General features: G+C 34.7%; 1 long non-coding RNA gene and 1 pseudogene across 1 annotated transcript; one reads left to right on the forward strand and one right to left on the reverse strand.

Annotated features, from left to right (window-relative positions):
- Nucleotides 1-27,637: 27,637 nt before the first annotated feature.
- LOC149149978 (uncharacterized) lies at nucleotides 27,638-28,313 on the forward strand. The gene is made up of 2 exons (XR_016263812.1): nucleotides 27,638-27,792; nucleotides 27,860-28,313. It is a non-coding gene; the product is annotated as an uncharacterized LOC149149978 (long non-coding RNA).
- Nucleotides 28,314-31,429: 3,116 nt separating this feature from the next.
- On the reverse strand, nucleotides 31,430-51,627 carry LOC149149979 (eukaryotic translation initiation factor 5-like; annotated as a pseudogene).
- Nucleotides 51,628-72,089: the final 20,462 nt, after the last annotated feature.

The following is a 72,089-nucleotide window of genomic DNA, read 5'->3' on the forward strand; positions in this document are numbered from 1 at the left end:
TACCAATCAACATAATTTAATATATTTAATATTAGTATTAGTATTAGTATTATTTATATTAAAAACATTAATTTAATTAATAATATTAATATTTTTTCATATTAGCATTAATATTAACTTGACCGATTTTGAAAAATCTCTCTCGCGCTTTCGCTGAGCTTTTCTCCCTTAGTTTGCCCTCCCTAATGGTCCCTCCGGAATCTGCTCGAGAGGGGGTTCGCCTCCCTATTTCGAATCCTCTTGATGTTGATCCATTTGCATCATCTTTCTCCTCCATCATTACTTCACTGGGGCCTCCTCGTTTCCACCCCTTTATTTCAATGTTTGTGAAAAAACTTGATGAAATTCGTGAAATAGAGTTTCCTCCAACCCTTACTCGCAAAATTTTCTCTCCTTCGCTAAGTGTGGACTGGTTGGTAAGTTCACTGGCCTTTGGCCTTCCCCAAATATATTGCAAAAATGGATTGAAAGAAACTAGGTGGGTAAGACCCAAGGGAAAATCTCCATTCGATTTTTTGGTAGGGGATTCTTCACATTTTACTTTGAATCTAAAGAAGAGCGAGACCTGATCTTCAGAAATGGCCCATACTTCATGGATACAAGGGGTCTATACCTAAATAGATGGACCCTTAATTTTGATCATGATCTTGATGAACCTAATGCAGTTCCATTTTGGGTTTTCCTTCCCCATCTTCCTCTTCATTGTTGGGGAGACAAATCAATTAAAGCTATAGGCAATGCCTTCAGGAAATACATAGACAGAAGTGAGCTAAGGGAAAGCTTTCACGCCTACGCTATAATCTGTGTCAAAGTCGACTTGGGCAAGGAATTACTAGAAGCAGTGAAGATAAAAGTCGACAACTGGACTCACATACAAGAGCTAGACTACGAAAAACTATCCTTCAAATGAAAGGTATGTCATGAATACGGTCACTTTTCAAATAGATGCCCCAAAAAAGTGGTTGAAGAATCTACAGAAGCTAAGGAACCACAATGGGAAACATCCAAATGAAAAAAAATAGAAAATAAATCATCAAATCATGTATCATCCTCCATCCCTTGCCCCTCACCTCCCGAAGCTCCTTCTTCTCCCTCCCCCCCTCTCTCTCTTTCCTCTAATTCTCCTTACCCCCCTCCTCCAACCCTTTCTCCACTTTAGGCCCTCTCGAGGATGGGGAGTTACCCTCCCCTTCCTTCCTTCCTCTCCCTCCCCTTCCCTCCTTCCTCCCCCCGAACCCCCTCCCTTTACTACCCCTCTCCCCTACCCTTGGTCCCCTTGACCCCCTCTGAGTCCCTAAGCTCCATCCATTGGCAGAAACCTCACCCTAAACAAAGCTAAAGAAACTCTTGCACTCCTTGAGAACCCCAAAAAAATAGGAAGAAAATAAAACAAGGAAATTCAAGATGAATCTTCTCAAAAGGACATGGCATTGGGAATGAAACAACTTATCAAAACATATATAGAAAGAGGAACATGAATGAAATAAAATCAAGAACAAGAAACAAAAGGTAAGGGACCATCCCACCCATCGCAGAATAAATAATTAAGTTGGTCTCTTGGAATAGTAGAGGGCTTGGTCACTTTTCCAAAATCAATGCATTAAAGGATATAATGAAGATTGAATGCCCTAACTTTTCACTACTTCAGGAGACCAAACTACTTGAAGAAGAAATGAATTTAGGCATTCACAACATAAAAAAAACTTTGAAGGAATAGCAATAAGCTATAGAGGTTCGTTAGGCGAAATAAGTACCATGTGGAATCAAAACCATTGGGAAATTTGCAATTCAAATAAGGAGCATCACTGGATCATAATAGAAATGAGAAACAAAAACTCAGGGAAAAGCATAGTAATCTTCAACATTTATGCTCCCACTCACTATAGAGATAAGGAAGCATGTTGGCAATCTCTAGAAGAACATCTTGATGTAGAAGAGAATTGAAACATAATAGTTGCAAGGGACCTCAATTTGATTCTAAATGCAAAGGAAAAATTAGTTGGCCGACCCAAGCAAAGAAATATTGGAAAATATAATTGAGAACCAAAACTTAATGGATGTAGTACCTAAAAATAGAATATTTACATGGAATAATCGCATAATAGGGTCGGGAAATATCAAGCAACAATTAGACAAATTTCTAGTCAATCTCAGCGTCATTTCAGAATCTACCCCTGTCTCCTCAAAAATTCTATCCTCCTTTGCATCAAATCACAATCCCATCTCCCTCACTTTTGGCTCACCCTCGATCCTAGGGCCTCTCCCTTTCTGATATAATCCCCTTTGGTATGATTTTGAATATGCCAAGAAATTGGTGGAAACATCTTGGAGAACATGCATTAGTGGATTGCCCTTGTATGTTTGGGAATCTGAATTGAAAATAATGAGATATGATCCAAAAAATTGGGCCAGAATCCACTATAGAGAGCCCATGCAAATGAAAAGAGAAATGCAATCTGATATGGAGAAAATTCAAAAAAACATGGATAATGGAGAAGAAACAAGAGAAATGAAAACTAAGGGAAAGGATCTCTATTGGGAAATATACCAATCCAATCGGAGAGAAGATGAAATTTAGAGGATAAAGTCAAGAAGCTTATAGGTTCAGGTAGGTGACAAGAACATGTCCTTCTTCCATAACCAAACAAAAGCAAGAAGAACAAGGAATAATATTCATACAGTAAAAGTGGATGGAAACACAGAAGTCAAAGATCAAGAAGAAATTGAGGAAGAGGATTTTCCATACTTCAATAGACTCCTCTTAGCAGAGGAAGAACCCAATAGCTATGAGAAATTTGTAAGGCCTATTCCAAAACTAGTGATTGAAAGTGCAAATGCAACCATTACAAAATCAATAGAGGAAGAGGAATTAATTCGAGAAATTTGGAGCCTCCACCCAGATAAAGCTCATGGGCTAGATGGCTTCTCCATCTCTTTCTTTCGGTATTTCTAAGATCTCATAAAGAAAGACCTTCTAAAAATGATCCATTGGGTTCAAAGGAAAAAAAAAAAAGTGGGAAGAAATACCGACTCAACTTTTCTTTCCCTTATTCTCAAATACTCAAGACCTACTTCCTTTGACCTTTTCAGGCCCATATCACTGTGAGACTCCTCTTAGAAATAATCACCAAAGTAATGGTCAATCTTCTCAACAGGGAAAATTTCAAGGATGGATACCTATTTGAAATTTTAGAAATGTTGGTAAATCTTAGTAATCTATAATAGAAAAATTGTAAAATGTTGGATGATATTTTTGTAAAAATATATAAAATTCTAATTATATTAGTCTATATAATATATTAGATATTTTTAAGGCAAAATAATTACATACTATAAAATTTGGGCGAATTATTTTTAGAAAAAATGGAGATTGGCGAATATTTTTTTTTGAAAAAGTATATAAAATTAGCCCCACCTGTGAATATTAGCCCTTAAAAATTTCCCTGCACCTCAAACTGCTTCTTCCTTAGCTGATTTCCAAAAATCACGGTGGCTTTGTCCCCAATTGGCAAATTGTTAGACTTGGCTAACACCTTTGACAGGGTTAGACACTCCTTTCTTCTAATGGTCCTTCGCAAATTCACATTTGCAAATGAATTCATCAACCTCATAAAAGTTTACATCCATAGGCCTTGGATCGGTCGTCTAATCAGTGGGAGACCTGGTAATTTTTTCCAAAGCACCAGAGGGCTCAAGCAAGGTTGCCCAGTTTCTCCTTTTCTTTTCATTTTGATGGTAGAGTCTTTGGAAAGTTGCAGACAAAAGGGACTTATAATAGGGATTCAGTTCAGCAGAGGAACAAAAAATATGAACCATTCATAATTTTTTGATGATGCACTTCTCATGGGAGGAGCATCTTGCATTGTAGCTAGAAGATTTAAAATAAATTTGGATCAATTTATGGAATTGACAGGAGGCTCCATCAACAAGCTCAAGAGTTGTATCTAAGGTTGGAATGCCCCCATCAGGGTCCTTCATAGTATCTCACATATTTCTAGCATTCCTCTCAAACTAAATTGGAAATACTTTAAATATTTAGGAATGTCAATCTCAGATGGCTCATTGCAAGCTGAGATTTGGGAAGACGCATTAGAAAAATTGAAGAGAAAAATAAAGCAATGGGGTACACAATGACTTAACCTAGCCAAAAGAACCATTTTTATCAAGTTTGTACTTTCTTCTCTCCCCTTATATCATTTTTCCATTCCCCAAGCTCCAGTCAGGGTTCAAAAACAAATTGAGATAATCACTACAAATTTCCTTTGGCGGGGAGGAAAAAATGAGACAAAAAAGTTTAGTCTGATAAATTGGAAACAATTCACATCAACCTAAGAGAAAGGAGGAATAACAATAAGGCATCCCCGCCTAATAAATATTTCTTGAGGAGCCAAAATCATTTGGAGACTCCTCTTTGGTGAGCCCTCTTGGTGGAAGCAACTTCTAGAATACAAATACATTAATGCTCCTTGTCACCATCTTGTTTCTATTCAAATCCCCAATATACCTTGCTCTGATATCTACAAACTTTGCAAAAAATATATTTCCTTAAATAGAGATAATACTTCTAGAGTCCCTGGAGGAGTCAAGGACATTAATATCTGGAATTAGAGTATTATGGGAAATCCCTCACTTTCCTCCTTTTTAGGAATTAAAAAAATTCTTTAGTGGCTTCAAAACTTTGGTATCACAACTCTAGATCAAATCTCCTCCTGGAATCAATAAGACAACTCTTGGGGTGGTTGGAATATCCCTTTTGTCCCCCTCTATCTTCTTCATCAAAAAAATCTTATGCTAAGTTTACTTAAGGGATCAACTCCTATCATTTTCTAGCAAAAAGATGGCTTCAAATGGAATCCATTAGGAAGAGAATATACAGTTAAAACTAGATATGCCATGATGCAAGAAGATAATCAGCAATCTCCCACCTGAACACTTTGGAGAAAGACCTGGAAAGTTTAATCTCTTCCTAAAATAAAAATATTCATGTGGACAATGTTGAAAGGTAAGATCCTCACTATAGACAACCTCAGAAGAAGAGGCATTCAAGGACCATCTATTTTCCCTTTTTGTTCTTTGGCTAAAGAAACAATCCAACATCTCTTCTTATCCTGCTATTTTTCAAGAAATTGTTGGTGTGAGATAATTAGTCATCTTCTCACTCACATTAATCCCAGCCTCAAAATTTCAGATTTTATCGCCAACTGGAAATCCTCTTACCCTAATACTTTCAAAAACAAAAGCTTGCTAAAGCACTTTTGGATAAACCTTCAAACATTTTTATGTTGGTACATATGGCTGGTAAGGAACAAATTCATCTTTCAAAATAAAAATCCTAATAGAAGGAAGACCATCGCTAAAACTTGGAGTTTGATGATAGAATCTATTCTTTCAAAGGGTCAAAACAAAATGGATCTTAACGCTCTGCAAATTGAAGAGAAACAATGGTTGGGATTCACAATAAACTAAATCCCTCTACATCCTACTATACAAAAAAAAATTATCAACCCTGTTAAATGGAAGATTCACCTAAAAAATTGGGACTTCAAAGACTGGACTGACTCCCAAACGAGACCATGATTGTCATTTTATGGGACCTCAAAATCTAATCTTAGTCATTCTGGAGCTAGGGGTATCATCACTAACTGTAGCGGAATTGAAATCTCTTCCTTCGAGTGGGGTTTGGGTCAAGCCTAAAACAATAGAGATAGGCTTATGGCCTTCTGTTGGGAGTTCAAATTCTAAGGGAGCTTAAAATCACAAATCCAATAATAATTGGTGATTCTGCAATCCTTATTCAGCAAATGATTAAAAAGACAATCCCCTCCAATTCGAGCCTCAGCCATATAATTTCCATAACTCAAAATCACATAAGGAATCTAGGTGAGATCTCTTATTATCATGCATTAAGGGAGAACAATGGACGAGATAATGAGATGGAAAATAATGCATGTCTCAGACATCAAGGAGAATCAAGAGTGAATAGAAAATTCTCAGTCAGACGCATTCCATGAATCTCTTCTATACCCCCCTCCCAATATGCTCAATGCTTTTGTCTAATCCTCTTCTTCTAAGCTTTTATGATTTTCTCCTCGAACCCCTTTTCTCTTCTTTCTATTCTCTTCATGATCATTAGCTTATGGTTTCACTAGATACCCATGTTTCTCCTCCTACCTTTCTTCTTTTTATGTGCTTTCCTCTCTAACTTTTTGTGCTCCTCTTCTCGATCCCCTTACCTGCCTCTCCTTCCTTTCTCCCCTATGCATTCCTCATCACTCTTACTTGATCCCCCTTTGTCTCTTTCGCTACTCTCATTCTTTGCTTCCTCACTCCTTAGAACTTCCTTTATTGTACCCATCACTTGGCTATCAAAGAAGCGTTGGCTCAGGAAAAGTAATTTTTCATGCCCCGGAAGGACCATTTCTCATTTGTCCATGGCTTCATTTTCTATTTAACAGATCAATCTAAAGATCAGCATGATATGTCAGACGGAGAGAATTCAAATGAACAAAACAGTATTTCTCAGCAGAGGGAGAATTGGTTGATCTATCAAGAATAATGAATGATGATTTGGTTGAGTATCTCCTGCAAGCATCAAAATTCAATCTCAAGACATTTCCCTCCAGCAAATTATACTTTCAATTTTTGACCTTTAGTCATCAGCTATGAATTGCATATTTTTGTTTCTCCTGAAGTAGTTTGTTAGGGACTATAAGATCAATGTGGTAAGAAAGTCAAGTAATCTTCAATTGTATGTAAAACAAGGAAAACAATACTCTTGGAGATTAGTTCAGGTATCTGGTAAAATTACTATATATCAAGGCTTATGCCTTCCCTTTTTGGAATTAATATAACAAAACTAACCTTGTTAAAAAAACATTAATATTAAACTTAATTTTTATTATAACTACTAATAATAATAGGTGTAGTCTAACTTATAGACGAAATAACCTTTTTCACCAAAATCCGACAATACAATTTCAAATATTTTTGTCGTTTAAAATTCATTTTTGATTGTATAAATGGATTCAACACCGTGGAAAACATCTAAGGCACTCAAATTATACAAATTAAACAATTTAAACTCAAAATTTTAAAAATCTCTATCAGATTTTGATTAAAATTAACCAAAAAAAATGTCGTGAAAAATGCCATTTCATCTATAAGATAGACTACGCCATAATAATATTGTTATTACTTTAATATTTTAATGAAATTATTGTTTCTACATATTGAATATATTGGTTTTGATTTCAAGAACCCGATTAGGTTGACATGAATCTTTGTATACAAACAAAGATACATTCAAAAGTCTTCAGTACATGATTAATGGTGTCAATGATCCTCAAATATTCATATTTCATGAGTGCAGAGAATGTAGTTTTTGAGTTTTAACTCAGCTTGAACAAACACTGTGACTAATAATAAAATGTCAATGGGAATATCAAGGAACAATAAATTGTGCCAGATACGGTTAAATCTTAGAATGAATATATATATCTATATATATATATATATATATATCTGTGTGTGTGTGTGTGTGTGTGTGTGTGTGTGTGTATATATATATATGTATATGTATATATATGTATATATATATATATATATATATGTATATATATGTGTATGTATATATATATATGTATGTATATATATGTATATGTATATATATGTATATGTATATACATATATATATATATATATATATATATATATATATATATATATATATATTCTAGTGGAAACTCGGAGTCCAACGATCGATTAACATAATATTGCTTACCTCATGCATGTTGCAATGACAATCTTCCTCTTGTAATGCCAACAACACATATTGGCTACAACTTTCTTCCATGCTTGCCTATTGTTGAATATTATTCTTTTTGTTACGAACACCATACCATTCCTCTTTCTTGTCTTAAACGACATTAAAATCAATTTGGCTATCTCCCATTACTTCCAGGCCTTTTTTATTCTCAAAATTCTTTAATATACTACTTTACCTGGATCTAATCAATCACGGTGTTAATGGAGGAAAATAGGTCTCACATAAATAGTATATGCCATTTATCATAACAAATTCCTTTTCAAAAGAAGCATCACAAGAAGAAGAATTCCTAGACTCAAATTCCAACATAGCGTGTTATTGAAACACTCTTATTCTTTGTTCGTTGATTTGGCTTCGAAGAAGGTGAATCATAATTCATATTCAAATGGGTTATGAATTCTCAATCTTAAATTACTAAAGAGATCAACAAGAAAAGTTGGGACTTAATGAAATGGAATTCATGAAATTCGAAATGCTGCAATGGATGGTTGAAGTGTCAAGCAACGGAAAGACATGAATCGATGTGACAATATGCCAAAGGAACATACATGCCAAGGATAATCATGTTTCACAAATGATTTTTTAATAAATTAAAGAGAGGAGTAGACTTAAGAAACCAAAAAATGATAGGAAAACGTTTCATATTATTCATTGGATCATGTACTAGAAGAAGAATATTCCCTTGGCTTGCAATCTCAACCATTCATTTTCATCAATAAAATGAAAATGCTTTCGTTTTATTGATGAAAGTATTTACCTATGTTTGTCTCCTCAATTTTCACATAATATTTATTTCAATGTGTGATTGAATTATAAATTATTGCTACAACAACACTTGTTGGCCCGTGCATTCATCAACCATCCAATAACTTATCAAATCATGAAAAACAACCATAGCTAGAGCACATCATAAAACCATGCATATATCCAACATATAACCATAATAGAAATGATGACAAATCAGTCATTAGATCCCCATGAGAACTAGTACATGTGTTCATAGATCACAACAAGAAAATAGCTCATATTAATGTATGAAAATGCCAAGCAAGTCGGGGACTTCCATGTACCACCTAACCATAGATTTACCTAAACCAAATCTCTCTTTCATCTAATCACCCCCGCGCCATATTCTAAACATGAATGTGGGACCATAAGGATTAACCAAAATAGAATAACCCAGGGCTTCTAGAGGTAGAACCTGCTCAACCCTCAAGCACATTGATCTCACCTGTGCAGTATAGAAAGCACTAACATCAACCATATTTGCCTTTGTACAAGCTATTCAAAGCTAGAGGAACTAGTATCTCAACCGACAACCTATAGAGAACCCAAGTTATTTCAGGGCTCCGAAGAATTTGTCCCAACCCACAAGCTCTAGGGACTACTAACTCAACCCATAGCCTCCATGGAACCCAAGTTGTTTCAAGGCTCCAGAGAATTTTTTCCAACCCATAGTCATAGGGAACCTTAGAACCATTTGGAAAATCAAATGGGAAAACCCATTACATCATGTCTATCCAATAAATGGCAAGGCGAGGTTGAAACCATTGTCGATCGAGGAAAATCTTTATACCACTAACATCACATAACCAAGAAATCACATGCATATAACATGCATCCAAAAAATAGCAAGGCGATCACACATGAAACTTGTTACCTACAAATTAATCCTGATGTAGTTGTGGATCCAACTATCTCCTTGTGCTTCTTGCTTTCCTTTTCTTTCTTTCTCCAATCCAAGTGAATGCTAAAATGCTCCAAGAATACTTTAAGTGTGCAAAAGTATGAGAGAATGAACAAGAGCTCAACTCAAAACTGTCAAAAGGCTAGCAATTAATTCTCTTATCCCTTTTTATCATTATGTCTTCTTTTTCTTCTTTTTCCTTCATTTTTCCTCTAATTTCCCTTGCATGTAAATTTGTGTCTTTTCACCTTCCTTTTCTCCTATTTTCTTTTATTTTCATAATTAAATGCCATATATTGCCTCTTTGTTTTTACCAATGTCTTTGTTAATTTCCATAGCCATTAATAAACCATAAGTGATGACCATTATAATGTTTATCCACCATTCAGCTTGGAATACATGTCCCATGACCATGTTCTTAGTTTATTTACATGGAAAACCAACGAATGGTTGTTTTATATATATGTATGAGAAAATTTATGTAGAATATGGTAATACTAAACATAATGATATATATTGTGATTTTATTAGACATGTAGAAGATGACAACATTATAACAGCCCTGGTGAAAAGTTCATGTGATAAAAGTTAATAAAGGCAAAATAAGAGCACGAGTAAGGGACACTTATGCCAAGTTGAATGTTGAGCAGAACATCCTAGTGTGGCTTTTCATTTCAGTTTATTATGGCTAAGGAAATTGGAAAAGGCAGAGGCAAAGGCATTAAATTGGCAAAAAGGGCATTTTTTGGCACATTTATGAAAATAAAGGAAAATAGGAGAAAAGGAAGGCAAAAGGTCATAGGTTGCATGTGAGGAGGAAATTGAAGGAAAATAATGGAAAATGAAGAAAATAGAGGCATCATTAATAAAAATGCTTTTGAGGATCAGTTGGCAAGCACGTTGTTCAAGCTCTTAGTAAGTGGTAGGCTCTTGGTTAGTTCAAGTTTCGAGCTCTCTCATTATTCTCTCTATCTCTCTCACTCTTGGTCACTTATATTTTTCTTGGAGCACTCTATTTTTGGATCAAGGAAGGAAAAGCAAGCAAGGGGAAAAGAAGGAAAACAAGGATCAAGGAAGGAAGAGCAGGATTAGGCAGCTTCAGCAGGAATACTTGCATGTAACTTTTGCTTGTGTGATTTCCTAGTTGGTTTGGACAAGCATGGCTTTGCATGTTGGTGTTGGTTCTCTTGTTTTCGATGGCATGGTTTTGTCGGGTTACGACAATAGTTTTCAGCCTAGCCTTTCCTTTTTTCGAATGCCATGGTTTTGGGATGTTTATTTCATTTTTTGAGATATGGTTTGTCGAATGGATTTCAAAATCCAAGGTGGAGGTGGTCTCAAGTTTCATTCACAAAGGCCTAGGAATCCCTTGACCAGTTTTTGCGGGATACACGGTAAAGTGTGAGGGAGAAGTCTCAGTTTGGGCCTGAGAATTTGGATTGCGGTAAAGCCTGAGAGAATGGTCTTTTTTTAGGGCCTGGTGATCTGGGATTGGATTGTGGTAAAGACTAAGAGACAAGGAGATAGAAAATACCTCAAGGATAGTGATGGATTCCAGATGGCATTCCAAGTTTAGTTCGGTTGTGGTCAAAGCACCAATTTTGGTGTGATCACGATTTGATGAGGGTGGAGGTGGTTTAACCTATGGATTCCCTCAGTTGTTCTTGGATTGGTTGTTCTATGAGATCCCACATTCATGCTTAGAATATGGCAGGGGGTGACTAGTTGAAAGAAATATCTGGTTCAGGAATGTCTATGGTCGGGTGGTACGTGGAAGTCCCAAACCTGGTCGGATTTTCCTATGATTAATGAAATATAAGTTCTCTTAATTTTGCAGTTGTTTATATGTGTATTTGATGGTTGCCATATCTCTGATATTTACATGGTTTAATGTCAGTTATAAGCATGGTTATGTGACTATTTTATGTCATGGTTATCTCATGTTTTTACTTGTAAATGAATGGACAATGTATCTATGGACTAATGGATGGAATGGTAGTTAAAGTGATAAGGAAACAATGCTTCATGGAAAATCTCAGATAAGTATGAGACCCCTATGCTTAAATCTATCATTTACACCTGTAGGTTGCATATTTACTAAGTGTTTGACAAAATGTTTGTCATGGTTAGGCTTGGTTAGGTCAATCCCTTGATCAATTTTTGTGTTAGAAGCTTTTCCTTGGTGTCATCTATTGTCTTTGAAAGTCTCATCAAGTTCTAGGCATTGGTTTGGAGGCTAGCCCTAAAAAAGTGGCTTAAATCTCACAGTCTCTGGCATAAAACTCGCTAAAAAAGATTGTAGTCTCTCCTTTGCAAGCATTGTGAGAGAAACTTTAGGGTTCCAGTCACATGCATGCCTTGTCATGGGAGTGAATCTGGATTTAATTCATTGAAATTGTAGGTTAACTCATGGGGTTGGGCACCTGGAGTGGTGGATTAGCTCCTAGGCGTCCTGAAGTACCCGAGGGAGGTCTGTAAGGTCTTGTTTTTTCAACTCCATTTCCTTAAGGTTACCTCAGAGGTTGAGTCTTATCATAGTGGCTTCTTGACACATGTTAAGCATGGTTGGTCAGCTGCTTGGGTAGATGTGGGAGGAGGGTGTTACATAGTGGTATAAGAGTGTGGTTGCGCTCTCATTGGGTGAATGTGTTGGTCATGCATGCATGTCATTTGCATGTGCCTATCTTACACTTGTATTATATGTGCTTGTTGCATTACATAACGATTGATCATGATTGTAGTAAGGTTGTCATGAGTAAATTGATGTTGATTTTTTCGACTGCATCGTCAGGAGTATATGACTGGTTACATGATTATATGCAGCTTGACTAAATCCTTGTATGTTAGGTTGCATTCTTGGTTGTTTGATTACATGTATTAATATTGTAGGTTGTATACAAGAATTGATCACTTATGATCGACTACATGTGTTCATGACTATGTGTAGTTGATTAGGCATTTCTTATGCATGTTGATAGTTGCATGTGGAAATGTGTACAATGGAGTAATGGTTGTTGTCATGCATGAGGTCATGGTTTTTGAAGTTGATATGGTCATGAATTGAGGGTTGGACTCTAGCTAGAATGATGTGAATATGGTTTGGTACTCATATGTTATATTTCTATATGTAGTCATTATGCATGTATGGTCTTGGTTATAGTTATGCATGAATAGTAAGTCAAGCATGCCTTGTGAAGTTATGGTATGCAATTTAGATCATCAGAGTGATATTGGTATGTGATGATGCTAATGTGTTGGCTGAGATAGAGCAAGACATGCAGATCATCGTAATGAGGTTGCAACATTAGGCTTTGGCGTAAGAGCAGATCATCATACAGGTATTGTATGTTGACATGTAGGTATGTAAGTTAAGAACTTTTATATGTATTAGGGTTATATACATTAGGTTTATGTACATGTATTTTGATGTTATGGTTACCTTCATGATATATGTTAGTTGATTAGTTTAGCTATATACACATGTGTCAGATAGTCAAGAATGATAGTAACATGTAGCTGTATTCATTGTTATTGTTGTTTTATATTAGATAACTTGATGATTATGTTATATGTTGTTGATGGGCATGATAGGTTAACTTGTTGTTATATGTTAGTAACTTGATGATTAGGGTTATTTCATTAAGATCTTAACGTTATATGTATCATGATAAATTGGATTGGCCTATACAGATGGTTAGGGTTACAACATTCTAGTATGAGTCAACTTATTGTGTCGCATTGTGTGGTACTAATCTAGACCAGTCATACATATGTGATTACTATGCATAAATGATAATTTTTATAAGTTAAGAAGTGAACATGTTAGTTAGTGATTGTTATGGATATCATGATCTTATTTATGTTTAAGTTGATGTGTTGTGAATTTATATCGTGCTAACCAGCTTGATTGTGTAGACAAGATCATCTCCCCTGAGATATAGTAAGATGAGAGTTTGTTATGTCGTATATTTGGTGCTTGATTGTTTGATTATGTCATCTAGTTAATTTATTTAACATGGTATGTTTGCAAGTTGGTTGAATGTTTGATGAATTTCTTAATATGAGTATGAATTCCAATGATCTTGTTTTAAGATGATTGTATCAACACATATATGTTGATACAGTTGATATATACTTGAGTATAGTAGGTGATAGTTGTAACATTATGTCTAAGGAATATGAGTTGACTATGGACTATGACATGATTGTTAGTCTTGGTAAAGGATGATTTAAAATTTTTAGATATGATTGTTTTGATATTTAGAATGTGAGACTGACATGTTCGAGCAAGTTGCAGGGAAACATGCTTGTTATTAGCATGACAAGGTAACAATTGATGTGCTTATATAACTAACAGTTGGGTGATGTGACAGTACTAGTAATCCTAAATTGCAACCAAGTAAAAAGGTAAAAGGAAGGAATTGGACAAGAATTCATTTGGCTATGTTTGGAAACCCTAATTCCAAACGAATGAGTGTTTTGCATACAAGAAGTCTTCTTAACCTTGATTTTGTCCGACATTATGTGGATATATGCTAGACTCATAAACATGTACTTGACATGTACATTAGCTAGAAGTTGATCTATCAAGGGGATTGGATTCCCTTGAGAGATGGTGTGGATGTGTTCAATTGCAAGCAATGTGTGTGGAACAACAAGATAAGCTAACTGGTGTATTGCTATGTTTATTTATTCACTGATAGTTATGTGTCTATGACAGTGTGATGTAGGGAGTTGCATGGAAAGAGATATTTCCATGAAATATTAAAGGAGGCTCAGGTTGAACTTTCCTTGGGAAGCATGGGGATTGAGTCATGGTGTCTGTGGTTAGTCTTGTGCTTTTGGTATTTTCCTATTGTTGCGCTTGATTTGTGATTGTGCGTATGTCTGGTGCATAGCTATGCCACTTTATTGCAGTGTCATGTTGTTAATGATTTTCATGGTTTTGCTTCTTGTTTGTTTCTTGGTATTTCCTTTTATGTTTTGATTCTTGGGAGTTGGTTTGGAAAGGAGGAAGTTAATGGAGCTATGGGAGAGTTGTGTGGTACCCAATAGATGATGTAAGATTTAGATGAAGCTCTGAGCATGAGTAAGCACAATGAAAGGTAAGACTATGATAGTCGGCTGGACTGGTTGGTCCATAGTGGTAAATGGATGGTGTCAGTATATACATGTGAAAGCTAACTAGAAAAGGCAAAGTAAAAGGATCTAAGGCGTCATATGCCTTGGCTATGTTGGGAATGACTATTCTTAATGTTGCATTGTGTTGCATGAATAAAGGAAGTTCTCTTAAACCTTGACCTTGATATCTAGTAATTGTGCTATGTTCATGATGATTGTTTTATGTTAATGATTATGTATTTATGTATCTGTGTCACTATTTGATAGGGTCATCAGGAATCGTCCTTATGGAGGAATGATTTCATACACAGGCGAACGACATGAAGAGGTTCCTAGTATTACAAAGAATCATTTGAGAAGAATAGTCATGAAAAATAGACAAGGTTAGTATCATATGGTTTTGAGTTTATATTATGTGATTATATTATGTCTATGTTATGTACAGGTTATACTGAGGGATACAGCAGTGAAATGAAAGCAGTGTGGTCTGCAACATGATGGGACAAGCATGGATAAGACACTGGAAGCAAGGTTGCTTGGTAAAATACAATATGGTTTTGGATGTGTGGTACTATTGTTGTGCACATGTTGCATATGTGATATTATGTGCATGTATTGTTGTGTGGATATTGCATATGCAGTGCTAGATATAGATGGTTCCATGTAGATGTTGGATATGTATTGTTATGTATAGATGATGTTATGTACATGTTGGCTATGCAGTGCTATTTATAGGTGGTGATGTGTGCATGTTGTACATGTGGCTCTGTGTACATATGGTCTTGTGTGCATGATTGTACAAGTGGTGTTGTCCGCATGGGGTGTTGTGTACATGTTGTACAAGTGGCAAGGTGTGTACGAGGTGTTCTGTACATGTCGTGCATGTGGTGTTTTGTACATATGGTGTTGCGTACATGTCATGTGTGTGGTAATATGTACATGTTGTACAATGGTGTAGTGTACATGTAGCTTTGTGTACACGTTATGCAGGTGGTGCCATGTACATGAGACATTGTGAACACATTGTGTAGGTGGTTGCAGTGTATAGGTGGTACTGTGTACATGTGGTTCACATGGTACTGGTGTAGATGCATGTATTGCATGGTGTTGTATGACATGTGAATTTGTATGTGTGTGATGCACACTATGTGTATGTGCACATGGTTGAGGAGAAGGCACTAGATGTTTTTCGAGTGTGGAAACCAACCCAAAGTCTGTACTAAATAAAGACAATGGTAGAAGCTAAGGATTGATGAAAGGATAAGCATCAACATTTTATTTCAGTTTTTATTATGCATGTGATTTATGACTATGGTATATGATGCTTATATGTGATCTATGATTCTGGTTTATGATGGTTAAATGTGATTTATGATGTTGATCTATGATGGTTTTATTTTGAGCTAATCAAATGCAATATGTTTATACATGATGTTTTGATCAAACAATTAGTTTGACTTGTTGTGACAGGAAGTGAACACAATTGCAAGTGTACCTTATTGATGAACTACCACTGAGCTATGATTTTAGTATATTTCAATTTATTTGAATCTAATGGAAATTATGTGCTTGGAACAGGAATGTATCAACATGCCTGGTTCAGTGGTTGAAATTGACTGCAAGAATTGGCAACAACAGTAAAAGAAATTGGAACATGCAACAGTATGTTGGTAAAGTAGTTCAGGAGCAGGGCCATTGTGGGACACTAGTACCCAATATTGTCCATTGATTGCCATGAGCATGCTATGATCGGTATGATGGTTTTGAGGTAGGTATATGCCTTATTTTTGTATCTTCCAATGCGAGGGAACCTTACCAAGGGATAGATTGCCTGTGTTAGGGGATTCCAGAGAACTTGGAAGGTGAGTGACTGCACGGAAGGGGGTGACCAGATTTCCTGAGGGACTGTGTAGCAGAAAAGAGAAGGTCGCAGATATATTTGTTTTGGTCATGAGAATTGTCAGATGGAATCAGATGCACATTGGGAGTGTGACCTGGAAAATGAGTCGGTAATTGTTCACTGAGTGGAAAAGTGGCACAAGATTATAACGCTAGACATTGGATGTAGTTTGATTGTGGCAGCGGATTCTGGACTTCCTGGGAAGGAGGTGAATTCTGGTACTCCTTTGAGGGTGGAGGTGTGATCTTCTAGATTCCCTTGTTGATTGATACAAGCATCGTATCCTTTTATTTTTTGGTTTAGCAAATGTGCATATGTGTATATGTGGTTATTGTAGATACCATAATGAGTTGTGTTATAAAGCTCTAGTATGTGGTATGTTGTCATGATGTTTTTCTTTTGAGCAGGTTATTCATTGTAAATATTGCAATGAGCTAAGTTATAAAGCTCCATGGGCACTATTCTTGTTTTTCAGTGGTTTTGTTGAGGTCATGATATGGTTTAACACTGAGGACAATGTTCCCCAAGGGGGAAGGTTCTGTAACAGCCCTGGTCAAAAGTTCATGTAATAAAAGTTGATAAAGGAAAAATAAAACCACAGGTAAGGAACACTTATTCCAAGCTTAATGTTGGTAGGACATCCTGGTGTGGGTGCTCATTTCAGTTTATTATGGCTAAGGAAATTGGCAAATGCAAAGGCAAGAAGGAATTTTTGGCACATTTGTTTATGAAAATAGGAGAAAAGGAAGGTAAAAGGTCATAGGTTGCATGTGAGGAGGAAATTGAAGGAAAATAATAGAAAATGAAGAAAATAGAGGCATCATTAATAAAAATGCTTTTTAGGATCAGTTGGCAAGTGCTTTGCTCAAGATCTTAGTCAGTGGTAGGCTCTTGGTCAATTTAAGTTTGGAGCTCTCTCATTATTCTCTCTCTCTCTCACTCTTGGTCACTTAGAGTTTTCTTAGAGCACTCTAGTTTTGGATTAAGGAAGGAGAAGCAAGCAAAGGGAAAGGAACGAAATCTAGGATCAAGGAAGGAAGAGCAGGATCACGTAGCTTCAGCAGGAATATTTGCAGGTAACCTTTTTCATGTGTGATTTCCTAGCTGGTTTGGACATGCATGGCTTTGTATGTTGTTCCATGGTTCTCTTGTTGTCAGTGGCATGGTTTTGTCAGGTTATGACAATGGTTTTCAACATAGCCTTGCCTTTTTCTAGCTGCCATGGTGTTGGAATGTTTATTTTGATTTTTGAGCTCTGGTTTGTCGGATGTATTTCAGAATCTAGGGCATAGGTGGTCTCCAATCTCATTACAAAAGGCCTAGGAATCCCTTAACCGGTTTGGTGGGATACATGGTAAAGCCTAAGGGATAAGTCTTGGTTTAGGGCCTAGTGATTCGGGTTTGGATTATAGTAAATCTTGAGATACTGGGCTCGGTTTAGGGCCTAGTGATCCAGGGTAGATGAAAAATTTGTCAAGGATAGTGATGGATTCTGGATGGCATTCCAAGTTCGGTTTGGTTGTGATCAGAGCACCGGTTTTGGTGTGATCACGACTTGATGAGGGTGGAAGTGTTTTAACCTCTGGATTCCCCTAGTTATTCTTGGATTGGTTGTTCTATGAAATCCCACATTCATGCCTGGAATATGGCACGGGGGTGACTAGCTAAAAGAAGATTTGGTTCAACCATGTCTACGGTCATGTGGTACGTGGAAGTCCCTAACCTGGTCGAATTTTCCTATGATTAATGAAAGATAATTTTTCTTACTTTTGCACTTGTTTATATGTGGATTTGATGGCTAGCATATCTCTGATACTTACATGGTTTAATGATGGTTATAAGCATGGTTATGTGATTGGTTCATGTCACGATTATCTCATGTTTTTACTTGTAAATGAATGGACAATGTATCTATGACCTAATGGATGGAACGGTAGTTAAAGTGATAAGGAAACAATTCTTCATGGTGAATCTCAGATAAGTATGAGACCCCTATGCTTAAATCTGTCATTTACACCTATAGGTTGCATATTTACTAAGTGTTTCAAAATACCTAACACAATTAGGATTGGTTAGGTCAAGCCCTTGATCAAGTTTTGTGTTAGAGGCTTTGCCTTGGTGTCATCTACTGTCTTGGAAAGTCTCAGCAAGTTCTAGGAATTGGTTTGGAGACTAGCCCTAAAAAGGTGGCTTAAATCTCGCAGTCTCTAGCACAGAACTGGCTGAAAAAGATTGCAGTCTCTCCTTTACAGGCATTGTGGGAGCAAATATGGGTTTAATTCATTTAAATTCTAGGTTAAATCATGGGGTTGGCCACCTGGAGTGATGGATTAGCTCATCGGGGAGCTGAAGTACCTGAGGGAGGTCTATAATATCTTGTTTTGTCAACTCTATTTCCTTAAGGTTACCTCGGATGTTGAGTCTTATCATAGTGGCCTCTCATCACAGGTTTACCCCGGCTAGCTGATTGCTTGGGTAGATGTGGGAGGAGAGCATTACAATCACTAAACACACTAATGTAAAATGTTCCTTTATATATATGTATAATATGAGAATAGATATGTATAAGTTGAAAATACTAAACATATTGATAGACATTGTAATTTTATTAGACATATAGAAGATGAAACAAAACACACTGATGTAAAATGTGAATTTTTTTATGTAAGTTAAAAATTTTCATTCATTTGTAAAAAAATACATAAAATATTACCAATAGATACATAAAATATAATTTTATGAATATGTTAAAAAATATTAAATTGAATTTTGATATTATATAAGCCAAATAATTATAAATATTTTCACCAAATCACTTTAGCATGACACGTTTTTTTAATCTAAGTATCTTGTATTTTTCAAAATGACCATCAAAAATTTGATGTTAGAGTAATTAAAATTTATATTTATTTTCTAGTAATTGAATTTACTTTACATAAAAAATTATAAATTATGGAAAAAAAAATTATATAACATCTTTTCTCTTGAATAAATTTAAACATACATGTTTTCATTAGAAATACAAATTTGACATTTCTCTCTTCTTCTTTTGTCTCTTCCTTTTCTATTCATTTCTTTTTTATATAGTTAATATACATATTACCCTAGAAATTCTATGAAGTTGTGATTTTTTGGGTTTTAGTAACTTCAATGAAATTTGGAAGTTTTAATGGGTAGTTTAATTAGTAGATTCTAAAGTTCAAGGATGGTTTAAATTAAATTTCATTAATTTTGTTGGGTTACTTATGAAATGTGAAAATGTAGATCACGTATAATAGTATTTATAGGCATTTGAAAAGTCTCTGGCATGAACTATCCAAGGACTCATGTATGTCTAGAATAACATTTGGACTTATTCATGTTTTCCTCATTGAAGGTAGATAAGCTACAAAATCATTATAACATGTAGGTATATTATATGATTGCCAAGGGCTAAAAATGTGTATATACTAATTAAAAGGGAGGTAAGTGCAAGAAGTAGGGATTTATTACGGTATTAAAGGATGAAAAGACATGGATCTTGCTTCAAGACTTAAATCACCAATGGAAATGAAGCTGAAGAGTTTTTTGTTAAACAAAATTTCAATGTTTTCAAAAGTAGAGAAGTGGATAAAAAGGTAACATTGATAAGTGGCTAAATTGTGGTTATCCAAGAAATTCTCTGTTGAACTCCCTCTACAAGTCATAATTTCCAATTATCTATCTTATTGGGGCTAAATTTTGACCAAATTGACTTCTCCTATGCCGACTCTACAACCCTAAAGTTGGAACAACCTAATAGACAAATTTGGGGATGCAAATGAAAGAAGGTTGTTTAAGAATAGATGGGTTTCCTTCCCAATATTAGTTTCCTAATTTCACTTATCTCCTCTGGGGGAAAAGAGAACAAAGCTTAGTAAATGGATTCTAACTCTCCTCCTTTCCTAATTACACTTTAAAGAATCATATATTAGGGATAATCACCCTTGAATATAGAACCAAATATTTTCTCACTTTATATATGTATTATTAGGAATATCATTATGGGTAATATCCTAATAGAATGTAGTTAAAAGTACTAGGCAATTCTACTTCAACTAGATGATCTTAACCTGCAAATCCAAGAAGTTGATCATAAATTCATTTCCCACCAATAAATGTAATTCTAGTCACTGACTTGGAGGACATTATTACCATAGTTTAAATACTGTCATGAACTTGTTACATGGTTTTTTTTCTAGTTTTCTTATACTAGAAAGCATTTCTTACCTCTTAGTTAGTACAAGCATATAGAACTTCTAAGTTCATAAAATGATACTTCTATTTTTATGTTCCCATGTTATATATTTTAGAGTGCTAACATTTCTCACACATGTTAGACAAAATCATTATTTTCCTGATATTGGTCTGGTTTCATTAGTGGTAGGCCATCAACAATATGTATATACTTTCTAGGTTTTCTCTATTAGTATAGATACTCCAGATAGATTTCTTAATTAAAATATTTGAATATCCATGTTAACTAATATATTTCAATATCAATTCCATATATGCATAGAGAAAAAGTAAGTAGAAAAAATATTAACGTATCAATTATAAATAATAAAAAAATTAATGTCCATATTGAGTGTCAACTACGTTTTAAAACAATTCAAAATAAAAAAAAAAATTATTATTGTAAACATTTTATTAAATAAAAAAAATAAAAATATAAAATATAAAACAATTCATCCTAATAGGGATGGGCGATCAAAGTATAAGCCAAAGGGCCCAGAGTGGATGTGATCCATGTGGAGGACACGTGTAGCATATGTGATGGGAAACTAGTGTCAGAGGTAACGAAGACTCGAGAAGGTGAGAGCAGATTATAAACGTTAGTTGGGGGGGTATTCTTCTATTTTTTTGTTTCTTTGGTATGGGCAAGAGTAGGGTGGCATAATTGATGATTTGTATGCACATGTCGCCAACCCGTGCATGCTTGTTCTGCTAGTAAACAATACCTTCATCGTTGTGGGTGTGTGGGAAATGTTACTGCGAGTACTGCTTGGAAACCCTGTCACTCACTATGGGATCCTCCCGAAAGGGATGGAGGAAGTTTGGGGCATATATGTTTCCGCTGACAAGGAGGAGGGTGGTGTTGGTCAGGCCTATGGAGCATGATCGTCTTCCAATTTCTAGAAAACTTGGAAACACTCCAGTAACTTGTTCATTGTGGTATTTGGTTTGGTAGATTTTTTTCCTAGTTTCAATATTTGTAGAGGGTTCCTTGTGTGGTTGTAGTTTCTGATATTGGTGTGGCACCCCTTTGTGGAGAGAATTTAAGCCCGGGCACTTTCGATCTCAACACCCTGGGTGTTGGGAGGTGGGTAGTTAGTCTTTGGTGTGTTGTAGTGGTTTTATCAAGGAATTCCATTACGTGGTTTCTCGTTTCAAATTCACAATTGGATGGGGCTTGAATTGGGTTTTAGAGTGTGGAGTCATTTGGTTCAAGCTGGTAGGTTTGACAATTCTGCTGTATGGAAACTGTAATTTTGGGGTTTTGTTGAGTGGGCATTTTGGTCGTGCTATAGTCGAGCCTTGTGTTTGGTGCTTTGTTGCTAATTCGAAGATGTTGAGGCATCAAGGTTGGGCGCGAAGGGGTGTGGGGCCTCACGGGAAACTAGTTAAACAAAATTTCATATTTTGAATTCAGTTTAAAACAATTCACTCTAATGGGGATGTGAAATCAAAGTATAAGCCAAAGGGCCTGGGGTGGATGTGACCTATGTGGAGGACACGTGTAGCATGTGTGATGGGAAACCAAGAGAACTGGTGTCAGAGCTAGCGAAGACTCAAGAAGGCATGAGCAAATTATAAACCTTTGTTGGGGGACATTATTCTCTATTGTTGTTTCTTTGGTATGGGCATGAGTAGGGGTGGCATAACTGATGATGTGTATGCACATGCCACCAACCCATGCATGCTTGTTCTTCTAATAAATGAAAAATTCTTCATTGTGGATGCATGGGAAGTGTTACTACGAGTGTTAGCTTGGAAACCCTATTGCTCACTGTGGGATCCTGGCAAAAGGGTTGGAGAAAATATGAGGTGTATATGTTAAGTGCTGATAGGGAGAAGGGTGGTTCTGGTTGATCTTATGGAGCGTGGTCATAGGCATGTTTCCAGGAAGCTTGACAGCATACAAGTAAGTTAGTCATTGTGGTATTTGGTTTGGACAAATCTTTTCCTAGTTTTAGTGTTTGTAGAGAGTTTCTTGTGTGGTTTCAGTTTCTGATATCAGTGTGGCACCCCTTTATGGAGAGAATTTAAGCCCAAACACCTTTGATCTCAGTGCCCTAGGTGTTGGGAGGTGGGAAGTTATTCTTTGGTTTGTTGTAGTGGTTTTGTTAGGGAATTCCATCATGTGGTTGCTTGTTTCAGATTCACAGTTGGGTGGGGCTTGAATTGGATTTTAAATTGTGAAGTCATTTGGTTCAATATGGTAGGTTGGACAATTCTGTCGCATGCAAGTCGTAATTTCGGGGTCTGGTGGAGTGGGAATTTTGGTTGTGCTATAGTCGAGCCTTATGTTTTGTGTGTTGCTAATTCGAAGATGTTGAGGAAGTGATGTTGGAGTTGAAGGGGTGTGGGGCCTTGTGGCCAACGAATAGGAAGGGAAGGTCGGGAGGCAACAGTTGAGGAGGAAGGGGTTGCAAGTGTCAAGTTGTGGAGGGAACTAGCCCAAGGCTAGGTTTGGTCATTAGATTGAGTGAAATAACCACCCTCCACGGAGTCCCTTGATATGAAAATGGGAAGGGTAATGGAAAATTTGGAGGAAATGAGGCAGCAAAGACACAACGATATAAATGAAGTAATTGCAATTATGTATGACTTGCAGCAAAACCAGTGGAACATCCTGGATTTCTTAACTTCTCTGCGACAAGGTCAGAGGTGTACCAATGATAGAATTGATGATATGGAGGCTCGCCTTACTCATGTGGAATTTCATGCCCATCATTAGCCAGTTCCTCCTGCTCCTCCTACTTATGGTGTTGGTCAACCACCTGATTTTCTACATTAATATGTGATGAACGTTGGTATTTTGTTGATTCTTTGTGTTTTTATCTATCTGGTCTTTTTGCTACTAGTTATTATGTAAAGAATGATAATTCCTTCTTAGTTTTTGTATCACTCTCCTGGCCAACAAATCTAGTCGAAATGAGGTCGAGAGAGCAATGATCCTTAGGAATACCAGATGCAATATTTTGATCAATTAATATAAAATCTTGGCCAACAAAAAAAATATAAAAAATAAATAAAAAAAAAACAAAAACAAAACAAAACATCTTATCGTTAACATTTTATTAATGTATGGTTCATCAAGATGAATAATTTATGAAGTTTACATCTAGAGAGATTTATTTTAATCTTGAATTTATAAAACATAAAGAGAGATTAAATCTCTAGAAGTGCATTCTAAAATAAGTTTGTATTTAGAGAAGTTTAACCATTGTGAACTTTGATCAATTCAGATTAAAATGGATTTATGTTGCTATTTATTTTTTAAATAAATATGAAAATTTAAATTTTAAAATAATATCACATATATATAAATGAGAAAAAATAGAATAAATTCATTTTAATTTTTAATTTATGAAAAATAAAAAGATTAAACTTCTGAATATGCATTTTAAAAAAGATTTTTATCTAAAATAATTTAATAGTCTTGGATTTTGACAAATTTATATTAAAAAAATTATATTGATATTTATTTCTCAAATTATTATGAAGGTATTAAATTTTCAAAATACTACAACATTTCAGAACTTTAAAAAAAAAAAAAATTTATAATATGAAATTGTAAAAAGACAGATTTGGAGGGTTTTAAGCCAGATGTTTGGAATCAAATGAAAAGAATGGGCACTTGAAATCGGCAGGACATTATTTAGGACATTATTTTAGGTAGTTATACAGAAATAAATAGCCGTGTTTTATCTAGGCAAGAAACTCCTTTGATAGTTATACAGAAATAGATAGCCATGTGATATCTAGGCAAGAAAACTCCTTTGATGTACACTTGCAGTGAGTATACATTTCTCAATTTTGGCAAAAACCTAGATATGTCATTTAGAAAGTTTATCAAATAATAGAAAATTTTACATTTGAGAGCATACAAGTAAATCTGAATGTTAGTGGGATTGAGGTGCGAACAGACGGAGTTGCCATGAATTGAGAGGACGTGGCAAGAGTGGAAAAGCATATGAAGCCATGCGGCGCCACGATACACTTAAAATTGCCACAGTGGAGCTGTTTTCAGATAGCCATTCACCGTTGTTGGAGGCTCAATGGAAGGCGATCCCGAGGATTTGTTGATTTTTTTCCCTTTTCAACGCATGATCTAGATTGATTTTTTGGTTTCATCGTTTTTTTTAGCAATATAAAAAAATTAGCTTTGTCTCAAATGCCTACCAACTTATTAAGAATTTGAAATTATTCCAATTTTAATAAGTTCAATTCTTAATTAGATGGGAAATTAATATAAGCAAAATTTATTTAGTAAAATGATTTACTTTACAGTGAGATGTGTAATTCTTTTTTTTCTCAAGTTAAATTATATTGGTGCCACATGGCTCTTTACCCACTAATTTCCTAAAGATTTGATATTATTCACATTCTAATAAGTTATATTCAAATTAGATGGAGAAATTAATATAATCAAATTTTATTTAGCAAATGGTCCATTTTACAATAAGATGTGTAATTCTTTTTTTTTTCGAGTTAAATTTGACCTCCAAGTTTTTTATACATGGTTAATCAATTAAATGTGTGCATTGATAAGGCATTCTTTGTATTGCAATAGTTTTTCGTTATATTTATGAAGTCTTCGGCTATATCAACCACATTAATATTTTTAATATAGTTGTACGAGTTATAAATATTTTCAATACAAATTTGTCAAATCTAAGTTTCTTATATTTTCCAAAATGACTATTAAAAATTGATATTATAGTAATTAATATTTATATGTATTTTTTTAGTAATTGAGATTAACTTTGCATAAAAACATTACATTAAAATACTTTTAGTGTTAACCATAACTCATGAAAAAAGGTGTATAACATCTTTCCTCTTCCCTCTTTAATAAATGTAAGCAGACATATTTTCATTACTAAATACAAATTTGACCCTTTTATCTTCTTCTTTTGTATGTTCCTTTTCTATTTATTTATTTATTTTGTATATAGTTAATATACATATTACCCTAGCAATTCTATAAAGTTGTGACTTTTCGGGTTTTAGTAATTTCAAAGATATTTGGAAGTCTTAATGGCTAGTTTAATTGGTAGATTCTAAAGTTCAAAGAGGGTTTAAGATTAAATTTTATTAAGTTTGTTGGGGCTACCTATGAAATGTGTAAAGTTAAATCAAGCATAATAATATTTATGGGCATTTGAAAAGTCTATGGCATGAATTATTGAAGGACTCTTGTATGTTTAGAGTAACATTGGGACTTATTCATGCTTTCCTCATAGAAGGTAGATAAGTTACAAAATTGTTATAACATGTAGGTATATTATATAATTGCTAAGGGCTAAAAATGCCTATATAATAATTAAAGGGGTGGTAAGTGCAAGGTGTAGGGATTTCTTATGGTATTGAAGGATGAAAAGGCATGGAGCTTGCTTCAATACTTAAATCACCAATGGAAATGAAATTGAAGTTCTTTTTGATGTACAAAATTTCAATGTTCTCAAAAGTAAAGAAGTTCATCAAAAGGTATGATTGATAAGTGACTCAATGGTGGTTATCCAAGAAATTCTCTATTGAGCTACCTCTACAAGTCACAATTTCCAATTATCTATCTTAGTGGGGCTATATTTTGACCAAATTGACTTCTCCTATGCTGAATTTACAACCCAATAGACAAATTTGGGGATGCAAATGAAAGAAAGTTACTTAAGAATAAATGAGTTTCCTTCCCAATATTAGTTTCCTATTATTACTTATCTCCTCTTGTCAAGGGTTTTATTACTTATCTCCTCTTGTCAAGGGCAATGAGAAGAAATCTTAGTAAATGGATTCTAACTTTCCTCATTTCCTAATTACACTTTAAAGAATCATATATTAGAGATAATGATCCTTGAATGTAGAACCAAATATTTTCTCACTTTATATATGTATTATCAGGAATATCATTATGGGTAATCTCCTATTAAGACTATTAGGTAATTCTACTTCAACGGGATGAGTTTCACCTATAAATCCAAGAAGTTAACCATAAAATCATTGCCCACCAATTAATGTAATGAACGTTTAACCCCTACCATCAGTTTCTACTTATGTTTAGTCACTAACTTGAGGACATTGTTCCCTTAATTTAAATTCGGGCATGCACTCGTTACATGGTTTTTTTTGGTTAGTTTTCTTATACTAGAAATGATGGCTTACCTCTTAGTTAGTACAAGAATATAGAACTTCTAGGTTCATAAACTGATACTTCTAGTTTTGTGTTCTCATTTTATATAATTCAAAATGCTAATATTTCTCACACATTTTAGACAAAATCATTATTTTCCTGCTATTGGTCTGGTTTCATTTGGTAGACCATCAGCAATATGTATATACTTTCTAGTTTTTCTAATATAGATACTCATAGATTCTTAATTAAAATATTCGGATATCCATGTTAACTAACATATTTCAATATCAACTCCATATATGCATAGAAAAAAAGTAAATAGAAAAAATATATTAACATATCAATTATAAATAAAATATTTTATTATCCATATTAAATGTCCACTACATATATATTATATAAAACAATATTCGAAATAAATAAAAATATACACTTCTCAATTTTGGCACAAAGCTAGATGCCATTTAGAAAGTTTATTAATAAAGTAAATGATAAAAATTCCATAGCAAAGTAAAATGTCAAATAATAGAAAAAAATTTGCATCTGAGAGCATATAAATCTGAACGTTGGTGCGTAACCGACGTAGGTGCCACGAATTGGAAGGTCGTGGCAAGAGTTGAAAAGCATATGAAGCCATGGGCCGCCACGATACACGTAAAATTGCCACAGAGGTGCTGTTTTCAGATAGCCATCTACCGTTGTTAGAGTCTCAATGGAAGGCCGTGATCTCTTTTAATTTTCTGTTTAATGTGTGAGCACAACATAGATACCATATCGTTGGCAATGCAAGCAACGTTACAGTGAGCGAGCAATGTTGTCTCATCAACCGGCCTGCTTGCACCCTAAAGCCCGATTTGGGATTGGTAAAATGTTTGGTGCAGGTAATACTTTTATATTCATCACTCATCACAAATGAATGCCATATAATCACATTATGTTGATGAACAGGTCGAAGCAAAGGATGTGAGTGTGACAAGGTGAAGGTGGGGCATGAAGAGACGTCTAAGGAGCAGCTGGGGCAGGAAGGGGAGCAATATGAAGTGGGAGTCACAGGCGGAGAAGCCGGAAAGGAGGAGGTGGTAGAGGAAGTATATAGGGAGACAGCCCACAAAGGAGGAGGAGAGAGCCGTAACGAAAAGGCTGGCCACTGAGGCTATCCAGACCCACGGAGACACTGACGAAAATGTTTTATTGCTGTAATACGTGATGTTATTGTATATACTCGACCTGTAATTAACGATGACGGTTGTGAAAGCTTGTAGTTTTAGTTGCCGGTTAAAGTATGTTTCTGTCGTCATTTTTTTTAAGTATTTTTCTGTCGTTTATTTTTTGCTTTTCTTGTCGGTCAAGTATTTTTCTGCATATTATTTTGCCACTCACCATCTTTGAATCTTTTATTCCTCAGAATATTTTTTTTTGCCCGTCAGATTTCAGTGTATCTTTCGAAATTTGTTCTTTTTAATATCTTTTAGAAGTTTTTCTATTTTTTTTTTTATTTCTTAGTATTTTTTGCTAGTCATTATATATATTTTTTTCTTTTCTATCCTTTTTTTTTATCTTCTCTTTTTCTGTTTTTTTCTTGCTGGGTAGAGGGTTAGAGTATCTTACGTTTTGTTAGGCTCAACTTTCTTCTTTTAAAACTTTTTTTTGGCCAGTCGGTGTCTTTTCTTTAGTGTATCTTTTAGATTTTTTTTTTTTTTTTTTATCTTTTCTTTTTCCTTTTTTTCCCTGGCCGGTTAGAGGATTAGAGTATCTTACTTTTCGTTAGCTTCATTTTTTTTTTTTAAAAACCTTTTTTTGCCCGTCAATGTATCTTCTATCTTTTAGAATTTTTCTTTTATTGTTTATTTTTTTGCGAATCAGGGTATCTTCTAGAATTTTTTTTTTTTTATTCGAATCAGTGTATCTCTTAGAATTTTTTTTTTCTTCTTTTTAGAATTTTTTTTGTCTTTTTGTATCAATGTCTTTTTTGCCAGTCAATGTATCTTTTAGGAAAAAAATTTCTTGCCAATTAGAATCAGTATTTTTTGCAAATTAGAATCAGTGTATACGTTGAATTTTTTTCTTTCCTTTTTTAGATTTTTTATCATTTTAGTTTTTCGTTTTTTCTTACTCGTTAGAGTATCTTTCTGTATCTTTCTTTCTTACTTGTATCTTTCTTCGTTAGAGTATCTTTCTTTCTTACTTGTTCGTTAGAGTATCTTTCTTTCTTACTTGTTAGAATAGTATGTTTCTTTCTACATATTGTTCGTTAGAGTATCTTTCTTTCTTACTTGTTAGAATAGTATGTTTCTTTCTACATATTATCTTCCGCTCAAATTTTTCTTTTAGAATCTCGTTTTGCCCATCAGAGTATCTTTTAGATTTTTTTTCTATTTTTTTATTTCTTTTACTGAGAGTATTTTGTTCGTGAGTATTTTTTTCTGATTCCAGTAACTTAGAGTATCTTTTTTCCTGCATATGACCTTCTGCATAATTAAGTGGAGATGCTCATTCTATAGCCCAGTCCACTGTTATAATGTGTGAGGTTCTGTGCCCATCATTGAAATTGAATTGAAATTGAAATTGAATTGAAATGAAATTAAACATGAATTGAAATTTTGCTCATATCTACAAAAAAAACTATACAAAACATTTAAATCATGTCAACTCATAAAAAATTACAATCCGAAGAAATTGGATCCCCCAATCAGTCCCAATCAGTATTTAAGATGAAGAAATTGGATCCCTCCCAATCAGTGTTTAAGATGAATCTAGGCAGCATATTATCTTGCCCCATCAAAGTCTATTCTGGATTTTCTATATTAATGAGTGGTTGGTTTGTGCCCGTCAAAGTCGATTCTGGATTTTCTATATTAATGAGTGGTTTTTTTTCTGCGTGTTAGAGTGTATACTGGACTTTCTATATTAATCAGTGGTTGGTTTCTTTGGTTGGTTTCTTTGAGGGGATGATGTGTAACGTTGTACGTCCGTCATTAAAATTGAATTGAAAGGATGATGTGTAACGTTGTACGTCCGTCATTAAAATTGAATTGAAAGGATGATGTGTAACGTTGTCTGTCTGTCATTAAAATTGAATTAAAATTGAATTGAAATTTTTCTCATATCCACCAAAATCTTAAAAAAATAAAAAACCACTAAAATGTAAAAAAAAAAACTAGGCGGCATATTATCTTGCCCTGTCAAAGTCTATTCTAGATTTTCTATATTAATGAGTGGTTGGTTTGTGCCTGTTAGAGTCGAACTGGATTTTCTATATTGATGAGTGGTTTTTTTCTACGCATTAGAGTGTATACTGGACTTTCTATATTAATCAGTGGTTGGTTTCTTTGAGGGGGTGATGTCTAACGTTGTACGTCCGTCATTAAAACTGAATTGAAAGGATGATGTGTAACGTTGTCCGTTTGTCATTAAAATTGAATTGAAATTTTGCTAAAAAAAAAAAAACCACGAAAATCTAAAGAAAAAAAATCTATATAAAACATTTAAATCATGTAGGCTCGTAAAAATTACATGTGAAGAAATTAGGTCCCTTTCGACTCAACTTAAATCAGTGTCTAAGATGAAATCTATGTTGGTATCTCGCTAATCAAAATATTTTTGGGCATATTATCTGGCTCGTCATAGTCTATTCTGGATTTGCCATATTGATGAGTGGTTAGTTGTTTTGAAGGGATGATGTGTAAAACTGTCCATATTTTTGGGCATATTATCTGGCTCGTCATAGTCTATTCTGGATTTGCCATATTAATGAATGGTTAGTTTTTTTGAAGGGATGATGTGTAAAACTGTCCATTTATCATTAAAATTGAATTGAAAATTAAATTGAAATTTTGTTCATATCTACCAAAATTAAAATTATAAAAAATAAAATTAAAATTATAAAAAATTACATTTAAAGATGAATCTATATTAGTATCTTACCCGTCAGGATATTTTTCGACATATTATCTTAGAATCTATTCTAGATTTGTCATATTAATGAGTGGTTGTCATATAAAGACTTCATGCCCCGTTTCTTAATATTTAATTTCCCCGTAAATATAGGGTGTACGTTTTTAAATTCACGACATAGTTCGATCCTATCATTTATAATTGTCTTGATGTATGCATCATTTGAAGTATTAGATTCATTTCATAATTTAAATCCGCATTACATTCATCGTCATGCTCATATTTGCTATGCTCTCCTTGGCTACTTGGTTATGCATAAAATCTATCCTGGATCGCTTTCATAAAGCCTCAGGGCTGGCCATGAACAAAGCAAAAACAATCATCTACCATAATGGTGTCTACGAACTTCTCATCCGCCAGATCGTCTAAATTTTCGACATTCAATATAAGCCTCTCTCAGATGGAATCAATTATCTTGGCTTCAGGTTAAAGGGACGCTCCTACAAGTCGACGGACTGGCGCTGGCTCGTTGATCGCTTTCTCATCAAGCTCGCTCTCTGGAGCTTCCGCACCCTCTCTTTAGGAGGCAGGGTTGTTCTCGTCAAATCGGTCCTAACACAGCTCTCAGTCTTCTGGGGTCACCTTTTTCTTCTCCCGACTTGCATTATCCAAGCAATCAACAGAATTATTTCCTGCTTCATTTGGGGAGCAAAGGCTGAGCGTTGCAAAATTCACCTCGCAAAGCTGGCCCTTCTCACCCTGCCGAAAAATTCTGATGGATGGGGCATTCTGAACATCAAAATTTTTGGGGCTGCGCTTATCTGTAAATCCCTTTGGAGGGGTATTTATGGTACCAACCTGTGGAGCGACATCATTCGACAAAAATATCTAAGAGGCAGGGGAATTGAATTCTGGTTCAGATCTGATTCTATTGGCATCAAAAGAGGCTCTGCAATCTGGCACAGTTTTCGTAGGGTCCAGCATTACTTCCTCAGCAATCTAAAATGGAAAATTTACACTGGTAGTAAGATTTTCATTGGTTTCGATTCCTTCGCTGGATTCAGAGGATCATTACAGGTTCCCCCTCCTCTTCTTTTCTTCCTCCGCAGATCTGGCTTCTTTACATGGAACCGTATCATCAAGGAATGGAATGGCTCTTCGCCCGTGCTTCGGGATGCTGATGACATTCGTCTCCCAATCGACCTCCGCCCTCTTTGGTCCGATCTGTCTTCCTCTCTTCAGCGGGGAGGCTTACAGCGCTCCATCATTGACGACCACCTGATCTGGTCCCTTCCTTTCTCTGTTCCGCACGCAAAAGTAAAGGACATATACACAGATCTCATTTTTGTTAACGCTCCAGCAAGCCGGCGCTTTCCAGTCTTCTGGTGGAAGCTTGGATGTCCCCTTAAGATTATCTTATTCTCCTGGTTGGTGCTCTTCAACAAGAACTTAACTTGGGACTCCTTGAGGCGGCGGTCGTGGCACGGCCCCAGCAGATGTGCTCTCTGCAATATGGATGAGGAGACAAACTTCCATCTCTTCTTCAAATGCTCTGTTTCCCAACAAATCTGGTATGACCTTGCACAATTTTTCTCTTTTGATCATCTTAATTTCATCTCTGTGGATGCAACGTTTGTCTGGTGGGGGCGCCAAAAAACTCTCCGGCCCATTCTGCCCATCACCATCTGGTCTCTTTGGAGGTGGCGGAACTTGAAAATTTTCGAGGACTCCTCTCTATCCGCCGATTTTGTCCTATCATCTGTGTCTGCTCATTATCTCCCCATCAGCTGAATGGGTTCTATGGTTTTTGTTTTTTGTTCTGAAAATGCTGTAAAACAGGTTCATGTTTTTTCATGATGGTTATCTGCTCAACATGGTTTTGAGATGCTGTCTAACGCTACTATAATGCGTTTTTTTCAACAATCATTCAAAACTATCTAAACATTTTATTTATATATTTCCTCAATATAATATCAAAATTTTCTTTCTAGAAAAATAAATAGTTTAAATATGTATCTTATCGCTTCTTTAGCCTCAATTCAAAGAAGGTCATAACACATTGTTTAAATTCAGATATTGTCACTAACAAAATGACGGCGCAGGGCATGCCTATGTAGTTTGGGGATTTCCAGAATTTCCAGAAGATTCGTGGATCCGACATCCAGAATCCGCCACAATCGACTTAACGTTAGACATTATCACTAACAGGGATCCCACGTCAAGGAATCTAAGGTAATTAATATGTATGGATGTATGGGTGGTATATGCTGATTTTTAGATTTAAGTAGGTTATCTAACAACATAATTGATAGAAGTGATTTAAACTTAGATTATTCGGGTAAAAATTATAATTTTCTTTGTTGTGAAGCAATAATTAATGTATAAGTTGTATATATTTATGTTGGATTTAAGAAAATAAATTATTATTTAATAATAAATATATACACTCCATGCATATTAATTGCCTACCTTTATTGAAAGGCAAAATATATATGAATTGTATATGCTTATATTGGATTTAAGCAAATAAATTATCTAATAATAAACATATACACTCCATACATATTAATTACCCAACAACAAACTAGATAATTGCCCAGCAACAAGCTAAATAATCCTGGCCCAATATTATCACTAAGAAAATAAAATAAAAAAGCATGTTTATGTTGATTACATATCCCCAAAATATTTTAACCCAGAATATTTTAACTAGCATTTTTTGTATGCACATTACAAATCTCCAAAATATTCTAAATGGCATCTTTATGTCGATGATAAATCCCTAAAATATTTTTGAAACATTAAGAAGATCCACAATATTATGACATCTTAAAATGTTTTTAAAATCCACAATCGTGTGACATCTTAAAATATTCCTGGAATCCTCCCCAATACATAAACTCCTAGAATCCGCAATGGGCTTAAGCTCAGGGAACGTCCCGTGATACAACTTTCTTCTCAATATGACGTGATACAATTTCAAACTTCCCTGAAAAACTCTTTATACTTTTCAATAAAAATTTCTAGAAGGATTTAGGATTAAAAATACAAAACCATTTCTTCTACGCCTTTTTAAAATGGTTTATATTCATAGTAACTTATATTTACTCTTCGACATTATTGAATTTTTTATACCCTAAAAGAAAGAAAGAAAAAGACCATCTGATGTTTCATACAAGTTTTTGATATAGTGGAACATTCCACAGCATTAAATTCCAATCACATGATTTAAAAACCCTTTTATCATTTCTTTACCATTTATGCTTTTTTAAGATTGTTTATATGGTTAGTTATTTATATTGGCTTTTTCTTTGGCATCTAAACTGTAAAAGTCACCCACGAATCACACCCCAGCGCCAGCAAAAACCATGCTATTACTAAACGCCTTAACAGCACAATCCTTCACCCACTGTTCTAAATCTCTTTGATAACTTTCAATTATATTAATTATATTAATATATTTGTACTAATTAGTCTTCCACATTATATTTAAACAAAAACCATTTCTTCAGCGCTCTAAAATTGTTTGTTTATAAAATTGTTTGTTTATATTGCTAGTGACTTATATTTAGGCCTTTGATATTAGAAATATATCTGATATTTCATACAAGTCTTTGATGTAGTGTACTTTTCCACCGCATTTAATTCCAATAACCTAATTTAAATTAATAACTTATTATTATGCCGTCCACGATTTTAAATTAATATCCTATTGATATATTATCATAGTGCACCTTTTCCAACATTAAATTCCAATAACAGTCTAAATTAATATCTTCTTGTTATATTATCCACTAGTTTAAATTAATATATTATGATAGTGGACCTTTTCTCAACGTTAAATTCCAAACACAGAGTTTAAACTACTATCTTATTATTATATTGGTGTATGCATCATTTCTTATCCACTAATTTAAATTAGGATCTTATTATTACGTATTCATTGTGATATAGTGGACCTTTCCCATCAAAGAGTTTAAACTGATATGTTATTATTATATTGGTGTATATATTTTTAATCCTCCTCTACAAAGATATCTTATCACATTTAACCCCAATAATGTGTTTACATTGTCTATATAACACTACAATAATATATTTTATAAAAAAAATTCAATATGAAAGACAAGATTACATTTTTGCCAACGCCAAAAATAAATTTACATATAAATTTATTAATAATAATAATAAAAACAACACAAAAAACTAACAAAATAATAAAAAATTAATATGCCCCTAGACGAGAAAACGGTTTGAGGAAAGGGCACAAGGCCCATTTACAAGACCCCAAAGGGTCATTCACAAACCAGGTAGATCCAGCAAAGGGTTAGGGTTCAGCCGCCCCACCCACTTACCCCTCAACTCCGAGGCCCTCAAACAAATCAACAAAATATTTTATACTTATTATCACGATGTTGTTTATTGGTTATATTTCTTGCTATATATTGTTTATTTGTTATATTTTTTTTGTTATATGTTGTTAGGGTGTTCATTATGTATCATGCATTATGCTTTTTGTTATATGTGATTAGGGTGCGTATTATATATCATGTATTATATCAATTATTGGTATTGATTTAGGGTTATATTTTTGGCTATATGTTGTTTATTTGTTATTTTATTTGTTATATGTTGTCAGGGTGCTCATCATGTGTTGAGCGTTTATTATATTTATATATTAGGCATTAAATCAATTATTGGTATTAATTTAAGTTAATTATTCTCAGTGTATGGTATATTAATTATATTTATTTGGATTGTATTTTAGATTGTTTTATTATATTTTAGAAGATTTCATTAAATTGATTTAGTGTATAAGAAAAATGGGGAGTATATATTTTTCAAATATTCAAATATATCATTTTTCAATATTTAGAAAAAATGAAATAAATAATATGGCAGTGAAAGTTTTAAATTTTTTTTTAAAAATTGTTTTCAATGAATATTGCAAATAGAGTTATATACTAGAACAAAGTGCATAATTTTATATCAAAATAACGAATTATGAGAATTTTTGTATTCATCCATATACCTAATTATATCATAGATTATATTATTATCAACTAAAATTATATTTAGAATATGAACTTATATTAAATATGTATACAAATTCTCTCAAAATATACATGTATATTTCCCAATTACTATTATTCATTTATCAAAATAAATTAATATTTAATTTTATAATAATTAACAACATTTATTAATTTTAATCAATAATCAAGGGTTAATATAATCAACCAAATTTTATTTTATAATACAAAATAATAATACTGCAATTTAATTTTTATTTAAATTTCTAATAAAAAAATCCACTAAATTATTGGTTGATTAATTAACACCCGTGATTAAAAAAAAGTTACTTTAAAATTTGTATTCTATAAAACTTCAAATAGCATTACCATTTATTAGTGGCTAACATATGCCATCTCATGGATTCGAAAAGTTGTTTGAAAATTAGGTGGGCAAACAACAATTAATATTTTTATTGTGAATCACCCGGGGATGGATGGTTAGCTAAATTTTATGGAATCATGGTATGGCATGGTTTGGTTCGCTAAATTTTGGAGCTTATTACTAAATTTTTCTTTTATCTAAGTTATTACAAATTTTGCTAGCATGGTTTCACTATAATACGAAAACTCAACCTACTTTAGATTTTATGTTAACTAAGCATGGTGGAGATGTATATCTGGAGAATCACTACTATGCAGTACAAACTACAATTGCCACACCTCATTCTCCACTGCAATGCAGGCCAAACTGCAATTGCCACCTCTTTAATAGTAGTAGTCTCTTCAATTAGTTCCTGATAAATTCATTATATCATATTATATGTACGTTTCATTTTGGTTATGTATGTTTCATTAGAACCAATAGATGGTTGTGCAAGGCCATAAAGGTTATTGTACCTGCAATCCTTAAAAATGAAAAATATGTTTGGATAAACTTGGGACTTTCAGTATGCTCTCTATTGTTTATGGCATGTTAATTATTATGATGTGCTTTGTAACTTAACTTATTTCTATTTTCATTTTTGAATGTCCCATAAGACTTTATATATAATGGGTTATGGTTTTTTCCTTTGATATTTTCAATCAGAAAGTAAAGTGGTTATGACGTGTGTATAAAGCTTTACATAATACAAAGGATGAGAGTAATAATCAAACATGTCAAGGTCCATCTTTCTAGATTTGTTTAATCTTGCATTGATTTTAAATTTGATATTGAATCTTCTTTTGTCTCTTAATATTAACATTTGGAAATACTGGATGCTTTATATGACTTTATGGGTTATGGGTTTTATATATAACAAGTGAATTTTATGCATATCATAATTAAGGCATGCATAGATTTCACTTAATTATGTTATGTATAAGGTGTACGGGAATATTTTCTAATTAATGAAATTTTCTTAGAAATTTCTAAGTAGTGAAATCTTATTGCATCTATTTCAAATCAACAAAGAGGACTAGCTTATAAATAACCATGCTTTTACAAATCGGAAAAGTTGAGAAAGTGCAACAAGCGACTTATAACAATCCTTAGTTGATTTTCCATGTAAATAGAATAAGACCAAGATCATGGGACACATGTTCCAAGTTGAATGGTGGGAAAAGCACTATAGTGGGCATCACTTATTGTTTATTTATGGTTATAGAAATTAGCAAAGGCAAAGAGGAAATAATTTGAATTTAATTATGAAAATAAAGGAAAATATTAGAAAAGAAAGGTGAAGAGACACAAATGTGTATGAGTGGGAAACTAGAGGAAAAAAAAGGAAGTGAAGAATAAAAGGGTTATTAATGATAAAAAGGCATAAGAGAAACAATTCATAGTTTTTTTCAATGTTAGTTTTTGGTTAGCTTTTGGCTGGCTTTTGACATTTGGTGGTGGAGCTCTAGTCCTTTTTCGTACTCTCATACTCTTGCACGCTTAAAGCATTCTTGGAGCACTCTATCATTCACTTGGATCGGAGAAAGAAAGCAAAGGAAAACAAGGAAGCATAAAGGAGATAGTTGGATCGGTAGCTACAGCAGGGATACTTCGCAAACAATAGATTGCATGTGTGATTTCCTTGTTGCTTTTTGGATCTGTGGTATATGCATGAGGTTCCTTGGTTATGTGTTATCATTGGCATGGAGATTTGTCTGGATTAACAATGGTTTCAGTCTTGCCTTGTCATTTCCTAGATAGCCATGGTGTTGTGGGTTTCCCACGTGTTTTTCTTATTGGTTCTCAAGTTCCTTATGGATGTGGGTTGGAACAAACACTCTGGAGTCCTAAAACAGCTTGGGTTGAGTTACTAGTTCCTAGAGCCTACAAATTTGGAAAAACACTCTAGAGCCTTGTGGGTTGAGTTACTAGTTCATAGAGCCTTAACAACTTGGGTAGAGACTGATCTAGTTGATTTTAGTGATTTTTTGACTGTAGAGGTGAGATCAGTGTGGTTGAGGGTTGAGGTGGTTTGGCCTCTGGTAGCCCTGGTTGGTTTTTTTTTATGTTTAACCTTTATGATCTCACATTCATGCATGGAATATGGCACAGGGGTGGTTGGCTGAAAGAGAGATTTGGTTCAGCCCAATATGGTCGGGTGGTATGTGGAAGTCCCTAAATTAGTTGGCATTTTCATATGTTAATAAGAGTTATTTTCCTATTGTGATCTATGAGCACTTGTATTGGTTATCATGTTGACATTATAGCTGATTTGCCATGGTTTCTAGTCTAGTTATATGTTGGTTATATGATGTATTCTATCTATGGCTCTCATTGTGTTTTGATAAGTTATTAAATGGTTAATGAATGCATGGGCTAACTAATGTCACTGCAGCTAGCTAAAGAGGGCAGAAATCATTCTTGATAGTTCTCTGGTGAGCTTATTGAATTAGTGAATAGATATGTATTTATGACCTACAAGTACTATGTACACAAAATGTTTATATAAATTAGTAATTTGAACCTCCAACTTCCCAGGGTCATAACTTTGGCATACGATCTTCGTTTCACTATCATAATACCTCGCTTTGAAGATCTCCACGAGGAGGATAAACAAAAAAATATATGTGAAAAATAAATTGGCAATTTTTTGGCCTTTATGTTTTCCCTAAAAATGTCGTTTAGACCCTCAAAATGGCCTCGAAAACAAAACTAAAAAGAAATATTATTTGGTCAAGTAGGTTGATAATAATGTGATTATGTGTCACTTGGTGTTTGTAGTAAGTTTTAAGCATGTGGACCCCTTTTTCCATTAGTGCATCTTGGAAATCAAGTCATGCATAGCAACCCTCATCCCATGTTTACCCTAGTGAGTGGGTTAAAGTGGGTAAATATGGGGTGGGGTGTTACATGACTATTTACACAATACCCTTTGTGACGTAAGTGAGGTCAACCAAGTAATCCCTAGGAAATTACAAAATCAATTGAAAACAGACAAAAGACAACAACGTTTGGAGAAATCAACTCAACCATCCAGTCAAGTGAGGGTGACTTGGATGCCCTCATCCAAGGAATTAAGTATGCACATATATTTATAGAAGTGCTTCTATATATGCACATATATTAAAACCATCACTTCATACATGTACATATACAGAAGTGTGAATACATATGTACCTACACAAAAGTCATTTTTTGAATATATGCATCTTTCATATATGTGTGCCTATACAAAAGTTGACTTCCATGTATGCATGCATATATGGAAGTCATACATTGTTATGCAACCAACTCACAAAATAAAAGAAAGATAGATCAAAAAATTGAGAAATAGTGTCTTCGAGGGGGAAACCTCCTTTACGTCAAATAAATGAAGAATTCTTAGATAATACAAATGACAAGACCTCCTTTCTATATATAGGAGTCTAAGGGGTAACAATATAATCAAAACCTGCATAATAATAACAATGTAAGGGCACAATAATAACAATAGTGGGTTTCTATGGGGCACAACAACAACAATATGGGGGCTACATTAACAATAACAATAAGGGGGATACACTAACAAAAACAATAAGGTGGCTACACTAGTATTATAGGGACCTAACATGCCCCTCTCTAAGAAATGTGTTTTCCTCAATGCTTGAATAGTTTTGGATGCTTCTATATAAAATTTGCATCCTCCCATGTGGAATCTTTAGCAAGTAAGTTCTTCCACTTAATGAGATACTCTGAAATTAATCAATTTTGTAGTTGTCAGGTTCTTGCTTCCATGACCGTTTCAAGCTCCAATGTGATTTTTCCTTCTTAGTCAAGCTCTGGCAATATTGTTTGAACTGTGAGCTTATCACTGGCAACCTTCTTTAAGCATGAAACATGGAAAACTAGGTGTACTCAAGAAGATGCAGGTGGCTCCAATTTGTATGCCATAGTATCAATATTTTGCAACACCTTGTAAGGACCATAGTACTTGGGTGATAATTTATTATCCTTCTTAGCTTGCTTGAGGAACATTTGTTTGCATGGTTGTAGCCATAAAAATACCTATTCACCTACGTCAAAACTTCTTTCACCGCGATGTTGATGTGCTTGTTGTTTCATTCAATTATGTGTCACAGTGAGGTTATCATTTAAGGGTTGGAGAGCTTGTTGTTGATTCTAGATGTGACCTTCCACTTCTTGAACCTTAGCATTTTCTCTTAAAGATGGCGGTGATGGATGGTGGATGATATCCATAAAGTGTCATAAATGGGGCTATTGTTACTATAGCATGGAAGGAAGTGTTATACCACCATTTAGCGAAAGGTAACCACTTAGACCATTGTGTTTGTTTATCATATACAAAGCAATGAAGATATCCTTCTAAACATCCATTCACTATCACAGTTTCTCCATCAGATTGAGGATGATAAGATGACATATGAGCTAATTGAGTACCAAGACAAGAAAATAATTCCGTCCAAAAAATTCTAGTGAAAATGGAATCTCTATCACTTACAATAATCTATGGGATTCCATGTATCTTTAGAATTGTTTCCATAAATGCAGTAGAAATTGTACTGGATTTGAGAGGATGAGATAATGAAAAAAAGTGTGATTACATGGTAATTCTATCAAAAACACCATGATTACAATCTTTCCTTCAGACTTGAGTAAACCTGTGATAAAATCCATTGAGACATCCTACCAACGCTAACTTTGAATGGCTAAAGGTTGTAACAGACCCAGTTGGAGTCTTAATTATCTCAACTTTATTTTATTGGCAAACCAAACATTTTACCACAAACTTATGAATATCAGATTTAATACCATCCCAAAAAACTCCTTCTTGACCCTGTGGTAAGTTTTAAAATAGCTTGAGTGCCCTCTTAAGGGGAGGTGTGCAATTCCAAAAGAATATTTTTTTTTAGTTGAGAATTCTTACATAGATATAAACAATCTTTGGACCATAATGAACCATTTTTCTAGATAAATATATGAGATGTAATAGGATCTTGTTGAAAGTTTTGAATGAGTGTCCATACCTCTTCTTCATTCTTCCATTCATTCCTTGCTTCAGTTATCCAATCAAATTGGATAATAGAAAGTTCATAGAGCAATGCTTCCACATCCTCATCATTTCTCGAGAGTGCATGTGCAACAAAATTTTTCTTCCCTTTTTTGTAGACTATCTCAAAGTCATAACCTAGCATCTTTGTGACCCATTTTTGTTTCTCTTCTTAAGATAATCTTTGTTCCAAAAAGTATTTAAGATTAACATGATATGTTTTTACCTTGAAGTCTCTACCCACTAGGTAAGGTCGTCATTGCTTTAGTGCATGTAGTATTGCCAACATTTCCTTCTCATAAATAGGTTTGTGTAAATACTTTCCCTTGATTCGATGACTTTCAAAAGCAATGGGTCTTACTTCTTGCATTAAAATATCACCAATTCCATTTCCTGAGGCATCACATTCCACAATAAAGGTTTTTGTGAATTCTGGTGTAGCTAAGATTGGTGCTTGGCACATTGCCTCTTTAAGATGTTCAAAGGCCTTAGTTGCTTCTAGATTCTAAGAAAATGCATCTTTCTTCAGTAAAGTTGTTAGAGGCATTGTTATTCTACCATAATTCTTAAAAAAATTGCATTAATACCCTGTTAACCCAAGAAATCCTCGAAGATGATTTAGGATTGTGGGTATTTTCCATTCCTTAATGGTTTTAATTTTATTAGGGTCTATATTAGCACCCTCATGAGATACAATATCACCTGAATATTCCACCTCTTGTACCCCAAAGAAACATTTGGAGGCTTTTGCATATAGTGTTTTCTCCTCCAATAGTTTGAGCACTCTGTTAACATGTTGAAAATGATCTTTCCAAGACTTGTTGTAGATTAGTATATCATGAAAAAATTCTAACAAAAATTTTCTAAGGAATGGTTTGAAAATGGAATTCATCAAACCTTGAAATGTGGAAGGTGCATTAGTAAGGCAAAAAGGCATGACCAAAAACTCATAATGACTTAATGCGTTCTAAATGTTTTTTTTTGGAATGTCTTTAGTCTTCATTCTAATCTAATTATATCCTAACTGAAGATCTAGATTGGTGAAGTAAATTGCTTCATGTAATTCATCCAATAATTCATCAATGACATGAATGAGAAATTTATCTTTAACATTGAGCTTGTTGAACTCCCTATAATCTAGAAACATATGTTGTGATCCATCCTTCTTGTGCACCAATACTACTGGAGAAGATAAATAACCTTGGCTAGGTTGAATTATACCAGCCTCTAGAATATGTGCAACCATACCTTTAATTTCACTCTTTTGGGCATAGGGATATATGTAAGGCCTGATGTTTGGAGGAAATATTCCTGGAATCAAGTGAAGAAAATGATTATGATCATAAATAGGTGGTAGGCCTTTGGGAGTCTCAAATAACTTTGAATGATTGTCTAATATTATTTGGAGATCTAGAGAGATGGATGATTTCATTGTTTGAACATCTAGTGAGCATAATTGTGCAATTATGCCTCAATGTTCTTTCTTCAAAATATTTGTCATACAATTAGAGCAGACTATCCTCCCTGGTTTCCCTATGATTCCCCTTAATTCAATTTCCATTCCTTCCCAAAAAAATTTAAATAAAAGTTCTTGAAAAATGAAATTTATTGTACCTAAAGATTGTAACCATTGAACTCCTAATACAACATCAGCACCACCCATTAGAATGGAAATAATTTGACTATTAAATACATATTCCACCATGGTTATATTGATATTATCACACTTCCATGATAAATTTATAGTTCCTCCATCTGTAACCATCACTTGATACTCTGGTGCTAGATATAGAAAGAAATTCAATTCCTTGGCTATCTTACAATGAACAAAATTATGGGTACTACCAAAATCGATCAACACTATTGACCTTTTTTTCTTGACATATCCTTCTATCTTGAGATTTTGAGGAGTTTTAATTCCTTCCAATGCATTATAAGATATGTTTATATTCATTTATTCCTTCTCTAGGGCTAGTTCCTGGTTTAGATCCTCTTCTTTTGAGGTTTCTTGATCGTTCTCTTCCTCCTCTTCACAATCTATGTAAAATAATTTCTTCTCAGCACACTTATGACCCTTACTATATTTTCTATCACAACCATAACAAAGCCCTTTTGCTCTTTTTTCCCTCAATTTTTGTGGTGTCAACCTTGTAGGTTGTGTGAGGCTAGGAGCAACAACACTTCCATCTTTATAGTTGTGAGTGGTAGATTTCCTTGTTGCCATAATTTTGCTTTCAATGTTTCTTGCCACCTTGAATGCTTTCTCCAATGAATTAAATTCCCAAAGGAGAACCTCATGTTGGATGTTAAACTTTAAAGTCCCTACAAAGACATCCATCCTATGCTCCTCTGGCATATCATTTACCTTGATATTCAACCTTTGGAAGTCCTCAACGTGTTCCACCATTGAACCCTTGTGTTTCAGATTAGTTAATTGGCTAAAGAAAGTATTTATCTTTGTATCCTCATAATGCACTACCAATTCTTCCACAAAAGTTGTCCAAGTGACAATTGACTTATGAGAACAAAGCCATCGATACCACACAAACTGATTTTTTTCTAAATATAAAGATGCAAATGTACCTTTTGTGTCTATGGCACATCATGTACATCAAATAATTGCTCCATCTATAGTATCCATGTCCCCAAATCCTTACCAACAAACTTCCTCATGTCAATATTTTCAATGTGGTGGGTCTTAAACCGAATATTGGAGTCTCTAAAATAATAATTTGTATTCCTTTTATCCTCGTCATGATTTTCATGGATTATGTTTTCACCATTAGGAAGCCTTTATTGCTGCAACTTTGTCAACCCTTCCAATTTGACATTCATCGAGTCCATGTCTACTTTAAAAACACCCATATCTACTTCTAAACCATCCATCTTAGCTTCTAGTTCATTTTTAGTTGTTCTTTGCGAGAGTGAAATTTTTTGCACTTGGTCTCGTAATTTTGATATATCATGTTGCATTTCTTCCTCTTCTTCATGCATCATAATAGAGATTTCAATTTTCTTACTATTTGTGTCCATTTTTTTGTTTTTCAGACATTTTGGAATCAAATAACACTATATATGCTTCGTTATGCCCTTTCAATCACTTCAAATTGATTTTTGAAACAAAAGTTATGCAAAATTAAAAAAAAATACACACCTTTTTCTTTCTTTTTATGAGCTCGATATTGAAATTAGTGTCTCTGTAATTTTAGATCTCCAAGCTTTGAAACTTCACCATGTGGTAGCCTTATGAGTCTTGTTTATAATAACACAAGTCTGACCAATATTGGATTCTTCTAGACAAACTTATGCCCAATATCCCACGTTGACCTTATTATTGACTGGTTTAGTAGAGCAATCTTGTGCAAAGTGCCACATGTCATTGTTTCGACCTTCAGGCCTAAAAGTGATACATTAAAAATTGTTGTATGTGAAATTTCAGTCACTTTTTATGAAATTCAAATCCATTCTTGGAGATAAATTTATGACGATTTTGCCTAGGTCACATGTTTGAGATTCAATTATGGAGCCTACAAAAACCCTAACTTCTTCAGACCATATCTAAAAAACTATACTGAACCAATATCTAAAATTTTTACATAAAATTCACCAATTATGTGATAAAAAAATTAGATTTTGAAGCCTCATAGAAAAAAAATATAGATAAAATACCAAGATGACCTGTTTGAAGCAACGAAACCCTAGAACCCAAAGCTCTGATACCAAATGTTATGCAACCTGCTCACAAAATAGAAGAAAAGATAGATCAACAACTTGAGAAATTACATCTTAGAGGGGGAAAACTCCTTTAGATCACATAAATGAACAATTCTTGGATGATACAAATGACAAGACTTCCTTTCTATATATAGGATTCTAAGGGGTCATAATATGAGCCATCATAACAATAATAATGGAAGGGCACAATAATAACAATAGTGGGCTTCTATGGGTTAGAACAATAAAAATATGGGGGCAACACTAACAATAAAAATAACGGGTATACACTAACAATAACAATAAGGGGGTTACACTAGTATTATAAGAACCTAACATACATATACAAAAATCAATGCTTGCATATGCACATATATGGAGATAAAATTTTATATGTGTGTGGTATAGTCATCAACATCGAACATTGATACTAACATCATAATTATCATCAAGGGTTCTTATATTCTTGAGAAAACTCTGGAGGGATAGAGACAATGAGTATATGCAACCCCTTGATCATGATGATGATGTCAATATCGATGTTGTTGTCTATATATGTGTGCACAAATGAGGCCATGCATATGCAAAATCTAGCATTTGTATATGTGCATATTGGAAGTATATTTTGTGTATGTAGGGCTTCCATATATGTGTGCATATACGAAAACCATATTTTTTATATGCAAATCTTCCATATATGTGCGCATATGGATTCCCACTCATGTATATGCGCATAAATATGCATATATGGAAATGTAGGCTTTTGTATATGTGCATTTATAAAAGCACTTATGTAAATGCACATTTACACAAGTCAACTTCCCTATATGCACATTTCATATATGCATACATACAAATGTAATCTTTCATATATACATGCATATATAAAAGGCTCAAATTCCATATATGTGTGCATATATGGAAGTTGTGCATATACAAAAACTAGCTTTTGTATATGCATGGCTTCCACATATGCACACATACAAATCTCTGAAAATATATGCATGTGTAGAAGCACTTTTGTAAGCACACATTTATGGAAGTCAACTTCCCTAAATGTGCACATGAAAAAGTGGACTTCTATATGTGCACCTTGTATATATGCACACATACAAAAATCAACTTTCATATATGCATAAATATATATGAAAGTTGAATTCCATTAAATATAGCTTTTGTATATGCATGCATAGCTTATGTATATCTATGCATATGTAGAAGTTTGATTCCATCTATAATATATCAAAGTCAGTTTTTGTATATGCATACATATATAGAAGCCAGCTTTTGGTTCTATATATGTATGCATATTTAGAAAGTGCATATATATACTAGAAGTTGGTTTCCATATACCTGTGTCTTCCATATAGGTGTGCATATACAGAAGTTGACTTCAATGGAAGCAGACTTCTATACATTCACATATACAAAAGAAGGCTTCCATATATGCATGTATCTAGAAGTAGGCTTATGTATATGTTCATATATGGAATCAATCTTCTATATATGCATATATATGGAAGCACACTTCCATACACACACATATATAGAAAGTGAATTCCATGTATGTGTAGCTTCTATATGTTCCTACATATATAGAAGTTGGCTTCCAAATATTTGAGCATATATAGAAGTAGGCTTATATATATGCACATTTACGAGAAGATGCTTATATATATATATATATATATATATATATATATATATATATATATATATATAGAGAGAGAGAGAGAGAGAGAGAGAGAGAGCTTTGGTATATGCACATTCACTAACTCTTCCTCCAACATGGTACTCTTATGGAGCAATATCATAGATAATAGTTAGTTGGTTCTACCTCATTAATAGTGTTTGCATCACCAGTGAAAGGGTCAAATGCCCCTTCCTTAAGCTTACTTTTCAAGTAGATGGGGACCTAAGACGTGTCAACCATCTCTTCCTTCAAAATATAATTTTTTTCTAAGGGAGCCCAAAGAAAGATCTATTAACTCTAATTACAACATAACATTTTCATCATGTAAGTACAAGGAGAATGGTTGTTTGAATCTTTCTAAAGAATAATATTTTATTCTAGGTGATCATAGGGAATGGTTGAATTATCTTTCCTTTATTATATCATTTTCATAGAGGGTGTGCACAAAGAAGGGAAAACCAACCATTCATATAGTATGGCATTGATAATAATGGGTATCCACTAGAAGGGTTGGTCAAACCATCCTTAAAAAAATATTTTATGTAGAGGGTGATCTTACAAAAGGGTTATTCAACCCTTCCTCTAGCATATTAGACTAAGGGTCAGCTAATCCTTCCTCAATGATGGTATTTTTATTATAAGGAATGTAACGGAAGGATCAACCTATCCTTTAGCAAGCATAGATTTTCCATAGAGACAAATTCCAATAAAGGGTTTGCCAAACCTTTCACCAAAATAGAAATTGTATCTAGGGGAGACAAAAGAACGATTGTTCAACCTTCTCACTAGCATAGTATTTTTATTGAATGGGTGCATAGGGAAGTTTCAACCAATAATTCTATTTTAGGGGATCATGAGCAAGGGTCAACTGATACTTCCTCTAGCACAGTATTCTCATGTATGTGGAGCACAAAGAAGGGTCCTCAAAGATAGCATTTGCATCATGATTTTTTTGGTGGAAGTGTCAGTTTACCCATCCTCAATCATAGTTTTTTCATAGATTTGAATCCCAGGGAATGGTTGGCCAACCCTTCTTTGAGGATAAAAAGCTCATTTAAGGAACCTAAAGAAGCGTTAACTAACCCTTCTTAACTATGAAGCTACCAAAATCCAAGAGGGATTATATATCTCAAGATGAAAATATTTTTTTAGTGAAAAACTTGAGAAAACATTTGATCTTGAGAGATTTGATCCCTCTCAACATTTGATTGATTTGGCATTAATATGTAATGAGAAATTGCATTAATAAGAATTTGTGACCATAACACACATAAAGTACATCATAGTGACTACTACAAAGAAAACTTCTTCCATGAATCTAAAAAGAAAGGAGCTAAAATTCATTCTTTGCCCAAAAAATGTAGGGGGCAGAGGTCCAATACTAGACCTTTTAATGTTTGCACCTACTACCTCTTGAGAATATGAGTGGATTCTTACAAATTGAAACTTGCACAATATGATGCAAAACCAAAACATTTCTATTTGAGAGAAATCAACCCACCACTAGACCTATGGGAGGCAAGAGAATTCTAGGCCCCAAATTTCAAGGTTTTCTTGGTTCAATATTTCCTACTTCTTGTTAAAGGATAGGAAGAGCACGAATTATTTCTAGCACATATGAATAGGAAGGAGAAGAATAGGGGGGTCGATCTCCTCCTCGTCCTCCATTCCAACTTAATATTCTTTATTTTTTGTAAGATGGATTTTGTAAATATCCTTGGATTAAGAATTTTCCTCAATGGATGAATTAATATTATTTCGAGACACTTGATCTGGAACTAATTCATCAACTTAGGTCTCATCACCCATAACTTTTTCCTCAAGGGACTTCAAATTCTTTTGAAGTGATCTCACCTTCATTGTCTAACCTTATGCTTTTGATTTTGCAATTAGTTTCATTCTCATCCATGGATTTGAACTCTTTGAACTTCTAAAAAGCTTCAGATTTCTCTCTAAGGAAGGAAACCCACATCATCCTGCTAAAATCATCAATTATTAGCATAAAATATAATTTCCTTGTGGGTGACTGCATTCTGGATCATCCACACAAATCTATGTGTACTAGTTGCAATGGCTTTGATGATGATTTTTGTTTTTATTTGAATGAAACTTGATCTTTCTTTCCCAATTAGAAATATTTAAAAATTGTATTCTCTGGTTTTCAAAGCCTAGGAAAATCCTTGACAACATTTTTCTTGCTAAGCTTGACTATTTGATCAAAGTTCATGTGTCCAAGTCTTTTATGCCATAAACAATTCTCATCAATATTTTTCAAGCAATACCTCTTTGTCTTCTCTTTGAGCAGATAAACATTATTATATGTTCTCATAGCTTCAACAACTATCTCACATGTGCTTGTAGAATTGATTGCTAGTTTTTGGCTTTAAAGATCACATCATAGCATTGATCACACATCTAGGATCGACTAATAAGGTTATAATTCAACCCATCAACATATAAAACATTATTGGCTTTACCTTTTCCATTTGATAAATTGACCACTTTCCAAGGAGCTACTACCCCTTATCTACAATCTACTACTTTCTAACCCTGCTGATCCATTTTTCATCCATTTTCAAACTCATATCAATAGGCCTTCTCTTCTTTCAAAATAATTGAATTCCTCAATCACCAACACCTTGAACTATCCCTAATTATTGATGAAAACACCTTTAACATTCTCGTATTACTAGAAAAGTCACCTTCAACAATTTTTCATCACTAAACACGCCTAATTGATCAAGTCACCAACCATACATACCTGCAAGATCAATCACTAATCCACTCTTTTCCTTTTCAAACACCTTCAAGACACCAAGTTTGTTGTAATTCCATACTTAATCTTATCATGCAAATTTTGCTAGTCTTTAAATTACCTGAAAATATTAACTTATAATTATCAAGAAATATTGGTAGATACCTACAAGGGTGAAACTATAAATGTAATACTGATATAAATTTTATTACTATTCCCAACCTACCTCCTCAAATTTAAATTTTGATAGCATGTGGTCTCCTTCCATTTATTCTAATTTATATATTCATATATCATCCCCAAAATGTCCTCTCAAATTTACTTGGGAGAAGATAAGTCAAATGTAAGGATGAGGGGGTAGTTATGACATTCATGATAGGTGGTTAAGGTTGAGAAGAGGAGGGGGCATAAAAGGGGAAGGATGATGGGAGGAGAGGGGGATCATTGATCTTGGTTTTGGTTTTGGAGGGTTTTGTTTTTAGAGGAAGGTGAAGAAAAGAGAAGGGATAGTAGGAGAGTATTTGTTTAACTTGAATACACTACATCTAGTTGGACTTCGACTCAGAGGGTTATGGAACCTATCGAGGTTTCCTGGGCTAGGAAGTACTTTCTAGTTGGCTAGGAGGCAAATCCATTCTGGTAGTCGATAGGAGCATCCCAATAGGATCAAGAGCTAAGGGGCATCTCAACTAGGTTATTGGAACACGTATTCTTATGTTTATAGATTACTCGTGTAAGTGATTGCAATGAAATGTTTACTTATTTAATTGTGGGAAATAAATTTTAATGGTAAATTATCATCAATTAAAATTTTAGTTAGAAATAAGTTATTTCCTATTTTATTGTATTTAAAATTAGAGAAATTTAGTTTTGTTAGAGGACCCTAGGATGGAGCCTTACACGTGGTATTAGAGCAGGTTCAAAATCTAGACCCAAGACCCACTAGACACAAATCTCTACTAATTTTTTTTATAAAAATTATGTGGAACTGATTTCATTTAAGACTAATTTAATGATTTTTTTCTCCACTACCTCTTTTGAAAATCCTCTTCCAACACCCTCAAAAAGAGCTTCAAAATAGGCATTCATGATTTCCTGTGGAGAACCATTTGAAGATTGTATGTAGGATTGTAATTGTTTCGGAGAATCTCCAGTCTTCAAGTGCTCCTTGAAAGCAAGGAGAAGCTCATCATGAATGCTCAATGTGTTCAATTTGGTCAGAACAGTCTCCTCCTCAATATCCTGTTGAATGGGCTTCTCAAATACCTCATCACCATTTTCAACTTGAGTTTTGTTATCAAGTTCACCCTTTTCATTCTTGACAGGCTTCTTAGACACCCCATCACTGTTTTTAGCTTGAGATTTCTTATCAAGCTCAACCTTTTCATTCTTGCCTGAAGGCTTCTTTGGTGACTTAGACTTTTGTTCTTCCTAGTTGTCCAACATGACCATTTCACTTGTAGCACCTGTCAACTGCTCTCTGATACATTGTTATGTGGCTTCAATAGAAGTATCAGTAGCCCATTTCACATCATCATTCTCATCCAGCACCTCGTTTTCATCAACATGGATTCCGGGAGGAGAACGGCCTTCGTGAGAAATAGTTTTCTTCTTAGCAACCTTGTTGCCCTTTTCTTGGAATTTTTAGCTTATTCATCAATAGCCTCTCCTTCTTTCAAACGTTCCTTTTCTGCTCTTCTCATGGCCTTATTATCTTTGCCTCCCTTCTTCTGCTATAGCGGATTCTTCAAAGTAAACGTAGTAAGCTTGTCCCTCATATCAACATCTGAAACATATCCACATGCAGCACACTTCAGTGAAATCATTTGTGTTTTTAAAATATGGATCTCTATCTTGGGATTGCCACATCCATAGCACTACACATACTTCTTGATAAAAATCTCCAACAAAGCTACAAGTTTAGCACTATCATGAGCACCATTGACAAGAGAAATCCCAGATTTTTCATCGAACTTTGATTGTACATCTAGTTCACAATCAAAAAACTTTGTTGTATATGAAGCGGGTCTGGCAAGAGCTTTAGCCATCTCTACCATATTGACAAGATTTGTCTTTATGCCATTACCTCATTCCTCAATTTTTGTAATTATCTTAGGCAACTTATACTTGTAAAAGGCATCATCTTTGCTGCCCTCACCAATATTTAGAAGAGCCATATTTTCTAATCAGTGATTAAGTGGAAAGTTGTTAGGTCCCTATACTACTAGTGTAACCCCTTATTGTTATTAGTACAACCCACTTATTATATTATTTTGCCCATGTAGTCCCCATATTGTTATTATTGTGCCCCATAGAAGCCCACTATTGTTATTATTGTGCCCTTACATTATTATTGTTATGTCGGCTCTAATTATATTATGACCCTTAGACTCCTATATATAGAATGGAGGTCTTGTCATTTGTATCATCCAATAATTGTTCATTTTTGTAATGTAAACAAGGTTTCCCTTCGAAGAGTCTTATTTCTAAGGTACTTATCTATATTTTCTATCTTTTTGTGAGTTGGTTTCATAACATTTGGTATCAGAGCTTTGGATTCTAGGGTTTCACTACTCCAAACATGTCATCGTGGAATTTTTGCTATAACTTTTGTGCTACAAAGTTTCAGAATCTAAAACCAAAACCCATTTGTGAAGAAATCAGTTTGAACCTTAGGTAAGAATTTCAGATCTTGTCACGCTATATTTTTGGAGATATGAGCTGAGGAAGTTAGGGTTTTTGCAAGCTCCAGAATTTCATCTCAAACAGGTCATCATGGAATTTTCGTTATAATTTGGTTTTTATGAAGTTTCAAACTCTGAAATGAAAACCTATTTGAGCCAAGATCATGGGGAAGCTCGGGCCCAAATTTCAGAGCTTGTTTCGCTATATTTTCAGAGATACGTTCCAAGACATTTAGGGTTTCTGCAGGCTCCCGAATTACATCCCAAACAAGTGACCTAGGGAAAATTGTCATAACTGTCTCTCGGAGCATCAGATTGAAATTTCCTAAGAAGTTACAGAAATAGGACGGACTTTGGTTTTCTATGTATATGTTTTAGATTCGAAGGTCAAAATAGTGATACGTGTCACTTCTTACATGTTCACTCTACTAAAAAAGTATATAATTAGGTCATCTCGGGAGATAGGGCATAACTATTTATTGGAGATTCCAATTTCAATCAAACTTATGGAATTGGAAATAGGACACAAAGGGATACCACAGGTCGCAATTGCAGACCTTGGAGATCATAAATTTCAGAGATACAACATATTCAATGGCGAGCTCCTAAAATCAAGAAAAAGGGATATGAGGAAGTTTGATGGCAAGGATTCGGTAAATTGGATACTACAGATGGAGAAATATTTTGATATACATGAGGTTCAACTGTTACAAAAGGTACATATTGCATATTTATATTTAGAATCGAACCAATTTTTATGGTATAAACGGCTTTGTTCTCGTAAAGAACTTGTCACTTGATCAATTTTCACGGAAGAAATGATAGCACATTATGAGGATACAATGAGTAACACCTTCTTTAGGAAATTGATAAATCTCAAACAAAAGGGTTCAATGGATGAGCACATTGAGGAATTTAAAAATTTGAATATAAGGGTAAATGATATTCCAAAGAAGCAGAGGATTGATGTCTTCATAGGGATTTTAAAGGATAACATTCAACATGAGGTTCGTCTTTGGGAACCTGATCCACTGGAGAAGACATTCAGGTTGGCAAGAAAAATTGAAAGCGAAATTATGGAAACAAGGAATCAACCGCTCCCAACTATAATTATGGAAGTGTTTTTTCTGCTAGCCTTCCACAACCTACAAGGTTTACACCACAAAAATTGCAAGGAAAAAGAGAAAAAGGGCTTTGTGACAATTGTGATAGCAAATACACTAAAGGTCATAATTGTGTTGAAAGGAAATTATTTTACATAGATTATGAAGAGGAGGAAGAAAAGGATCAAGAAACATCAAAAGAAGAGGATATACACCAGGAACCAACCCTAGAGAAAGAATAAATGAATCTGACCATATCTTGTAAAGCATTGGCAAAAATTACCACTCCTCAAGCTCTCAAGATAGAAGGAAATATCAAGAAGAAAAAGATTCAAGAAGTGAAGGATTGTATTGAGAAAGAAGAAATGAATCCGACCATATTTTGAAATGCATTGGACAGAATTACCACTCCTCAAAATATCATGATAACAAGACATATCAAGAACAAAAGTGTTCAAGTGGAAGATCACATCGAGCATCAAGAAATGAATTTTACCATATCTTGTAATGAATTGGAAGAAATTACCACTCCTCAAACTCTCAAGATAGAAGGACATATCAAGAAGAAAAAGATACAAGCAGTGAAAGATCACATTGAGCATCAACAACAAGTTCTCCATATTTTAAAGGATAACACCACTTTGGTGCAGAATCGAATGAAACAACAGGCATATCAACATCGTAGTGAAAGAAGTTTTGATGTAGGTGATTGGGTATTTTTATGCCTACATCTCAAGAAAGCTATTTATGTGAAGGAAATGTTGGCAATACTACATGCACTTAAGAAATGGTGAACTTACCTAATGGGAAGACACTTCAAGGTAAAATGGATCATAATAGTCTTAAATACTTTTTAGAACAAATATTATCTTTAGAAGAATAGAAAAATGGGTCACAAATATGTTGGGTTATGAGTTTGAAATCATCTACAAAAAATGGAAGCAAAATGTTGTTGCAGATGCACTCTGCAGAAAGGATGAGGATGTGGAAGCATTGTTTTGTGTTATTTCTATTATCCAACTAGATTGGATAAACGAAGAAAGGGGTGAATGGAAGAAGGATGAAGATGTGTGGCCACTCATTGAAAATTTGCAGAAGATCCCAGTTCAAAGAATATTGTCGGAACTTGATGAGGAAGGAAAAATCATATTGGAACCTGGAGTAGTCACAGAAACAAGAAATTGACAGCTAGGAAATCGATCAATTTCAAAGTATCTCCTTAAGCGGAAGAACTTACTCACTGAAGATTCCACATGGGAGGACAAGAATTTTATACAGAAGCATCAAGAACTACTCAAGCGTTGAGGACAACACTTTTTGGCGTAGAGGGGCATGTTAGGTCCCTATACTACTAGTGTAACCCCTTATTGTTATTAGTACAACCCCCCTATTATACTGTTGTGCCCATGTAGTTCCTATATTGTTATTATTGTGCCCCATAGAAGCCCACTATTGTTATTATTGTGCCCTTACATTATTGTTGTTATGTCGGCTCTGATTATATTATGACCCTTAGACTCCTATATATAGAATGGAGGTCTTGTCATTTGTATCTTCCAAGAATTGTTCATTTGTGTAATGTAAAAGAGGTTTCCCCCTTGAAGAGGCTTATTTATAAGGCCTTTATCTATATTTTATATCTTTTTGTGAGTTGGTTTCATAAAAAAGGCAAGAGTGAAGTTGGATTTTGAAGAACCATTTCTATCAAGAGTTAGATACTAAAGTATGTAAAAGGCCACCAAATGCCTACCGGGAAAAGGGACTTTCTATATGATGTTTTAACACTCCACCTTGCATGTGGAAAAATGGGTGCATCCAACTGTAAACCCAAATAAATCTCAACTTCTGACTTGGCTTTGGCTGAATACAACCAAATTATTTTGCTACAAAGACGAAGTTGTTTATTCTTTTCTTTGATGTAAGACAGTATCCAGCAAGAAACCCAATCAACCCGAAATATGAACGAACAACGTCAGACATAAAAGAATATTGAACATGTACGCCATCCACTTTCAATGCAATTGACAACCGATAGGACTCAACTTGAAATCTGGACCATACAAGTGCTGAAAAAGATTAGCCATGAATTATAAAAACTTGACAGTACAATTCCATATAAATCACAAATGATAATATAAAAAAATCATAACATTAAAATACGACAAAAGGGATCACAGAAAATGTCATAAGAATTTGTTTATAGATTTCACATGTGGGCAATAATGGATGCAAGTTGGATGAAGATAAAAGATATGTGACAAATTTAAACAGTCAGAACAAAATCTAGACAATTAGAATTTAGAAAAGGATGCAGAACTCAGAGATGCCTACGCTACAGAGAGAGAAATCAACATAACAAGTTTCAACATATAGTCAAAAAAATCTAGGCAATATACATTATAACAAACAATCATGCATTTCTACATTATCAGATTGACAATAATTTATATTTATAATTTCTTTTATCATACTCTATGTATTTCTTTTAGCCATTTATCAACACAGGCCATATGGTGGTCATGGTGATAGGGAAAAACCTACAGTTTTATCTCCTTCCTCATATTCTGCAAGAGGCTTCATTATTTACATTTTCATTTTTCTCAAGTTTCTTGTGATTCTTGATGTGGAATGAGTTGACAACAGACTCAGGTGTTGGCGGTGAGACATGAGATAATGGCGTTGTCTGTGAAAGAGAAATCGATTATCGAGGAATCTCATCTGGTACCTCAAACAAGGCCTCTGCAAGCATCACTACCTTGAATGCCCAGAAGAGGTTCTATCAGAACCTTGCATAATATTTGCAATGCCTAGACCTAGGATTTGAAACACCATCGCCTTTCTGCATTGCCAACCTTCAGCTTTTGAGAATCATTGATGATTACATTTGCTATAGGAATATAGAAATGCAAATAACAATGAATCTCCAATATTCCTCCATATTCCCTTTGTGTGCATAACCAAGATATCGCAGCGGTGCAAGATAACACATCTTGCTTAGGCATTTGTCAAATTATTGGTGTGCCTCCTCAATTCTCACAAGACTTGAACAAAATAAGTATGAATATCAGAACCGTATTTCCATGTTGATGATCCCTTGTACACAAGCACTAGTTCTTCCACCAACCTTTCCACATATGGGGTATTATGCATCCACGTCAGCTTAGTGATGGTGAGAATCCTTTGAATAGCCAGTATCATTGTGGCATCATCCTTTGCATGCAACCAATCAAATAAAAGGGGAAATAAATGCCTGAAATAATATAGGGTAACCAATCCCATTCCCTCAATCAGTGGATCAATATGTTGGAGCCATACGGTGCAGCGTTCGTTATCTCCAGTATGCCTCTCCATCTATCGAAGCATTTCATTAAATATTTCTCCATACCAATGTACACGAGGGTTCCTCCAGTCAATACAACTGACAAGTGTCACATACATTTCAACTACAGATTGCCAAAGTTGTTCACTACTGGATATATTCAGGTAAGTTCCATCGAGTATCACATCCTTGTATCAAAAGAGCTCAGCAGAATTTAGATTCCTTGCTAAATGGACAAGAGATATCATACCTTGACCCTTCACTTCAGGAGACCAATGATCTAAGGTTGTCAATGCCCAAGGGATAACCAATGTACTAATGGTCCTATATATGGATGTTGAATCTATTTCAAACACCAATGCATCTGGTGTGATGCTATGGCCGAAGGAGTTACTGATGCACTACAAAAGTCTACATCCAATTCATCGTCCTTAAAATTACTGCAGCTACTTTTAATGGCATCTTTTATCATCAGAAATATTATGGGTATTAACTTTATGACTAATCTCTTTCTGAACCCTATTTTTTTCAAATCCAAACCCTTGTCACTATATGAGCTTGAATAATTGCCAACAACATTCAATGGGTTTTGCTCAAAATTAGAATAAACAACCTCTGATAAGTCTCTAATTGTATCAAATGCAATAACCTGCAATTTTTTTGGAATCCATGACATTAGTGATGCCATGTTGGCATTGGATGAACCTAGTGCTGCACAACAAAGAAATAAGCCTGTTATTTTTTTTGTTTCTGTAGTGTCTTTCAACAACCACTGCCCATCCTTGACTGGCAAAAGAGCCTCCAGAGCATATTTTATTTCTGCACTTTTCCCATCAGAATGATTTTGTTGGGTTGAAGACAGTATTTCCAGTATTCTAAAAGAGTCTTCAACTAGCCATCCCTTGGAATCTTTGAATCTGTGCAAGCCTCTTTTGGTCTTCATTGTTATTTTTCTTTAGTTTCACATCTGGTTGAGCCAAAACTGCCTTCTGTGTTTCTGAGTCCTTGAAAACTTCGATCCTTGAAGATTGAAAACATGTTTTACAATCTTTGGGTATGAAACAAATTGATCCAGGCATGGATTAAACTCATTTTTGTGCATACCAAAGCTACGCCACTCATTCAAGATATGGCCCAATCTTGCAACCTCACAACCATCTCTTATGTACAAAATAAAAAATAAAAAAATAAAAAAATCTATCAAAATTAAGTCACAAATATTGACCTAAAAGCTTCTCTCAATTCCATTAGTTTCGATGAGTTAAGAAGTTATGAAAATTATATGTTAAATACATTTGAAATTGAGATTTATGTGTTTTGCAAGTATATAAGTGATACTAATTTTAATTCTCCATTCTATTAATATCACAAAGTGGTATTCTTTCATCCCACAATATTTTAGATTTTGTCTATGAAGCTAGTAAGAAGTCACATTTACTTTGGCAATGTAATTTTTCTTCCTTAATATATATATATATATATATATATATATATATATATATATATATATATATATATATATTCTTAAGAACCTTGCTTCAAAGACACTACCTCTTCAAGAGGTGAGACCAATTGTTTATATGTCCTATAGGAGGTTCCAAGATTCATAAAGTGGACATAAAGGATTTTAAAAACTTGATATAAAGGGTGGGAAGCAACAATTAATGGCCATACAAGTAAGACAAGACTAAAAAGAGTAATATTGACATTAGTATTTAACTCAATTATTTGAATATATTAAACCAAGTTATTAATTAGCTTAATATTAAATTATAGCTATGGTACTAAAGTAAACAATTTGTGTTACAGCATGACTTACAAGTACATTGCACCAGTACCCTAGCGAGTCTCAAGAGAAAATTTGTAAGTTATGTAGAACTCACACATGAGAGGATTTGGTAGATCATTGGGAATCTTCTCAGTACGAATAGTGCTTGTTTACGAGCATAGTAAAAGAAAAACTCATGACTATCGTTATACACATGTATGTGAGTTAGCTAAGCAGGACAAGTCCTAGGATGAATTAATGAGTCTTGTGTATCATATATATATTTGAACAATTCAAAATGGTGAGGACGTGAAGAAATCAATGTCAAGGAGAGTCATCACAAGGACCTCCTACAAATAACCCATTACCTTCACCAGAGTTTACTCTCATCTTATGTTCCCTAAAAGCAATTAATGAGACTTTAAAAGCATGCCAAACAAATGAAGTGGAAGTGAAGAAACCTCCATCAGGGTTATGAAATCTTGAGGGATCAAGAGACTCTAACAGAGGACCTCCAATCAAGGACATTTCTAGGGAACTCCAAAATATTAAGGTCTCGGAGTTTGTAGGAGGTCGTGTCAACGAACATGCAGATGCCTGGTTAGAGGGAATGCAAAGGTGCTTCACATTAAGGGATTATAATTCCAATTCAAAAGCTAAAATAGCAATATTCCAACTAAGAGATAGTGCTCTAAATTGGTGGGGTAACTTAGAGTGTCAGCTACACCTCACTCCAGACACAGTTACTTGGGAGTTATTTGAGGAGAGATTTAGGAAAAGGTACCTACCAACATATTATGAAGAACAACAAGTAGGAGCCTTCCGTGCCTTGGTACAGGGAAATCGTATGGTAGAAGAATATGAGATTAGATTCATGGAATTGGTTAATTATGCCTCCTATATGGATACTGACCAGCACCAATTAGATCATTTCTTTTATGGAGTGAACCCTAAGATTAGGGCAATGGTGCAGATGTGGAAACCATCATCAGTTGCAGAAGCTATGGAACAGGCTCATTATGTGGAAGAACACTTAGACTTAAAGGGTGGAAACAAAACCATTTTTGCATGCCAACCAAGGTTTATGGGGAAGGCCCCTCGTACCTTCCCTAGGGGAGGAATTTTGAGGCCACTGGCATATGGAAACAGGGTTGCACCCAGAGCACCATCGGTGGGGATTTTAATGGTTACTAGTGAAGCTTCACCTGCAGCTTCAATGCTACATACAAATCAAGGTCATGCACGAGGAGCAACAAGTAGGTTTAGTGGTCTCAAGGGAAGGAAATCTTTCCAAATAACTCCACAACATTCAGTTCAAGTTCTACCATGCATCACTTGTTAGGGATTCAGGGGACTTCATTACCATCATGACTGTGCTGAGTTACAAACTGGTCGCAACCGTAGAGAAGGAAAAGCACCAATGGGGGGAGCAAGTTTCCACCACTGAATCTATGCAGCAGTTGATAACCAACAAGTTGAACACCTTTCTGGCATGGTAGAAACCTCAGGTATCATAAACAAAGTAAAAGTTAAAATTTTGTTTGATTCAGGTGCTACAGATAGCTTCATTTCACCAGTTGCATTAGAAAAATGTGGGTTAGTAGCCTATGAGCACGATGACTTTAAGCAAGTTGAGATGGATTCTGGGATAGAACAAGAAGTAGGACCTAGTGTTGACCAATGTCAGGTAAACCTCGAGGTGTGTATGACTAAGTTGAAGGCATACATCACAACATTGGGGATGTATGATGTAATTATTGAAATGGACTTGCTAGAAGCTCATCGAGCTTTGGTATATTGTTTCAAGAAGATGGTGATTTGTTTAGATGATGAAGGTGGGCCAATTGATTTTTTTGAAATCAAAAGAGGAGTTTTGCTACAATTCATATCCATGATGAAGGTAAAATGTTGTCTCCGGCAAGGTTGCAAGCTATATGTGGTTGACGTTGTAAGTGACCAGAAAGGACCCTCCCTAGATCAACACCAAATTTTGTTAGAATTCAAGGATGTTTTCCTTAAGGAATTTCCTGGATTACCTCCTGTAAGGGACATTGATTTCACAATCGACCTAAAAACTGATGCAGAACCAATATCTAAGACACCTTATAAGATGACAACTCCAAAACTTCGTGAGTTGGAGATGCAGTTAAAAGAGCTCTTAGACTTGGGATTTATCAGACCAAGTATCTCACCTTGGGGTGCACCAATGATTTTGTCCAGAATAAGGACGGTTCCTTACAGATGTGCATAGATTATAGGGATTTTAATAGAGCCACAATAAAGAATTGGTACTCGATACCTCGAATAGATGACCTATTTGATCAATTGAAGGGAGCAACGATTTTCTCAAATATCAATCTGCGATCTTCATACCACCAATTGTGGGTTAAGGAAGAGGACATCTCAAAAACTGAATTTCAAACTTGGTTTGGGTAGTACAAGTTCGTAGTTGTTTCATTTGGTTTGACTAATGCACCAGAAGTATTCATGAGCCTCATGAATGGTGTGTTCAGGAAGTATTTGGACCAATTTTTGCAAGTCTTTCTCGAAAACATTCTTCTGTATTCCAAGAATGAAAAGGAGCATGAAAAGCACCTAAGGGTTGTATTCACTTGCTTAAAGGAAAATCAATTGTATGGAAAATTTTCAAAATGTTCCTTCTTTCAGAAGAAAGTTCATTACCTTAGGCACATCATTTCAGGAGAAGGGATTTAAATTGACCTAGAAAAGGTGAAGGCCATAATGGATTGGCCAGTACCGAAAAATTCTCATGAGGTGTGTAGTTTTATGGGGATAGTGGGTTATTATCACAAGTTTGTGGAAGCGTTTTCGAGGATTGCAAAACCCATCACCACATTACAGTGAAAGGGGGTTAGCTATGAATGGGCATATCAATGTGACACTACATTCATAGAACTAAAGAGGTTACTAACTAGTGCATCAATTCTTCGAGTACCGGACATGGAAAAAGACATCATTGTCTGCACCGATGCTTCGAAGAAAGGATTGGGCACAGTATTGATGCAAGAAGGCAGATTAATAGCTTACGCATCTAGAAAATTGAAGAAACATGAAGAGTTGTATGCTACCCATGACTTAGAATTAGTAGAAGTGATGGTAGCTTTGAAACTGTGGAGACACTACTTCGTTGGGAGAAGATTTGAGTTAAGAACATATCATCAAAGCTTGAAGTATCTCTTCACTCAAAGGGATTTGAATGCTAGACAAAGGCGGTGGAGTGAATTCATAAGGGAGTATGATTTTGAGATCTCATACATCAAGGGAAAGTAGAATGTGGTGGTTGATTCACTAAGCAGGAGACCACGAACCTTATCCCTAGTAGCCTTAAAGGTAAATTTGAGGGAACATTTGTTGGAGACACTATTTGAAGATAGTTGGTATCTAAAGGTTATCTCAGCACTCTAGAGTGGGAAGCAAATAGAACCAAAGTTTGAGGTATATGTCCTTGAACGAGATGGACTATTGAGACTTCAAGGGAGAATGTACATACCTAAGGAAGCGGGTATAAGAAGGACCATCCGTGAAGAGTCAGATAGAGCACTCTATTGTGCACATCCTAGAGTGAAGAAGATGTACGCGTACATGAATAAGCTCTTCTTTTGGGCAGGCATGAAGCACAACATAGTCTAGTTTGTCGCCAAATGTCTGGAATGTCAATGAGTGAAGGTTGATCATCGCCATGTAGCAGAACTCCTACAACCACATGACATCCCTACGTCTAAATGGGAGGTAATTTCCATGGATTTTGTTGTGGGTTTGCCACTCACGTCAAAGAGGCACAATGTTATATTGTTTATATTTGATAAATTGACCAAAAGTGCCCATTTCATTCCAATAAGAGACACTTACGATGTTACTAATGTGGCATGAGTTTTTATAAGTGAAGTTATTCGACTACACCAGTTACCCACAAAGATCATTTTTGATATAGGCTCTCGATTTACATCTAGGTTTTGGAAAAGTTTGCAGTCAGCACTAGGGACTCAGCTGAACCTGAGCACTACATATCATCCAAAAACAGATGGGAAGACTAAAAGAGTAAATCAAGTTATGGAAGACATGCTTAGGATGTATGTCATGGATAATTAGAGTCAGTGGGAAAGGTACTTACCATTGGTAGAGTTTGCTTATAATAACAGTTGCCATAGCTTAATCAGGATGCCTCCTTATCAAGCTCTATATGGAAGGCCATGTAGGACGCCATTGAGTTGGGAAAAGTTGGAGGACTGAGTAATAGTTGGGCCAAAATTAGTTCAATAAATGGAGGAACAGGTAAAACGTATTCGAAAAAGGTTAAAGGAAGCACAAGATAGACAGAAGAGTTATGTTGATTCACATAGGATTTAGTACATTTATGAAGTAGGGGACTAAGTATTTATTCATATCCAACCCAAAAAAAGCACCATTCATTTTTGGAAAGGGACGAAGTTGTCACCTTGGTTCATAGGACCTTTTAGGATCAAGGAGAAGATTGGACCGGTTGCCTATTGTCTTGTACTTCCACCCCATTTGCATAAAACTCATAATGTTTTTCATGTATCTATTTTACGACATTATGTTTCTGATGAATCTCACAAACTGGATTAGAGGGCATTGCAGGTCTCAGACATGGGAACCATAGTGGTCGCACCATTATGCATATTAGACCATAGGGTTCGACAAATCAGACGTCACATGGTGGACCAAGTTAAGGTCTAGTTGGACAAGTATAGCCCAGGATCTGCTACCTGGGAGGATGAAGAGACTATTTATGAACGCTATGTGATATTGATGCATTTAGTTGGACACGTGAAACTACTTATATAAATCATTTGATGGATTAGGTATTGATGATGGAAATGTTTGATGTATGACCTAATGTATGACTTACTTGGTGATGATTTATCTAGTGCATGACTTATCAGAGTTATTGTTGTTTCATGTATGGCTTAAGTGGATATGATTTATTTAATGAATGACTTAGTGAAATTATGATTTATTTCCAGTATGAACTACAAAATTGACACGTGGATACTAGACTTAATAACATGATGTTTAATATCACTTATCTATATATATCTTGTTGTTATATAAATGCATGAATGAGAACTAACCTGCAGATTGGAAAGAACTATATGATAGCCAAGATCTACTCTTCCATTAGGGAAGGTCAAGACATCTAATGAGGAAAGGTATGATGTACATTGTTCTATTACATTTTGTATCTACTGGATATGCACTCTTATGACATGGGTAAAATGTAAATGGCAGGTGACAAGACTACCTAACTGGATTATTCGATGACAAGTATCCAACCAACATTGTAGTGTGGTCCATATTAGGGTGTTGACCCTAGTTGTGAGGAAGGGTGGAGGTATTTCCCACCATGTAACCTCCAAACCTGGAATCGTGGGAGGGTAGTGATGGACACGCTCCCCTAGACGTGTGATGATGATTTCCATTTGCCTGCTGGGGAAGTTAGGTCGATATAGTCGATGCTTCTGCCATATTGGTCTTATCATTAGTTAGATTGGTATAGCCTATGACATAGTATATAGCAGCAAAGGATGGGTAGGGTGGGAACGCAAGTAGGCTAGGAAGGATGGGAGGATATAGATTAGTTGGAGACTCTTGATGGGACATGATGTCATTATCTGACTTATCAAATTTTACTACTATAACTCTCTTTCTATTTTTTATGCCTTATTATCAAACTGCTTTGAACTCCTTGTATCTTTTTTCACTCTAACTTCGAGATGAAGTTTTTTGAAGGAGGGGTGTATATTTATAATGAAAATTTTACTAGCGTTTAAATTACCTAAAAATATTCAGTTATAATTATCAATAAATATTGGTACGTACCTACATGGGTGAAACTTTGAATGTAATACTGATATAAATTTTATTGCTATTCCAAACCTACCTCCTCAAATTTAAATTTTGATAGGATATGGTCTCCTCCCATTTATTCCAATTTATATATTCATATCTCATCCCCAAAATTTCCTCTCAACTTTACTTGGGAGAAGAGACGGTCCTCTCCAATTAATTACCAAATTATATATTCATATCTCATCCCAAAAATGTCCTCTCAAATTTACTTGGGAGAAGACATGTCCTCTCCAATTAATTACCAAATTATATATTCATATCTCATCCCCAAAATGTCCTTTCAAATTTACTTGGGAGAATATAAGGCAAATGTAAAGATGACGGGGTAGTTATGACATTAATGATAGGTGGTTGAGGTGGAGAAGAGAACGGGGCATAAAAGGGTAAGGATGATGGGAGGAGAGGGGATCCTTGATCTTGGTTTTGGTTTTGGTTTTTGTTGTGGTTTTGGAGGGTTTTGTTTTGAGAGGAAAGTGAAGAAAAGAGAAGGGAGAGAAGGAGAGTATTTGTTTAACTTGAACAAACTAAATCTGGTTGGACTTGGGCTTGGAGGGCTAGCGAACCTATGGAGGTTTCTTGGGCTAGGAAATAGTTCCTAGTTGGCTAGGAAGCAAATCCAGTCGGGTCGTTAAGAGAAGCATCCCAGCAAGATCAGGATCTCAGGGGGATCTCAACTAGGCTAATGGAACAGGTATTCTTATGTTTATAGATTACTCACTTAAGTGATTACAATGAAATGTTTACTTATTTCATTGTGGGAAATAAATTTTAATGGTAAATTACCATCAATTAAAGGTTTAGTTAGAAATAAGTTATTTCCCATTTTATTGTATTTAAAATTAGAGAAATATAGTTTTGTTAGAGGACACTAGGATGGAGCTTTACAGTTGCTCTCTGATTCACCTTTGATGCATACCCAGAATATTATGCATCATGTTGCACCAACAACTCTCATCCACAGACTCCTCCTTGCAACCTCATAATTTCCCTACTCGAATTTTGTTTATAAATAATTCTAGACTAATATTGTTGAATTGGACTTTAGTTATCCTTTTCTTCAAATCTTTGCATGTGTATCTAATTTTTTCCTTTGTCATGTTCTTTTTTTGTCTTTTTCATCTTCTCTTAACTTCTCAATCTCTCATTTATTTTTTGGGCTCAATTTCTGAGTTAAACTGTTGATTTTAGCAATTTTGGCATTTTAACATGTTTTAGCAGTACTTCCTCTAATTTTGTTTGCATTTAACTTTGGCTTAATTACTAAATCCACTGTGAAAACTTACAGTTCCAATTTTTGAGCTCAAACCCCTTTTTCTCTACTCCTTACCTATTCTTTTGGGATAGGACAAAGTATCGACAACCATTGGCCAAGGCTTTTGGGTGCTATGTACTTCTAAGCCCTTTGTGAGATAAAATCCTTTGTTATTTACTATCTGACATTGGTTTCATTTCTACGTGAAATGACCATAAACTAGCATTAAGTTCGGACTCCCAAGCTCGACGCTATTAGCCTATGCCTATTTTTATTCCACTACACACTTGGTCTATTTCTACGCGAAATGACCAAGCGTCAGGGCTTTACCCATAACCCATTTTACCCAAGCATGTTACCTTTGCACCCTCTTTATAAATAGTTGGGGTCTATCCATTAGGTAGACATGGCTTGTGAGGACTGCCTGGTTCCTTTTGATTGATTTCTGTTGCATTATCTATCTATCCTCCATTTCCCAGTGCTCACTTCCCCGTGCTTCCACTGTGCTCTGTTAACAAACCCGACGGGGTCTATCTTACAAGATGAGTTATCCTGGTGGGGTCCTCCCATTGCAACAAGTGCTAATAGAAAAGCTATTCAGGCTGAATTAGTTACCTCGTCATCCAAACGCCTATTTCCCAACACATCCCTTTTGCACACTATTAACATCTTGTCAGGTTCCATCCAGCAGGATGAAATCATGCTAACATCACCTGTGCTACGTTTCGATTTGTGATAGGTGACATGTCTCACTAAAATATGGGGCTTTCGGATGCCCAAAAAAAGTCCAAATATTCCTGTCATGTGTCATTCTCTAATTGGCTGGTACTTATGTCATCATCCTTTATCATCTAGGCCAATCAAATTCTACCACCTGTCATCTATCATAAATGAGAGGAAAAGGGTCCAAGGCTGATTTTTCACCATTTTACTTTATTAAATACTTTCAAGGCTTCATGGATTTTTCATTGTTCTTCAGTTGGGACATCTCTCCTTCACTTGCAGCTTTTTTATACCTCTAGGCTAGCCCTTAGTGGGCCAGTCTTATAGGTGGGATTGACCTTAAAAAATAAAAATGATTATTCCTGCTTTTCTGCACAATCTAGTGAGTCTCAATCCATATCTCTCGGCACTTTCACTATGTGTGGCTTATGTAATGCTCCAAGATGCAGTCATCGAGGTAAGTCCATTGGGATGGCATGATCACTTGGTATCATCCCACTCCATTCATACTGAAACTAAGACTTTTTCTCAATAACTATACAGTCGGGGTAACTCTATTGGGCCGGGTTGTTAGGTGTGCTCCTCCTGCGCTAATAGAAATGCTTCATGTTGTTGCGTTGTCGACTATGTCTACAAAGAGCTCTGTATATAAGCTCTTCCAACCTTTTTTGTTAGGTTTGGAACTTGTGCCAACTTTTTCTAGGTGCGAAAGGCTCATCCCATCACCTTTTAGCTCTGTTATCATGGACATAAGGTCACCAAAATTTGACTGGCTCTATCTTTTATCCAAGAGGCCATTCTCAATCTTTGACATATCCTTGGAAATATTTTTTCAAGCTCGTTCCATCTGTGTGTGTTCCACCTACTTCTTACATGGTCTACTTCTGTAAAATTGGCTCCAAATTCTCTACACCATTCTCATCCATGTTGATCTTCTTGGGACTCATCCTTTACCATGTCTTTTCTTTTCCACCTTTCCCATTTCCTTTTCCTTTTCCAATAATAACAACACCATTTATGGGGCTTGGCAATTTCCATCTTTGTTACTTTTTCTTTTGTCACTAATGATAACATATTTACCAATGCATTTGCAGTCACCATTTCTTACCTTTGCCATTAACTTTAACTTTTCCTTTTCCATCAATGAAAACATATTTCCAACAATAATATCAACAATAGCATTATTTCTCCACTCATTTGACAAATAAACAATGTTATTTGGTTGGATGAGAACCATTAGCATCTGGAAGGGAAGTTAAATCGTATGAAGAGTCTCTTACTCGATATTAGTGATCAATGTCAAGATTGGTAAAAGAATTCCCCTAAGTCACTGCAAAATTATCTATGAAATATGAAAGATGTAGTTGGAAGAGAACGAGAGTTGATCAATGCTCTTGAAGGTCGTAATGATATATCGATTGTTTCCTATGAAACTCTAATCTCTCCATAGAAATTTTAATATGGAAGGAAACTTTTGATGAGCTCTTTCACAATCTTCAAACTAACATTTGTGTGCTTCACAATGCTCCACATATTGTGTCAGTGGAACCACAACAGGAAAACTTACTACTTCAAGACGAAGCAGACACTGGACTTGTAAGGTTGGAAATTAAATCTACTGAGATGTGACTTAAGAGGTGGCTTAAAAATTCTCCCCGGGATTGGATATTTGTTGTATATGGGATGGGTGGGGTCAGAAAAAAAACATTGATAGAAAAGGTCGACAACACCTACAAGGTGAGTGGAATTTTTATCATGTGAATTGGGTTATAGTTGCTCAATTTTCTATTCTAGAGTTTCATAGTCGTATGTCTTATGCGACCAATTTAGGCCTTTCTAGTTGTTCTTATAATGATGTTGATACCCGGAGGATGAAGTTTTCAGCACATCTCAAGATGAATAACTTTTTTCCTGATTTTAGATGACATGTGAAGAAAAATCACTCTCAATTAATTGAGCATGGAAATTGGAAAGAACAAAGGAATAAAATTCGTATTCTATACTCAAAATAAAGATCTAATTCTAGTAATGAATGCAAACCAGTCCATACAAATATAGCCACTGCCAACATAGGAGACCTAGGAATTATTTTGCAGAGTAGCCTTTAAAGATGGGCATGCTTTGAAGGACATCCATCATATTGCCAAAGTAGTCATGGAGGAGTGTAAAGGGTTTCCCTTGGCTATAAATGTAATACCCTCAATAATTATTGGAAATTGGGACCTAAATTTATGGAACCTTGCTTTAAGGAAGATTTAGATAGTGGATTCAAATTTTCCAATTACTCATCCTCGCATTCATCAAGATCTGTATCAGCAATTGAGATGGAGCTATGATAGTTTACCCCATGGGAAAGAAAGTGAAATTGTAGACATTGTAGTCATAAATACCCAAAATAATATTCTTTATTGCACACCTTTCACTCCATTACCACATATTTACATAGTTGGTCTCATATCCAACTAATTCTAACATTGGAGATAGGAGTTGAGAGTATCTCTCAACAACCACCTACAAATCTCAAACCAACTCTAAACTCAGCATGGAAGCATTATCTCCAAGTCCCTCCCTTAACGCTTACATGTCAAATACTAAAAACACAAACTACAATAATAATATTGATCTTTGTCTCGATAGTCTTCATCAGCACTTACACTAACTCTAGTCTAATCTCGTAGACACCACTCCTTCTTCACCACCACAAATTTGAGCTACTACTTGACCTCCATTTAAAAAATAAATACCTTTGACCATCATTGACAAAATTGCAGAATTGACACTTCTTGATGTCCGAAGGAATATCTCAATATTGAACCACTTTATGGACTAACTTTCACCTATCAAAATGCAGAAAACTACAATTTTGATAGTTATAAAGGTAAGTTGTCTGGGTATTTAGTGTATTCAGAAGTCAATTATACAATTTGACCTCTTTTGACATACAAATCTACATACTCACAAAAATAACCTGTAATGATGCTCTTGAAGCACATAATAACAAAAAGATCCATTAGCATATAACAAAATCACATAATCAAGGTAGTGATATGTTCTCTCAGCACCGAAGAATGTCAAGAACTAGTAATTTAAATTATGTTAATATATGCATTGATTGGTTCTTTATTATAAAATTTTACAAATAAAATGATGATATATTATTAATTATTGTTGTCACTTCTTTCTTACACCACAAAATGTCACTTATTTTTTACACCACACAATAACATTGCATATAGGGTCTCTATCTCCTCACATGGTTGAAGCTCAATGTTCCATCCGTAGTTGACATAATTTCTTTGTATGTTTCCAAATGCATTGTAAATCACTCCGCGTATCAATTATTTGACTCAGTTTTGTTGCAAAGGAATCAACGAGATAACATGGCACAACACAAAATTACATTCTGCATTATTCTATGTTCTTTAAGCACTAGCATGAGGACGTTGCCACCATTGGTGGGAATAATCTTGTCGGATTCAAACATTTGATCAAGCGAGGGGACTTCGAGCAATGTTAAATGATCCCAGGCACTGAAGCATGGGATCCATCATGTCCATATGGAAAATAATGAAAGTGTGTTAGATTATTTACACTTACAATAGGATTTTCCCTTCAAGAACACGCATTGTAGTTGATTACGAATTCATAGCAGTGATTGATGAAATTATACTGTAAAATCGTTTCATAGTCTCACCTTTCCTTGCACTTCCCACACCTTGGTTTTCCTTGTGAAAGATTGCATATGTGAAATAAAATGTAGTAAATGCAGATTCGTTCTCCATCCATGGCTAAGGAGACCCACATCCACTATTGCAATGATGTTGCACTAGCTTTCATTAATGACATCCACTTCACAAATGTATTTCTCAATGATGCCACCGACATTGAAACTAAGTTGATCTTTTAAATATATAATAGTGACTCTCCTACATGCGGCTTTTCTTTAATGATAAGTAGATAACAAGACTCTTATATAGCCCTTTTAATGATGCCCAAAAACTGAAAACCATTAAACAAGGGTGTGTGTTAATAGTGAGAAACAACACATAGAAATCCCAGCCAAACATTGGAATAATGGTGACTCCAACTTTCAAACCTCGAAAGGCATTATGGTTACAATGTCAGGGATTACTCTTCAAACAATATAAAAGTACGTAGATCACACTCAACACATAAATAATACTCTTTCACAGTAATATCTAATCTACACCTATTTTATATACATAGAATTATCATTAATCCTCACATATTTTTCATCTTCTTGGGAACTACTTTGAGGGATTCAGGCCCATATGGGATTTGATAGCAAGAAATAAATTTAAATTGTAGACACAGTACTCATAAATACACAAAATATTATTTTTTATTGCACACATTTGTACTCAATTACCACACATTTATATAATTAGTCTCAGATCCAACTAATTCTAACATTAGAGATAAGAGTTAAGAGGATATCTCAACAACCACCTACAAATCTCAAACCCACTTCAAACTTAGCATGGAATCATTATTTCCAAGTCCATGCTCATTTAAAAACAAATTTTTAGTATTGTGTGATTTTTCTAGAAGATTGGTACATTTCGTTTCACGATGTGTTGCATATGTGGATCACAAAATGCAAAATAAAGAGAAAATGTGTGGACAAGTTAATGGATATTGTGCACAACTATGTAAAGTTACTTCTAGATCAACCTTATTCCTACTACAAATAGATTATGGATCTGATGACTTGGGCCTTGTCATAGGAAGCCATGGCAAGTCAACATTTCCCCGAAATTGACACCCTTTTCCATGACGTCGAGACTCACGATAATTGCAGGATGCTCTCCCTTTTTAATAGCAATATTGCATCTCTACCAGGCAAGGAATTACGATGTCCAAAATTGGTCACTCTAGCTTTAACACTCGATTTTGAATTGAAAGATATTCCGGGAGGATTTTTCCCTAACCTCGCCTCTCTCGGGGTGTTAGGTTTATGTAACATAGGGCTACAAGTATTGCCAAGATCATTGTGGCAATTGAAGCAACTTGAATTGATTAGTTTAAGATATACCGAAATTCAGGAATTGGCAATCTTTCAAACCTTCAGTTTTTACATCTCAAGGGATGTAAAAGGTTAAAATCATTTCAATGTGAAATGAGAGATCTCAAGAATCCCAAATGTCTAGGTCTTAGGTGATGTCATCATTTAGAATCATTGTCATCTGAAATCGCAAAACTCAAAGATCTCAAATATCTTGATATTAAGGGATGCCACGAGACATAGGTGATGTCTCCTAAGCTAAGGATGCTTTTAAATTGTCAAATTGTACAATAGAAAAGAGTAGACATCTTTATGAATGATGAAATTTTAATATAATAAGGATGTGATCATTATTTTTGTTAATAAAAAATTATTATGAAAAATAAATTTTCAAGCCAATAAAGTTTACTATCTAAATAAATCATGCAAAAATTTTAATAATTTTTATTTAAATATATATTATTTAATTTAAAAAATAAATAAATATATATTATTTCTTATTAATAAAATTGACAATTGGAATATCCATCTACTATCACCATAACCACACCAATCTCATCTATGCAGTTAACACAAGTTAATAAGTAAGTTAAACTAAAATTTGTATCATATATTATATAACATTTGCATGATTTATCTAATGAATTTCTTGCTTGAATCATGACTATTGTTACACCAAAACCCTTTCAGTGGAGTTAAGGGATCCTTGGGAGGTGATTAACCACATGTCACTAAACACATGGGGAGTGTTGTCAAATCCAACAATCTCCCCCCAGCGTGAGTCAGGGGTGTCTTAAACTCAAGACCTTTGGCTTTGATACCACTTGTTGGAATCACAATTTTTGTTAAACCAAAACTTGTAGGTATTAGTA

Source organism: Pinus tabuliformis, chromosome 9 (assembly GCF_031772625.1).
Source record: "Pinus tabuliformis cultivar Carrire ecotype Pingquan chromosome 9, CPIR1, whole genome shotgun sequence".
Taxonomy (NCBI): Eukaryota; Viridiplantae; Streptophyta; class Pinopsida; order Pinales; family Pinaceae; genus Pinus; species Pinus tabuliformis.